The sequence below is a fragment of the Durio zibethinus genome, chromosome 17 (genome assembly GCF_047325235.1).
Source record: "Durio zibethinus cultivar Kanyao isolate XHJ-2024 chromosome 17, ASM4732523v1, whole genome shotgun sequence".
Taxonomy (NCBI): Eukaryota; Viridiplantae; Streptophyta; class Magnoliopsida; order Malvales; family Malvaceae; genus Durio; species Durio zibethinus.
The window spans coordinates 14,570,184-14,642,272 of NC_143178.1; the positions used below are offsets into that span (position 1 = coordinate 14,570,184).

At 29.7% G+C, this 72,089-nt stretch overlaps 1 protein-coding gene across 8 annotated transcripts; it reads right to left on the reverse strand.

Annotated features, from left to right (window-relative positions):
- Positions 1-810: 810 nt before the first annotated feature.
- On the reverse strand, positions 811-36,815 carry LOC111282342 (protein ZINC INDUCED FACILITATOR-LIKE 1-like). 8 transcript variants are annotated; one of them, XM_022870396.2, is made up of 17 exons: positions 36,488-36,813; positions 36,369-36,409; positions 35,446-35,506; positions 35,250-35,352; positions 35,010-35,112; positions 32,842-32,895; positions 32,704-32,766; positions 31,826-31,875; positions 31,636-31,711; positions 29,853-30,065; positions 24,893-24,980; positions 23,975-24,060; positions 23,749-23,872; positions 21,017-21,061; positions 20,803-20,891; positions 14,696-14,739; positions 811-1,127 (listed from the first exon to the last, which is right to left on the reverse strand). In XM_022870396.2, exons 1-17 carry the CDS (start codon positions 36,633-36,635, stop codon positions 1,124-1,126), a joined length of 1,392 nt encoding a protein of 463 aa, XP_022726131.1. In that variant the 5' UTR covers positions 36,636-36,813; the 3' UTR covers positions 811-1,123. The 8 variants fall into 8 exon arrangements, with proteins under 8 accessions (XP_022726131.1, XP_022726147.1, XP_022726123.1 ...); XM_022870412.2 differs by having other exon boundaries at positions 23,765-23,872; positions 29,970-30,065; positions 36,488-36,812; XM_022870388.2 differs by having other exon boundaries at positions 23,765-23,872; positions 36,488-36,811.
- Between the last annotated feature and the right edge of the window lie 35,274 nt (positions 36,816-72,089).

Genomic DNA, 72,089 nt, shown 5'->3' on the forward strand with positions numbered 1-72,089 from the left:
TTAAATTAAAAAGTAAGATATGCATATGATTTTAAATTGAGATGACATTTTTTATTTCAAAAATTAAAAAAAAAAAATTGCTAAACGCTAAGATGAGTCAACCATAAATTTTATTTATTTAAATTTATGAGGTATTGATTTAGAAGTAAATGATTTTTATTGCTTCTAAGATTTAGAGATTTAGCTTTAAAAAACTTGTATTTGAATTTTGAATTTTGAATTTCATAGTAAGTTTTTAGATTTGTTTTATCTTAAATTTAAGATAAAATTTATATAAATTGAAAGATTTAAATAAACTTAACTTTTAAAAATTGAATAATTAATTATATAAAATTACTTATAACTGTCCCTATATTTCAATAATATAAACTATCTACATAGGATTATATGTAAGCAGATCTTATCAATTAACCATGCATGTTGTAATATAATATATGATATGATATGATATATGATTAAAATTTAATTTAGTAGTAATTAAAAATAATAAATTCCCACTATCTTAGCCAAAAACAATCTTGAGTTAAAAAAGAAAGAAAAAAAATACAAAAAAATGATTAGTAGTTAACAAAAAAAATATTTATCTTTTTTATTAAAAATAATTTGGTAAATAACACCTCAAGAGAAGATTAGTGTAATTTTCTATAAAAGTAAATATGTTTTTCCCTAACTAATAAAAGTATTTAATTTTAACACAATGTCACTGACTGTATAATTGCTTAACTTCACAAATAGAATTAAAATAATATCATGTCTCATTTTTTAAATTACTTGTTTTAATATATCTTATGATCACCCTGGTAATCCTGCTTGTAAAAACTTCACTAGCAGTAGATGAGATAATTCCTTGTAATAAGAATAAATCATCCACTAGTTATCCCAGGATGGGATTGGAGCATGAGAAGCAAAGGCGCTTAGAAGTTTAAACCAATAGGGTCAAAATCCACAATGCTATTTTAAGATTCTTCATTCAAGAATGAGTTAGCTACTCAAAGTAATTATCTGGGTCAACATATAACTAGACAACTACAAAACAGTGTCATCAGGTGCTGCTAGAAAAGGTTGAAAGGTCATCAGCAATCCAATCACTTCGATTATGTTTAGAATGAAGAAAACCAGTTGGTTACCTGCATATCAACCAAGCCATTTATTCAGGCACTGTTTAAACTAGAAATTTTGTCAATCAATATAGAGAAAGAAAGAGACGTCTTAGGAAAGCTCGAATATAAAAACACTATGGTAAATACCACATTAACTTTGCTCAGTCAACAAATTTTTCCTTTCCTCTCCTTCAAGAAAAATTTTCCTTTCACTCACTGAGTTAAACCTCCAATATGTATCTACTTTTGTATCACATGCAATATGCACAGCTTTCCCAACAAAAGGTAGAGAATGAGTAAATATGCCATTATGTCTAAGAATTCACTTCCGCATGCTAGGTTCCAAACTAATCATTTTCTAGGCAGAATCATCAATAACATCAATTTGTTGCAGTAAAAAAAATTTAAGAAAAATAAAAATTCTTCCTATTTCTCATCTCTTAGAAGCCAGCCATTATCAAAATCACTCATGAAGTTAGTGCAATTTTCTTTTCAAAAATGAAAATTTTCAATTTTATGCCTTCAGAAAATGAAATCTTGCATTTTCTTTTCATAATTATCAGTGCCAGAATAAAGGAAAGGAAAGAGAAAAAAAAATACTGATATTTCGAATTCCGTACTTCAAATGCCAATTATTTCACTAAAATTGCGACAATTTTCAGATATTTATATAATAAAAAAATTATCCATATCAGTCTCAGACAATATTAAGTGATGTCTCCTCAAAAAAATTTAAAGAAAAAAAAAACACTTGATAACCTTGGGTTCCTCAAGAAACTCCACTCATTGTGGCAATATTATGAATATCTATATGTGGTTCAGTTACATGTTATCACTCGAAATACTTGACCACAGAGCTCACATGATTCTTAAAGGCTAATGCAATGGTAGAGGTTATCAACAAGAGAAAACGGACAAGAAGACAAGAGAATACAAAGGTACCTGTATAACATAAAGGTTACCATATACACCTAGGTTCAAAATGAGAAAAAGGTGGAGAGCCAGCAAGCTAGGACGACATTTGGATGCAACGAAGAATCAATGTATGAAATAGATTATTGTGCTTGCATTCATTGAAAAACTAGAGCTTTTTTAAGTTGTTATTTTTCCTCCTTTTGCTTTGAAAGAAAAATGCAGAAAAAAAAAGAAGAAAAAGACTTGATGCAAAAGCAGAGAATATTTGAGTTTCGAAACAAAAAATAAAATAAAATAAAGAATTAGACACTATGCTACAAATTTAACATTCATGGATAACAAAATGCATGATTTTACTTTGATCTAGAGCAATTTTCAGTTTGTTAAATTTAAAAATAAATTTGTGGTTTCTAGTATTTTTAATATATGGTCTTTACTAGTTTTTAGAAATATTGAAAAATAATTACTCTTTGGTACTACCAATTTATGAGTCATATTATGAAACTTTAAAAGAAAGTAATTGAATGTAGGCTGCAACATGATATCATTGTTTTAGAAAACCAAATTCGGTTTATGTCAAGACGATCTACAACAGAAGCAATTCACCTATTGAGGCTTTTGTTGGAGGGTTTTCAAGTGAAACTACATATGGTATTTATTGACTTGGAGAAAGCATACTATAGAGTTCTCCAAGAGGTGTTTTGGTAGGCATTAATGAAGAAAAAAATTCCTTTAAAATATATTAACATAGTTAAAGATATGTATGAAGGAGTTAAAACAAATCTAAAGACGTCTAGGAACTTGATTGATAGCTGTCCCATTACCTTAGGATTGCATCAAGACTCCTCACTAAGTCTTTTTTTTCTTTTCATTAATTATAAATGAGCTCACTAGACATATCCAAGATAAGGTGGCATGGTGTATGTTATTTACCGATGCTATAATCCCAATTACTAAAACTAATAATGATCTTAATACAAGATTAGAATTATAAAATCATATGCTGGAGTCTCAAGCCTTTAAATTGAGTAAATCTAAAACTGAATATATGGAATGTAAGTTCAGCAATCATATGGAAGCAAGTGCAAGTGTAATTAAGTTGGATGGTAAGGTAATGCCAAAAAGTAGTTATTTTTTATATTTAAGATCAATTATTCAGAGTGATGCTAAGATAGAAAGGGATGTAAATCATAGGATTTAAGCATGATAGGTCAGGAGGCGAAGTGTGTTGAGGGTGTTGTGTGATCGTAACATGCCTTTCAAGTTAAAGGCGAATTGTATAAAACAACTATAACACTTGCATTGTTATATGGGATTGAGTGTTGGCCTATTAAGAAGCAACATGAGAAGAAAATGAGCATAGAGGAGAAAAAGATACTTAGATGAATGTGTGATAAGACTAGAAGAAACAAAATAGAAAAAGAAAAAATCTAGAGAAAATTAAGGATAGTCTAAATTGAGGAAAAGATGAGAAAGGCTTGTTTGAGATGGTTTGAACATGTGAAACGTAAGCTTATCTATGCACTAGTTAAGAGAAATGAGTTTTTGAATTTGAAAGAGATCGAAACCTCTAGAGGTAGACCACGAAAGACATGGATGCAAGTAATAAGAAATTATATGAGGGTTAAAGAAATGGATGAAAAGGTTGAGTGGTGCAAGATTCAAAATTACGACCTAACATGATTTCTTTTTTGGCCTTTCATACAACCGATCCAAAGTTATGAAATATAATGCTTAGTTTGTTGTTATTGTTGCGTGGTCTTTACTATATTAATCCTATCAGAAATTTTCATAAACAATGTCAAAAATGATACTGGTTCTAATGTGCTGTCCCTAAATATGTATAAAAGAAAGTACATTAACTTATATGTAGCATTAAAGACTTAGTCATATTAACATTTATCGCACAACAGTAGACTAGTTAAGAATGAACCCTTGTTCTTTCTAAATATTGAACCTTATTCTATTTGTGAGCCATACCATAAAGGAAAACTAATTAAGCTTTCTTCTTGTGGAAAAGGAATTAGAGAGACTATGGTTTTGGAGTTGGTTCACACTAAAATATGTAGTCCTTTGGACCACATGGCTTACGTTTCTGATATTTTTCTAGGTATGATTATCTTTACCTCATGAAACATAATTTAGAAAGCTGTGAAAAATAATCTTAAAAGTCCATTGAAATTATACAAGTATCTCTTGGACGATTTTAATATCTTAAAAGTAATTGTATGATGTCTCAATTGTCACTTTCTAGAACACCACAATTATATGAAGTGGTTTAAAGAATGAATATAACCTTATTAGATATGGCTAGTTTTATGATGAGCATGGCAAGTTGTCAGTATCCTTTTAGGGTTAAGCACTGAAGACAAATATCTATTTATTATATTGATTTCCAACAAAATTAGTCCCTAAAACTCCAAATGAATTATGGGAAGCGAAAGTTCCTAGTCTACAACACTTATAATTATGGCATTGTCCTACACATGTAAGAAATATTAGTAGTAGATAAGCTAGACTCAATGACTAATATATGTTTGTTTATGGGATACATAAAAATAAGTTTTGGTTGCTAATTTTAGAATCTTAGTGAACAAAAGGCTATTGTTAGCAAAAATGCACGTAAATTACATCCATGGTCCCTAATATTTTATTTTGGTTCCACTTTGGTGCCTTAGTTTTAAATTATACCATTTGGATCCTTAACCTTTTAAAGCGATTTCATTTTGGTCTTGTTACACATTTTTCTACTACCAATTTTTAAAAAAATCTAAATGTTGCTTGCCAAAGGAAAGTTAATGTGGCGCACCACATAAGGTAAAACATGGACATTGTCAATTTTAAGAAAATTATATGGTGAAAGGACTAAAATGGTTAATGGAACCATTTTAAAAGGTTAGGGACCCACATGGAACAATTCAAAAGTTACAAATTAAAGTGGAATCAAAATAAACTATTAAACCATGGATGAAATTTATCCATGAAATACTACATTATTAGAAGACGATTATATTGTAAAAGAAAATAAAATCAAAACAGTTCTTGAAGAACAAGTTCCTCAACTTATAACTATGGTGTGAGAGAATAATGAAGAACCCATTATGACTCCCGTTGAACTTGCATAGTCGGAAGAAGCTCGATGTAGTAAAAGGAAAACTAAACCTCTGGTTAAAATACTATGCGAAATAAGATTTATCAAATGGAACCGACAAAACTAGATTATGATCCTTCTACATATGAAGAGGCAATAAATGATCTAAAGCAAAGCATCTTGAAGTTTGAACTTTTTATTTTGATAAGACAATCAAATCAGTTTTGACAAAATTTGGATATCTTGCGTTTACAAGAAAATTAGTGGACGCACAATCACATTTTTTGTTCTTTTTGTTGATGTATCACATCATTAAAAATGATATATGTGGGAAAACACTTATTTACAACTGGTATCAAAGTTAAAAGTCACGGACTTGAGTCCTAATAGTGTTGCTGAATGAGAAATTGTTGATAGATAAGAGGTTCATCGCATCCATCAATTCCATGTGCTCGAACACTGGTATCAAAGTAGAAGGTTCAACTTGGATGCAGTGAGTGTATGATAATATATAGAAGCAAAACATCTAAGTGGTTAATGTATTAAGTCAACCTAAAGTGTAAGCTTGAAAGGGCACTAAGACAACTTAGGCGATAAGGTTGAGTGCTATGACCGAACCTAAAGCGCACTAGAGATATGAGATTGCCTAGCCCAAAAAAGGTGTTAACAAGACTTACTCGCATGGGAGAGCTAAGGTGGGACTTGATTAGAACTCACAAATGAAAAGGGGAGATTGTTGGGATAAGGTTCACATGAGAATAAAAAATTTCATATCACCAAGAAATCTGAATGAGATGTCCAATATATACATGAAGGACCCAAGAAACTAATAACTTAAGTTTTTAGGCTCACATGCTGTCCAATATATATCTCCCCAACATATAGTATCAAAGTTTTAGGTTCTTCTTGGGAAGAAAATTTTTTCAACTTTCATTGTTGAATTCTATTATAGGGCTTCATAGCCAAACTTTTTAAATCTTCAGTCTAAATTTTTCCTTCTTTGGCCTTCATTACATAGAATCATCTCTAGTTAAACCTTTACTATCAAAACTCATTTCACTCTTGAGAAAAATAATCATGCCAGACATAGCAAAATCTGTCACTACTACCCGATTTGAAGAATTAATAACTAGTAAAACCACTAGAGTATTACAAAAGTCTCGGGAAAAAAAAGAGTTAGATAGAGAAAAGATTGAGAAACTAAGAAACCTATTGAAAACTCTTAAAAAGCCTACTGTGGTATGTTTTTTGCGTAAGGTCTCTAGTTCGGATAAAGCTTCTGGTTCTCATGGATTAAATGTCTAGGTTAAGCCTATTAGGAGTTTTTGAGTCATTGACTTAGGAGCTTTATATGGCCTTAAACAGTCTTTTAAGGCTTGGTTCGGGAGATTTGCCAAAGTGATGCTAGCAATGGGATATAAACGAAGTCAAGAAGATTACACATTGGTTATCAAGCACTCTAATTCAAGGAGAGACAGTTATGTTAGTGTATGTTGATGATATAATTGTAATCGAAGAGGAGGAAGAATAGAGAGAAATTTAAATAGTGTTTGACTAGAGAATTTGAGATAAAAAAGCAAAGGAGATTGAAGTATTTCCTAGGAATTGAAGTAGCTCATCCACAACATGGTATTTTCATCTTACAATAGAAATATGTAATGGATTTTTTGAAAGAAACTGAAAAGTTCACATGTAAACTTGCAAATACCCTTATAGATCCTAATCATAAGCTTGGAAAAGCTAATAAAGTTGCTATTGTAGATAGAGAGATGTACTAGAGACTAGTGGGAAGACTCATTTATCTCTCACATACTAGACCTGATATAGCATATGCTACGAGTGTGATAAGTGAATTTATGCATAATCCTAAATAAGTGCACCTACAGGTTGTCTACCGTGTATTGCACTATTTGAAGGCCAATTTTGGGAAAGGTATCTTACTCAAAAGAAATTCAGGACTAGTTCTAGAGACATACAAATATGAATTATGCAGGTTCAATAATTGATAGAAGATCCACTTCATGCTGTTGCCTTTTTCTAGGCAGTAACCTTGTGACTTGGAAAAGTAAAAAACAGAATGTGGTGGCAAAGTCAAGTGCTGAAGCAGAGTTTAGAGCAATGGCTCAAGAAATTTGTGAACTACTATGATTAAAGATTATGGTAAGTGGTGTCCAATATGTATGTATAAACTTTTTGTTGTGCTCCCGTGAGCTCTAAATGTGGCATATCTCCCCAAGAACAAGGTGCAATGTCATGTACAAAAATTTGGCTATCTAATCACTTCTCAATAATGAACATTGGCGAATCATCCTATAAACTCAGGATCAAATTGTTTAGAGATTGAAAAAAAAAAAAAAGATCATTTGGGATTGTCTTAAGTAAATTACACTGACAAGATATTCAAGAAGTTTAACATGCATAATTGCAAGAAAGGGCTTATAAAGTTTAGACACGAAATTCATCTCTCTAAGAGAATGTCTTCTAATATCAAGAGGAGAGAGAAGAGATGAGAAATTGTCCTTATGCATCAATAGAAGGAAATTGCCCTGTTGCTATGACAATTGTTATGCAGTCAACATTGTGAGTAGATACTAGTCTAATATCAACCTTTAACATTAGACAAAGTGAAACACATTTAAATATCTAAACTGAACTAAACACTATTGTTTAGTGATTAATGGAAAAGATTTTAGTTGTAATAGGCTATTCAAATTTAGATTTTCAATCAAACATGGATGATAGAAAACCAAAATTTAGGTTTGTGTTCACTTACTTAGGAAGCAATAAAAAGGAGAAGTTTCAAGCAAGATACTAATGCAGATTCCACTAGTCAAATAGAGTATGTTGTCATAAGTTAAGCTGTATGGATTTGAAAATTAGTATAGGTGTGTGGAGTTGTTCTTTCTACAGAGTCTCCTACTACTCTTTATTGCAATAATAATGGAATAGTACAACATGCTGTGGAGCCAAGACTATGTGCTGTAAAACTATACCACGGACTCCTTATGAATTTAAAAATGAGAAAAGCCTAGTATCTTCACGATTCTTCTCATAGACATCAAACATTGGGTTTCAAAGCAAGATTATCTTATATGCCTTAATTGTTCTAAGGGCTATGTGAGTATGATAAGGAATGATTTGAGTAGAATCCTTAAATCCAAATTTCCTAAGTGGGGATTTTCCATATATTAGTGAACTTAAAATTCCTCTTTAATAAATGAATTGTGAGAAGTTGATGTCCGAATTCCCAAAGAGCCATTCCATTCTATCAAGATAAGGATGAGGATTCAATCATTGAATATTGTCAATAATGAGAGAGACGTATTGTCAAGTGGTGTCCATGAAGGAACAAGAATGGAACTGTGAGAAAACACTTATTTAAAGCTAATTACAATATTTATATTTGTATCTCTAGAATTAAGTATTTGTATCCCTAAAATTAAAGACAGAAAATTAGGATAGACAACCCTTCAATTATAAGTCAGTTTTAGAAAAATTTAGTTTCGTAGTTTACCCACTAGTTAGTTATATATAAACCTAAGGGGATTGTATAATTCTTTATGAGCAGTTCTTCAATACACATTTAGTTTTACTCTTAATTTTCTACACAGTTTTATTTCTTAGTTTTTTCACGTGGTATCAGAGATTTAGACTCTTCATGGGAAGAAAATTTTTTCAGCCTTCATTGTTGAATTCTATTTCCAGGCTTCATAGCCAAATTTTGTTAAATCTTTTAATCTTATTTTTTCCTTATTTGGCCTTCATTGTCTAGATTCATCTCTGATTAAACCTTTACTATCAAGACTCATTCAGTCTTAAGGAAGATAATCATGCCAGAGAGTGCAAAATCTATCACTACTACCCAATTTGAGAAAGTGACAACTGGTAAAACCATCGAAGTACTGCAGAAGTTTCAACAAAAAAAGTTGGATAGAGAAGAGATTGCTAAACTAAGAAATCTATTGAAAACTTTTGAAAAACCTACTAAGGTATATTTTTTGGGTAAGGTCTCTAGTTCAAGTAAAGCTTTTGGTTCTCATGAATTAAATGTCTTGATTAAACCTATTATGAGTTCTTGGCTCATTGACTCAGGAGCCATAGACCATATGACGCATTCCTCATAGAAGTTTAGCACATATACCCTATGTCCTAGTAATAAGAAAATTGTTGTTGCAAATGGTGCACTTACTATAGTAGCAGAATTAGAAGATGTTCAAATTAATCTCTCGTTTGTTCTTCAAAATGTTCTTCATGTTCCTATATTATCTACTAATCTGATATCTATACAAAAACTTACCAGAGACATGAATTGCAAAGTGACTTTTTATCCCTCTTATTGTGAATTTCAATACCAAAGGTTGGGAAAAAAAATTGAACTTGCTGAGGAAAAAGATGAACTATACTATCTTAAGACATCAAACAATAGAAGTCACATCAAGAATAGTTTACCTTTGTCATTTCTTTCTAAAAAATCTCCCAACAAAGCGAAAATCTGATTTTATCATTTTCGTCGTGGACATCCTTCTTTTGTAACTTTGAAAAACATGTTTCCTTTTTTGTTCAAAGAATTAAATGTTGAAAATTTTCATCGTGATGTTTGTGAACTTGCAAAACATAGACGTATGTCTTTTACAATTAGCAATAAAATAAGTTTTATTTCTTTTTACTTGATTCATAGTGACATATTGGATCCCTCTACAATTTTTAATATTTCTGATGCAAAGTGGTTTGTTTTTTTCATAGATATTGTACCAAGGTCTCTTTGATATTTTTACTTAAATCCAAATCAGATGTGAATAGTGTGTTTTTAAGTTTTCAAAACATGATCCAAAATCAATTTAGAGTGAAAATCAAGAGATTTAAGTCTGATAATACAAGAGACTATTTCAACCAGAGCTTATCTACCTATTTACAAAAAAGATGAGATTATCCATGAGTCATATATTTAGTTTAGAATTCTAAATAGAGTCAAATCAATATCCATACTTTTTTGTATTGTATCTAATGTATATTGCATATAATGTATACAAAAAATAAAAATAAAAATAAAATATATATAATATATAAATATATTATATATTAAATATAAAAATTAAACTTTAATACCATAAACAACCTCACCTAAGATATTTGGTTGTACATCATTTGTTCATGTTCACACTCATAATAAGAGAAGTTGGATCCTAAAGCAATTAACTGCATTTTTGTGGGGTATTCATCAACATAGAAAGGGTATAAGTGCTATCATCCTCCCACCAAAAAATTTTGTATCTGTAGATGTCACTTTTGAAGGAAGTAAACTATTTTTTACTCAATCTTATCTTCAAAGGGAAACTTCATTCATGAAAGATAAAGACAACTTTTTTTGCTTGATTTGTCCTCTTCAACATTTTCACCATTAATTCTTGTGAGCCTAAACCCATTTCTTCTGAGTCCAAGTCAAACACTCAATTTGAGTCTAAACCCATTCCAAACACAAAAGATGTGACAAAGGATAATATTATTCTTGATTCTATGAAAAAATTACAGGTATACTCAAGAAGGAAAGTTCCAAATCCTGAACTAGTGCAAGTCCAAAAACCTCATCCTAACTCTAGAAATAAGGTAACTATAGTCTTTGACTCTGTTTCTCAAAATGAGCATTAATCTCCTAAAACTATAACTAGTGATTACTATCTGTCTATAGCCATTAGAAAAGGAACCAAAGAATGTACAAAGCATCCACTATACCCAATCTCTAATTTTGTGTCATTTGAAAAATTCTCACCATCCCACAAAAATTTCCTTGTGAGCCTAAAAACTATTTTTATTCCAACAATATTATCCAAGGCATTATCCAGTAAGAAATGGAAGCAAGCCATGAAAATAGATATAGAGGCCTTAAAGAAAAATAAGACATGAGAACCGGTAGAGTTGCCTAAAAGAAAAAATCCAATTAAGTGTAAATAGGTTTTCATTATAAAATACAAGGCAGATGGTACTGTTGAAAGGTATAAAACCATGTTGGTGGCTAAGGCTACACTTAACTTATGGTGTGGATTATCAGAAAACTTTCACTCCAATTGCCAAGATAAATACAATTAGGATTTTGTTATCATTGGCTACAAATTACAATTGGCATTTATAGCTTCAACAATTTGATGTAAAGAGCGCTTTTCTTCATGGTGATTTGGAAGAAGAAATATATATAAAGGTTTCACTGGGATTTGGAGGTCATCTAGAAGCAAACAAAGTATGCAAGGTGAAAAAAAGCTTTATATGGCCTTAAACAGTCTCTTATGGCTTGGTTCGAGAAATTTACCAAAGTGATGCTAGTAATAGGATATAAGCAGAGTCAAGATCACATTGTTTATCAAACACTCTAATTAAAAGAGAGTCACAATTCTATTAGTATATATTGATGGTATAATTGTAACCGGGGAAGATGAAAAAGAGAGAGAATCTCTAAAATAGTGTTTGGCTAAAAAATTTGAGATAAAAGAGCTAAGGAGATTGAAATAGCTTACTCACAGCATGGTATTTTCATCTCACAATAGAAATGTGATAGATCTTTTGAAGGAAATTGGGAAGCTCACATGAAAACCTGTAAATACCCCTACAAATCCTAATCATAAACTTAGAAAAGCTAATGAAGATGTTGCTGTAAATAGAAAAATGTACCATAGATTTAATTGGAAGACTCATTTATCTCTCACATACTATACCTGATATAGCATATATTGCGAGTGTGACACGTCAATTTATGCATAATCCTAAAAAAGTGCATTTATAGGGCTATCTATCGTGTATTGCACTATTTGAAGGCCAATCTTGAGAAAGGTATCTTATTCAAAAAAAATTCAAGGCTGGTTCAAGAGGCATATACAAATGCGGATGATATAGGTTTAGTAACTAATAAAAGATCCACCTCAGGCTATTGCACCTTCTTAAGTGATAATCTTATGACTTGGAGGCGTAAAAGCCAGAATGTGATAGCAAGATTAAGTGTTGAAGCAACGTTCAAAGTAATGACTCAAGGAATTTGTGAACTACTATGGTTAAAGATCATCCTAAAAAAGTTGAAGATCAAGTGGGATGGACCAAAGAGACTCTATTGTGATAACAAGTCTACAATAAGCATTGCATATAATCCTGTGCAACATGACAAAACGAAACAGATTGGAGTAGACCTGCATTTCATAAAAAAGAAACTAAACAATGGGTTGATTTGTACACCGTATGTATCAACCAAGGATCAACTTGCAGATATGTTGACTAAAGCTCTTAGCAATGCAACATTTCAAGAAATTATTTTCAAGCTAGGGATGGAAAACATCTATTCACCAACTTGAGGGAGAGTGTGAGAAAACACTTATTTATAGCTGGTTATAATATTGTAATATGTATATTTATTGTATCTCTAGAATTAAGTATTTGTATCCTTAAAATTAAAGACAAAAAATTAGGATACACAATCCCTCAATTATAGAATTAGTTTTAGGAAGATATAATTTCTTAGTTAACCCACTAGTTAGTTGTATATAAGCCTAAGGTGCTAGTGTAATTCTTTATAAGCAGTTTTTCAATATATATTCAATTTTACTCTTAGTTTTCTACGCAGTTTTATTTCTTAGTTTTTTGACATAAACTATTCCTCAACCTCATTCCATTGATAGTAATGAACCAATTTTCTCTAAGAAAGCCAAAACAACTTCTAAAAATGGATGGTTGCCATAAAAATGAGCCAAGAGTGAAGTACATCAATTACTAAATCTTTCACATGAAAATGGAGCTATTTCAAACAAATAGGTTTTGAAAATCAAATATAAGGCAGATGAATTAATTAACAAACATAAGACCAAATTGGTATGGAAAGGTTATTCCTAACATGAAAGGGTAGATTATGAAGAGACTTTTTTTCTAGTTGTGAAGTTTTTCTCTATTGTATCATCTTGTCAGTTGTTGCACATCTAGATTTGGACTTGTTCTTAATGGATGTAAGGATTCACTTTTCAATGGGGAATTAGATGAAAAAATCTCTATAGATAGTCAAAAGGCTTTGGGCTCAAAGATCAAGAATGCAATGTGTGTTTACTTAAACTGCTCTCTCTAAAGTGTAAAACGCTCGTTTTGGCAGTGATACTTTCTTTTCCATCAAGCCATTACTTTTATTCATTTTGAGTTTATGGAAGAAAACTATTATATATGTCAAAAATTTGAGAAGTTCATTCCTTCACTTTATTTGGATGACATTCTTTAACCTAAGAATCATGAGATGCCAATTGATGACACTCGAAATTGGTCCTATAAACTTGAGATGAAAGACAATGGTCAAGCTGATTAAATTTTGAGAGTAAAGATCCAAAGGGATTTGCTCCAATAGATACATACATATGTCCTAAGAAATATACAATAAAGAACTTCAAAATATTTCTAATTGAAAGATAACAAGTCCATTAATGCTCCATTGATAATGAGTCAAATTCTTACTGTTCTAGCCCAAAAAAATTTGTACTGTTGACAAATGCCCTAAAAAAAAAGCAATGAATGGCTAACGTTTCTTATACCAATGCCATTGGTTTATTAATGTACACTATCATGTATACTCAATCAAACATTTACTTTATTTAATTTAGTGGTAATTTGATATAACACTCCCTACTCAGTTCTTTCTTGTCAAATCACATACTCTATTTTTATATAAACGATAGCAACGAACAAATATTTCAAAGATAAAAATGTTCTTTGATGCCTAAAGGGTTTGAGTTAGAGATGATTGAATATGAGTCCAATCAAGTGGACCTAAACCCATAAGGACATCTACATGGACCTATTAAATTAAAGAGGTTAATTGAGTTTTAAGTCAAGTAAAGCATACTAACACTCCTATTTGGGTTAAGTTAGAATCCTACTCCTCATAGGACTATAAACATGCTGTACAAAAGCCAAAACTTGTGGAAATTAACTTAAATGAGGATTCCAATTATCATACTAAAATTTGTCTCATAAAGTCTCTCTAGTCTAATCCTTGGGTAACCACCGAGAACCCTAAGACTTGGAGTACGAAGGATTATGGACAACTCTACTAGCTACTCCATAGGCAAGAAGGATCAAGAAACAATTCAAAATAGATGAAAAAGCAAAACCTAAAAGTTCATGAAGCAAGCATTAATCAAACAATCTTTGGAAATTTGGATTGGAATTTGAGTAGGTGAACCTTAAACCTATTTGTTTGCCTTCATTCTTCTGTATACCAAATTTCAAGGAAACAAAAACAATATAACAAGTAGCAAAAGTAAAAATACGAAATGAAGCCTAAGGAACTAGAAGATAAGGCCACTCATGCTTTAAAACATAAAAAAGTAACCCATTATATATTCAAATTAGACAAAGCATTTTAAAATCGGCCTCCCTAAAAATTATTCAAAATGAATATAGTCAACTTCTAGAGAACGTTTCAAAGTGGTATCAACAATCATTATCATCCTAATAATGGACCGATATGAAAATATTTGATATGGAGAACTCGCCACTCAAACATAGATAGTGTGTGATCCTAAAATGAGCTATTATGATACTATATTTAACCAGCAATGTGGAAGACTTTTACCTGGAAGAAAGAAAGCATTCCCTCGATTTTGTGCCCAAGAAAAGCTGCACAATAAATATTAATGACTAAACATTCTATACAAGTTCTGTTACGGCAACACATTAATATAATTTAATGTTGAATAATGTACATATGTTTGAAACTAATTACAGTACATAAAACACTGCCAAGATATATAAATATTAACACTTGGTTAGGCTACTAAAAAACAATGGGGTATGAAAAAGCAACAAAAACTTCACTGTGATGTCAATTAATATCATGATAGAATAAAGATGACCAGATTATTATTACAACAAGAAAGGCAACATAAAGGATTAGATTGCACCTGTTCAGTTATTGATCTACAAATAATTGAAAGTGGGCATTGGTGCACAACAAAAAGATTATGGTTATGGACCGGCCGTCCAACAAGGATAAGATGAATAATAGTTCACTACAAATAAGTATTTCTCATTGTGGGAAAACACTTATTTACAACTGGTTGTAATCTTGTAATCTGTATATTTATATTTGTATTTTTAGAATTAAATATTTGTATCATAGAATTAAGGAAAAAAAATTAGGATAGACAATCCCTCAATTGTAGGATCAGTTTTAGGAAGATTTAGTTTCCTAGTTTACCCATTTGTTAGTTGTATATAAACCTAAGGTGCTTGTATAATTCTTTATGAGCAGTTTTTCAATATACTTCAATTTTACTCTTAGTTTTCCACATAGTTTTATTTTTTAATTTTTTCACATGGTATCAAAGATTCAGTTTTACTCTTAGTTTTCCACAGTTTTATTTCTTAGTTTTTTCACATGGTATCAGAGCTTTAGGCTTTTTTTGAGAAGAAAATTTTTTCAGCCTTCATTGCTGAATTCTATTTCAGGCCTTCATAGCCAAATCTTGTAAAATCTTTCAGTTTTATTTTTTCCTTCTTTGGCCTTCATTGCCTAGAATCCTCTCTGGTTAAACATTTATCATCAAGGCTCGTTTTAGTCCTAAGAAAGATAACTATGCCCGAGATAGTAGAATTTGCCACTACTACCCTATTTGAAGAAGTGACAACTGAAAAAATCACCGAAGTACTACAAAAGTCTTAGGAACAAAAAAAGTTGGACAAAGAAAAGATTGAGAAACTAAGAAACCTATTGAAAACTCTCAAAAAGCCTAATGGTGTATGCTCTTTGGGTAAGGTCTCGAGTTCAGATAAAACTTCTAGATCTCATAGATTAAATGTCTCGATTAAGCCTATTACGAGTTTTTGGATCATTGACTCAGGACCCATAGATCATATGACACATTCTTCACAAAAGTTTAGTACATATACCCTGTATCCTAGTAATAAAAAAATTGTTGCAAATGGGTCACTTATTATAGTGGTAGGATTAGGAGATGTTTAAATTAATCTCTTGTTTGTTCTTAAAAATGTTCTTCATGTTCTCAGATTGTCTACTAATCTAACATCTACACAAAAACTTACTAGAAATATGAATTGCAAAGTAATTTTTTATCCCTCTTATTATGAATTTCAGGACTAGAGTTCGAAAAAAAAATTAGACTTGCTAATGGAAGGATGGACTATACTATCTTGAGACATCAAACAATACAAATAATATCAAGAATAGTTTACCATTGTCATTTCTTTCTGAAAAATCTCCCAATAAAGATAAAATCTGACTTTATCATTTTCGTCTTGGACTTCCTTTTTTGAAACTTTGAAAAACATGTTTTCTTTTTTGTTCATAGGATTAAATGTCAAAAATTTTCATTGTGATGCTTGTGAACTTGCAAAGCATAGACACATGTCTTTTCCAGCCAGCAATAAAAGTTCTACTCCATTTTACTTGATTCATAGTGACATATGGGGTTCTTCTACAATTCTTAATATTTCTGGTGCAAAGTGATTTGTTTTTCTCATGGATGATTGTACCAAGGTCTCTTGGATATTTAACTTAAATACAAATCAGATGTGAATAGGGTGTTTTTAAGCTTCCAAAACATGATCCAAAATCAATTTAAAGTGAAAACTAGGAGATTTAGGTATGATAATGCAAGAGACTATTTCAACCAGAGTTTATCTACCTATTTTCAAAAAGAATGGATTATTCATGAGTCATCTTGTATTAATACTCCACAGTAGAATGGAGTGGTAAAGAGGAAAAACAGTCATTTACTAGCCACAACCCGAGCTTTACTTTTTCAACCAAATGTACCTAAATCCTACTAGAGGGAAGCTATTCTCACTGCCACACATATTATAAATAGGTTACCTTCAAGGGTTTTGGGATTTAAAACTACTATGGAACTACTCTCACAATTATATCCCAACTTTAATACCACAAACAACCTCACCTAGGATATTTGATTGTACATCATGTGTTCATATTCACAGTCATAATAAGGGGAAGCTGGATCCTAGAGCAATTAAGTGCATTTTTGCGGGGTATTTATCAACTCAAAAAGAGTATAAATGCTATCATCCTCCTATCAAAATATTGTGTCTGTAGATGTCACTTTTAAAGAAAGTAAACCATTTTTCACTCAACCTTATCTTCAAAGAGAGATTTCCTTCATGGAAGATAAGGATAAAGATTTTTTTTTGCCTGATTTGTCCTCCTCTTCAATATTTTCACTCATTAATTCTTCCGAGTCAAAACCTGTTTCTTTTAAGTCTAAGTCAAACATTGAATTTGAGTTTGAACCCATTCCAAACACAGAAGATGTGACAAAGGATAATATTGTTCTTGATTCTATGAAGGAATTACAAGTGTACTTAAGAAGAAAAGTTTCAGATCCTAAACCAATGCAAGTCCAAGAACCTAATCCTAGCTCTGGAAGTGAGGTAACTACAGTCTTAACTTTTTTTCTCAAAATGAGCATGAATCTCTTGAAACTATAACTAGTGATTATGATCTGCCTATTGCCATTAAGAAATGAACCAAAAAATGTACTAAGCATCCACTATACCTAATCTCTAATTTTATGTCATTTGAAAAATGTTCACCACTCCACAAAAATTTCCTTGTGACCTAAACACTATTTCTATTCCAACTATATTATCCAAGGCATTATCCAGTGAGAAATGAAGGCAAGCTATGAAAATAGAAATGGAGACCTTAGAGAAAAATAAGACATAAGAACTAGTAGAGTTGCCTAAAGGAAAAAATCCAATTGGGTGTAAATGGGTTTTCATTGTAAAATACAAGGCGAATGGCACTGTTGAAATGTACATAGCCAGGTTGGTAGCTAAAGGCTACACTCAAACTTATGAAGTGGATTATCAAAAAACTTTTGCTCCAGTTGTCAAGATGAGTGCAGTTAGGATTTTGTTATCATTGGCTACAAATTACAATTGACAGCTTCAACAATTTGATGTAAAGAATGCTTTTTTACATGGTAATTTGGAAGAAGAAATATATATGAAGGTTCCACCAGGATTTGGAGGTCATCTAGAAGCAAACAAAGTATGCAAGCTGAAAAAGCCTTTATGTGGCCTTAAACAGTCTCTTAGGACTTGGTTCGAGAGATTTGCCAAAGTGATGCTAGTAATGGGATATAAACAGAGTCAAAGAGATCACACATTGTTTATCAAGCACTTTGATTCAAGGAGAGTCATAGTTCTATTAGTGTATGTTGATATAATTATAACCGGAGATGATGAAAAAGAAAATCTCTAAAACAGCATTTGGCTAAAGAATTTGAGATAAAAGAGCTAAGGAGATTGAAGTACTTCCTAGAAATTGAAGTAGCTCATTCACGATATAGTATTTTCATCTCACAACAGAAATATGTGATAGATCTTTTGAAGGAAATTGGGAAGCTTGCATATAAACCTGCAAATACCCCTATAGATCCTAATCATAAACTTGAAAAAGCTAATGAAGATACTATTCTAGATAGAGAAATGTACTAGAGATTAGTTGAAAGACTCATTTATTTCTCACATACTAGACTTGATATAGCATATGCTGTAAGTGTGATAAATCAATCTATGAATAATCCTAAAAAAGTGCATTTACAAGCTATCTACCTTGTATTGCATTATTAGAAGGCCAATCTTGGGACAGGTATCTCATTCAAAAAAAATTTGAGACTGGTTCTAAAGGCATATATAGATGCTGATTATGCGAGTTCAATAACTAATAGAAGATCCACCTCAGGCTACTACACTTTCCTAAGTAGTAATCTTGTGACTTCGATGAGTAAAAAACAGAATGTAGTGGCAAAATCAAATGCTAAAGCAAAGTTTACAGCAATGGCTCAAGGAATTTATGAACTATATAGTTAAAAATTATCCTAAAAGACACGAAAATCAAGTGGGATAGACCAATACGACTATTGTGATAACAAGTCTGCAAAAAGCATTGCATACAATCCTGTGCAACATGATAGAACAAAACACATTGAAGTGGAATGACATTTCATAATGGAAAAACTAGATAGTGGGTTGATTCGTACACCGTATGTATCAACCAAAGGTCAACTTGCAATTGTGTTGACTAAAGGTCTCAGTAATACAATATTTCAAGAAATTATTTCCAAGCTGAGAATGGAAAACACCCATTCACTAGCGTGAGGGGGAGTGTGAGAAAACACTTATTTACAACTAGTTATAATCTTAGAATCTGTATATTTATATTTGTATCTCTAAAATTAAGTATTTTTATCCCTAGAATTAAAGACAAAAAATTAGGATAAATAATCCTTCAATTATAAGATCAATTTTAGGAAGATTTAGTTTCCTAGCTTACCCACTAGTTGGTTGTATATAAATCTAAAGTGCTTGTATAATTCTTCATAAGTAGTTTTTTAATATACATTCAGTTTTACTCTCAGTTTTTCACACAATTTTATTTATTAGTTTTTTCATAGATTCCTCCAAAATTCCTTGCTAGCTAGTCTAAAAACATTCTTAGTTGAAATCGCTAATTCTAAATAGTTTAAGAAAAAAATCTCAAAATCACCAATGTCTTCTTAGGTATTATCTAAAATTAGCTAATACATAAAAAAAACCCTAAACAAGAACTGAAAAGATCCTTAACCATAATTTAAGCAAGATTAAAAGCCATTTTTTCTTGGCCAAACATTAAAATCCAATTTCATTGCACTACAATTATGCTCAAAACAGCTGTGGACCTTTTATGTGTAGGATGATGGACATCATCAGATAAAAATTATGCTATCCAATTCCGATGGGATGATTTTTGGGCTAGGAGTAGAGATGGCAACAGGGAGGCCAGGTTTGGGTTTGAATTCAGTCATTACAGAGTTAAGTCAGTCTTGGGTCATGAAATTTTCAGTCATCTTGGGTTTGGGTCACTTCAAGATTGGGTCATTTCTAGTTTGGGTCACTTCAAGCATGAGTTATTTTTGACTCATGTTTTGCTTTCAAGTTAATTTGGCTTGAGTGTTTTAAAATGAACTTGAATTGAGTCTAAGTTTATGTCATTTCTTTAACAATTAAATTAAAGTGATATATATTCTAGACGTATCATTTATTTAATTAAATTGAAGTTCATTATAAGAAAATAATATATATTTTGCTTAGTTTAATTTTTGGGTCATTTTCCAATCAGGGTCAGGTTCAAGTTCATTGATCAAACAATTCAGATTCAGGTCAATTTTGAGTTTGGTTGATTCGGCTTTGAGTTGGTTCAGGTTTGGTTTCTTGAATTTTGGAGTCAATTCTGGTCGGTATAAATTCAAGTTTGGGTTTGGATTTGAGTTAGCTTTGTCAGCTCTAGATAAGAGGTTGTTAATCCTCAATTTCATGTTGCTATTTTATCCCTATGGTATATTTCTTTAAAAATTGTATTTAACATACAATAATGTGAGGAATAATTTTGGCCAATAACCAAAAAATAATCCTATCCAACTCTTGGTAATCTTGCATATAGAAATCATGGTATAGGATAGAAAAAATGATCCTATCCCATTCTTTTCTTTGCAACAAAATATATATGATAGAATGATATCCTCTAATGCCATCTATGTCAATATCGCATCTTATTTTATACTTGCATCATTTTATCCACCAAATGCATACATAATGTACATATTGCAGCATCCAGAATAAGCTCAGTATATAATGCAGCACCAAATTAAATATGAAACTTACAGTGAACCACCGGCAGCTGGACCAACTGCTTTGAATAGGGACATAGCAGACATTGAAATTCCATTTGCAGTCCCTCTTTGCTCTTGCTTCTGATATCAGGGTTAAGCAAAGCTTTTAACTCAATACTTTTACTTACATTATATAAATAACTTAAAACTACAGAAATCTTATATACATCAGCATACACATGTATGAAAGAAGAAAGCAGTATTACCACAGCTCTGTTTTGTAGAAGGAACAAGCCTGTAGTGATTGATACCTGATTACATTTTAGAAATTGATACGTCAAATGTATAAGGGAAACCACAGGCAAGTATGCACATTCCTTTTTTTCTCTTTTATCCATCTTTGAAAACTAACCAGCAACTATTAATATTTTACACAATTTAAAGAAAAGGTCTATACGAAAGTAGTGAAGATAGACACAAGTATTTCCTTTGTTCCATCTTAGGAGTTTATGAACTTACAAGTCTGTGTCTATATCTAAAATTGTCAGCTCCTATTTGCACAAAGATGTTTGTAGTATTAGAAAAAAGTATACAAAGAGAAGCTCAGATCAAATATACATAATAGTCACAATCAAGGTTTTTCTTTATCTCAAATCTAATTTTATACTGCATCTGTGATGCTAAGAATGAGGATGTTTTTGCTGACACAATCTAAAATCATCTAATTAAGATTTTTGACATTAGAACCAAACAAAAAGGCAAGCAAACCAACTAACACGCTAACTGGGAGACTGTGCCTCTCTGTCTGTGTGCATTATAAAAATATACTCATCAGACCTAAATATTATTTGCTCAACATTCATTATTGTAAAGACCCAAAACTTCAATAATCTAAATCCAATTGATTGCTTCAAATATAATAGAGAATAGAGATCATAGGGATAATACATAAAAGTCTAGGGCTAAAGCTGTATTATGACAAAAATAGCAGGAGGCATCAGAAGAGTTGCTTAAGGATTGGTCAAGAAATAGTCTCCAAGTATTGTCAAGCATGTCTTTAGCTAGTCCAGATCCCATTCTGTCAACTAGAAATAGTAAATATTAACTAATTTCAGTTCTGATAAATAAAAATGCATTTAAAATTGGCATAATATAATACCTAACAAGATGTAAACAGAGTGATAGCTTAGTTCACAACGATTTAATACAAAAAGATGAAAAAAAAAACTTGGGAGCGTATCAGGAACAAGAAGGCCAGAATGAAAAGGCATAAACTGTTTTGTTTCCCTCTTTACATTCCTACGCACTCAATGATTGCTTTGTCATGAATTCTCAATAGACTGCCTACAAAATACCACTTGTTTTCTCTGCAACCTTCAGAATGAAAGCAAAGAGGCAAAGACCATTTGTTAGTTCTTGTTCTTTCTACAAAGAATTCTGGTATGAAGTTCTTCCAACAAATGAACGATGAGTGACCGGGATTTTGGGTTTTTTTTTTTTTTTGGCCAATGGGATTTTGAATTCAATTATTGGGATTTCTCCATTGAGTAGGGTCATTTCGGGGGAAGTTGATCATTTATGATGAAAAAGATGAGCTTCAAGAGAATGATTCAAAGTTCTTGTAGAGTGGAACCAGGCAGTTCCAAGCATGAGATAGATCTTCCAAAGAACAAGGCTTTTTTCGAATAAGCCAATTCATTTGGAACCCTGCGGATCCACTCTTTTTCCTATTCAAAGATCAACCCTTTGTCTCTGTACTTTCACACTGAGAATTTTTTGTAGATGAAGAGACATCAAATGGGCTTCTTACTTCCCAAACAGATCCTCCTACATCTATAAATAAATGTTGGTTTATCAAGAATACGCAATAAAAGCACTTCAAATTGTTGATTCATTGCCAAAGATGGCTTACAACCAATAGTTCCTTATCTAATGGATTTTTCCGTTCTAATAGTCCATTCAAGAGTTATCAGTATTTATCAAATCTATTTCTATCTAATGGAAGGCTGTTGGATCATATGACAAAGACATAGTCGGGAAGAGGATGGCTTTTCCCAAATGAAATGAAAATTGGATTCATGTAAAAGGAGAAAGGTTTCCCATTACTTAACCGGAAAGATATGTGGCCATGAAATAGGGATTAAGTGGAACGAATTGATGGAATGGTAGAGTTGTGGAAACACCTGTTTCTTCCATATTTTGGACCTTAGCTCCATGGAACAATATGCTACTACTAAAACATGGAAGAAATGAAATCTTAGATCAAAACACTATGTATGGGTGATATGAATTGCCTAAACGAGAATTCTTGAACAGCAAACAACCAGAGCTATTACTCACCGCATCAAAAAATTTCCATTAATGAAAGATGTAAATCCATTGGAAAATAACAAAATACGCAAGTCAGACGAAATGGTTGTTGCTATTTGCTCCCATAACGAATCATTGGTTTAACTGAATAACTAAATAAAATAGATAGACCTTTCTCTTCATCTCAAGTCAATGGATCTTCTCAACTAGAGGATCCCCTACATGGATAATACACATTCCAGTTGACCGAGCCTAATTCTAACTGTTTTGTTCCAAAGCAAAGATATCAGCCCAATCACATTTATAGAGGAAGACCTTCACAGTTCAGGTGCTTAAATTTGCTTAGTCTGTCTATTATATAAATGATCTGGAGAGAAACAATGGTAAGAAGCATGGTAAAACTCCTAATTCTGTCAATAATCTAGACTATTGACTTGCTTCTATGATCATATCAAGATGCAGCAGCTACTTCCAGCTAGCAGCCACTTCAGCTAATATTGAATTATATAAGCAAAGGATTCAAGTTTGATTTTCTTTCCTGTGGTCTAGTATTAGAAAGCTGTATATTATCGGTGGTTTTTTACCTCTGCAACTGAATATTTGCTTTGTATGAACAGTAGAAGTATTTCCCTGCTCGGTTAAATAAAATTTTATATCATCACAAAAAAGTGCATTTAAAACACTTAACTGGAGCATGCACTTACAGAGAGCACATTCTTCAGCACAGATGCAGAGTCAATCAAGAGCATGAGGCTCAAGCCTTTTAGCATAGCTATAAAAGGGTAAGTGAACAGCAATGGTATGCTCAATACCTACAAAGGAACAGGTCAAATATCACATAAAATAATTTACGAAAGAAGGAAATGACATATAAATATCACAAAAAAAAAAAATTTTGAGCATGAAGGAAATACCGCTCCAATGCGAGATACCATTACTGGGCCCAAATTCCTCTCGATGAGTGGGTATAAAAATAGTTGGAAGAGCAGCAGACCACAGCCTGGCAGTTATAAGACTAAAATGAAAATAGAAATGAAAAAAGAAAAAAGTTATTGATGCAATGCTAAGAAACATATTGGATACCTTTTTGTGTATTAACGTATATGAGAGATATGCATTTTACTAATAGGAAATTTCATGCTGTAAAACAGATGCTTTTTTACCATCTTTGCAGTAAAGTTATCATCATTTAATGTTTATCCAGAAGTTCCTCAGAGCTTGTTTTAAGATTTTTATATGCCAATGCCAAGGCTATTTCCTGAATATAAATTTTCGGTATGGGAACCACCACCAGTACCCTTAATTCTGGACATAATGATTTCAAAAAGCAAGAAAAGCTCAAAAAAGTATCCCACCAAGGATAGTACAGTGAGGTAGTTCCTGCTATAAGAATATAGGAAGAAGTAAAATTCGTTTAAGAAAAATTCAGCAGAAATAGCGATCATGATTATTTACATAAGTTCCCTGAGCAATTTCATTTTTAGAGTGTCAAGGTGAAAGCCCATGAACCTTATGGTGCAAATTCAATGTACTTCTCTGGCCATTAATGCAATGGTGGCTTATGCAAATCCTAGTGTGTTTTCAGAAAACTTTTATCTGCCGAAACTAAAACTAACCCCCAATATCTAAACATCTTATCCTCATGCCAAGGGAGACCAAAACATTAAGCAAAGAAGATGGTTAAGACCTGAAAGTTAATATTCAAAGAGAAAGTGGATCTGATAGACAATATTGACCTTCTTAATTGCTACATAAAGATAAGAGATTGAAGATTTCATTTGAATAATATTTATATGAATTGCTGTTAACATGCAAATGGTAGTCCTACAAACCTGAAATTGCAAGTACTTCACCAACATCTGTAGTTGAATAGCTCAATCCTCCATTCTTCCTAGGACTGACTGCCCACAGTGAGAAAATCTGCAAAAGGATAGCCAAGAGTAAAAAGTTGAAACCAAGACATGTAAATTAGCTACTATGGTGCATGATTCAGGTGTAAAAGAAAATAATTCCACACTGAAAGTGGTGAATTGCATTTACAAAGCTCTCAGAATTCAGTTTTGCTACAGCAACAAACGTCTCCTCATAATCAATCCCGTAAAACTGCGTGAACCCTTTAGCCACAAAACGAGCTCTGAATCTGTTCTCACTTTTATCTATATTGTGTTTGATAGTAAAAATACACTTACATCCCACAAGGCTTTTTCCTCTAAGAAGATCAGTAATTTTCCATGTGTCATTCTTTTCAAGTGCTTACATTGCTTCCATTACCACAGCCTTCCACTTTGGTTGTGATGGTATTTGGTACATGAACATCAGTTAATGATGTAACCAGTGCCCGATAAGTAAGAAACAACCCTTCATAGGAAACAAAGTTACTAATAGGGTGCTGAGTACATGATTACACACCTTTTCTTATAGTAATGGGCTGATCAAGATCACTAGAAAAATCATCAGAGATAGGTTCAGTAATATTGTTACCTTTATGAATTTCCAAAGTCCTTGGATTTGGTTGAGAATCTTGGTTCTATGTTGGATATGTATAGGTCCCTATCTCCTTTTAAGATTTCGATCTCCTTGAGTATATAATCATTACCTTAGCTTTTGTCTCTTGCACGGTTTCAAGAGATTTTAGAGACTCAAGATGACTAGTAGACTCAGAATAAAAAGAATAATTATTCGAAATGGGAATTTGAATTGGCAAACAAGTAGAAGAAGGATCAGATGATGGCTCAATCTCCCAAAGTTGTTATTCCCTAGAACTTTCCCCCTGAATATCGACTTTGGGATAGAATGGATGATTCTCAAAGAAGGAGACATCTATAGAAGTGTAAAACTTTCTGGTAGTTGGTGAATAACATTTATAGCCGTTTTAGTTAGGTGAATAGCCAAGAAATATACACTTGAATGATTTGGGGTCTAGTTTACTATGTCATAGTTGGTGTATATGAACAAAGGTATTACATCCGAACACTTTGATTGGTCTAGAGGAAATGATTTGGAAATGAGGGTAGGTTTTGAGAAGTGTTTGACAAGGGGTTTGGAATTTTAGTACTCAAGATGGCATCCTATTGATAAATAAGGCTGCTGTCAAAATTGCCTCTCCACATAAATGTTTCAAGAATGGGAGGCTAGCATAATAGATCTTGCAACTTCTATCAAGTGTCTATTCTTTCGCTTGGCAAATCCATTTTGTTAAGGAATTTTAGTACATGAGCTCTAATGAATAATTCCTTGATCTAACAAGATCAAAGAACTGAGTGATAGTATTCTCGCCTATTATCTGTTCTAAACACCTAAATTTTTGCTTAAATTTGAGTTTGCACCATCTTGTTAAAATTTTGAAATATTGAACTAACCTTTGACTAGTCTTTCACGAGGAATAGCCATGTAACCCTCAATGGTCCCAAAACATCGCTATGGATCATAGAAAAATGATGAGTTGATTTGTATGGTTGACTTGGATATGAATTGCGAGTGTGTTTGGAAAATTGACAAATTTCACATTGATAAGATTCGAAACCTTTATTGAATAAATCAGGGAATAGTTTTTTGAGGTACAAGAAATTTGGATGTGCTAAACGATAGTGCCATAACATGATTGTATTTTCTTTAATCTTACTAGAAAATGAAACCAAACAAGCACTCTTCCATGATCCTCTCTCATCTCTAAGGAGATAGAGTCCAACACACATTCTAGCATTGCCAATCTTTTTCCTCGAATCCAAGCCCTGAAATTCACACATGTTAGAAATTTAGTAACATAATTAAGATCTCTTGTAATTTTACTAATAGACGGAAGATTGCAATCTAAATTAGAGACATGAAGAACAGAGTCAAGTGTTATGTCCTTTGAAATAATGACTGAACATGTCCCAGCTACTTGGAAGAGTGACCCATCTACTATTCGAACTGTGAGGTTTTCAAAACATTGGTTGTATTCATGGCACACTGATGCATCACCAGCTATGTGGTCTGATGTGCTTGAATCAACAATCCAAGATCTTGATTTTCCACTTTGCACAAGTAGAGTATTGAAAGAATTACTTTTTTGTGCAACAGACGCTGTGCTTACAACTAACCTAGTGTTCTGAAGAGATTACTGAACAATTTTCTCAAGAAGTTTCAACTACTTTTTACTGAACGAGCTTGATCCCAAGGGTGTTAGAGTTGCCTTAATGGTGGCAGAATTTCCATGACTCTCTCGATTTCGAGTAGAATGTGGTTTTTAGTCAGCAGGTTTCCCATGGATTTGCCACCAATTTTCTCATGTGTGTCCTGCTTTTTGACGGTGGTCACACCAAGGCCTGTTACCTTTCTTCTGTCGATTATCACCACCTTGGTAAGATTTTGGTCCTCATACAGCAAAGGCTGAACTTTTTGTGTCTTGCGGATTGCATGATGTTCTTAGCATCACTTTCCTTCTACTCTCTTCTCGACGGACTCAGAGAAAACTTCTCTGATGCTAGGTAATGGCTTGATGCTAAGAATTCTCCCACAAGCATTATCAAGGCTTTTGTTTAGACCAAGTAGAAACTTATAAACTCGGTCCTTCTTTATTATTTTCCTATATTGTTGGCTATCGTTAGGGCACTTCCGTGCTATTTCTTTAAAGATATCTAATTGCTGCCGATAACAAATTAAGGAATTAAAATATTTCGAGATAAAGGAGTCTCCTTGCTGCAAGTCATGTAGAGTGCTTTTCATCTCAAACATTGCAGATGTATTGTCTAAGTTGGAGCAGGGTTCTTTTGTAGCATCCCAAATCTCCTTGGCAGTTTTGTAGTATATGAAATTCTCACCAAACTCATTGGTTATAGAATTGATGAATCACGACATTACCATGTTATTCTCCAACTTCTAGGTTCGATACTTCAAGTCATTCTCGCGGGGTGAAACAGCTATTCCCATGAGCTAGGATTCAAATAGCATCATATAGCGGTATAGCGGCTACTATTTCGTGATAGTGCCACCATCCGCCATCGCTATTGAAGGAAAAACGGAGAAGAATTTAAATCTCATTAATAGCGGCATATCACGGCCACAAATTACGGTGTAACATTGACTAGCGGCAATATCAATCCGATATTGCCTGCTACTCCGTTTTTCATTCAAAAATTCAAGAAAAAAAACTTTTATTTGACTGTGGTTAAAAACTTAAAATAAAAGTAGCAAGCCAAAAAATAAACATCAATTCACAAATTTAGGAACAAAAAAACCCACAAAACTTAAACTTCAAAAGATATCAATTCTCTCAAATTCAACTTCAATCAAGATCAAGCACATGCAGTTTAAGGTAAGCAATTAATTCAGCACTCAAATTTTTTTTTTTTAAATTTCAAAATTTTGTCATGATTTTATATGTTTGGGATTAGACTGGGCTATGGGGCACTGCTAGGGAGTTGCTGAGACTTAAAATAATAGACAAAAGATGAGAGTGAGACTTGAGATTGAAGGAGATGAGCAAATAGCACACACCAAAAAAAAAGAGAACTAAGAAATGGGGATGAGGATGAAGGTCTGGAGAAAAAATTTATTGAATGCAAAGTGAGAGGATGAAAAATTGTGTGGATCTGTGCAATTTAGCCAAGAGACAAAGGAAGTAGACTTAAGGCTATTGTTGTTGAAGATTGCCCTTAACAAGGAGGCTGCCAAGTTTGATTTACTGTAGGCCCATAAAAAATAATTCTCTTGACCCATAAATAGTAATGCTCTTGCTTAATTTATGATGTCTAATCACTTGTTAGCTGATTTATTCGCAATATAGTTCGACAATAATTTGATGAGTACTATAATTAAATAATTAAATATATCATTCGTTATGATTATTTATTTTTTACATGTTTATTTATCTCTTGTTATTTTCTAATTATCATATGAGTTATTTTTTAAATATGAATATTTTACTATAAATATTTTTTCTTAAATAAATAAAACACATGACATGACATAAATTACTTTAAAAATCATAAGATAAGAGTTTTTATGATTAATAATTAAAATTATTATGTTTTATAGCCAGTTGAGCAAAATTAAAAAAATTCACGAGCACGATAGCTACAATGACCATGAAGGTCTCCATTATATCTGCAATCATGACAAACGCGACACAACCGAAAATGTGATCGATATCGCAATTTAAATCCATGCCCATGAGATAATCTTCCTTACCTTTTCCATAGACAACTGACTGAGACCACTGGATAAAGTTTTGTCCATGGAGTTTGGGGCCAATTATAGGCAAATTAGGGGGCTCAGACATACCTGTACTACTAGCCATGGCATAGATAGAAAGAAAAAAATATAAAAGTTTTGATGGTCCAAGATGAACACTCTGATACCATGAAGAAATTTATGAGAATGTTATTTATGAATTCTTAAGAAATTTTCTAAAGTATGAGAGTATATATATAGCTAAAGCATCAAATCTGGCAAATCCCATGATATCCTAAAGATAATAACAAATCACCTAAAAATCATCTAACAATAAATGGAAACTACCAAGTGGGAATTTGATCAATGAACCAAATCCCTTTTATTTAGAAAACAACCAGAATACTAAATGAATGATACCTAATCAAATTTGGTTAGGAATCAGTTTTCCATAGTTACATATTCAATCTTTACTCTCGTCACACAAAGGTCACAATAGTGAAGATTTACAGCTCAAATAGACCTTTAAGTAAATAAAGCTGAAATAAATAAAAAGAATTAGCAAGTATGAATGTGTAGGAAATTTAGGCACAAAATTTTAAATTGTTTCAATATTAAAAAATCCTTAAATGAAATTACCTCAGCATAGGCCATATCGTGGAGTTGGAAAACACAATATATGATAATTGATGACATTAAAGGCCAGTTTTTCAAAAGGTTCTGTTGAGAGGTTCGATGTCTTCCTTCAATCAGTACCTTTTCATTTGCATTGGGCTCACATGTGGAGGTCACTAATTCATCATTTACCTCATCACTTTCTTTATCATATCTCTTATGGATGTGCAATGTCTCCTGCGACAAAGTCAAACTCCATATTAATTTGTCTATGCCTTTTCTATGTAGAATATAGGCTAAAAAAGATAATAAAGGAAGCAGCATAAGACGAAATTTCAAAATCCATACTATACAAGAAAAAATAAAAGAATCATTAATTCTTTGCCACTCTTCTATTCTCTATGACAATTATCAACTCTAGTACTCAAATGTGTTCCATAAATTCCACCCTCAATTGACTGCAAAGTATTACACTATTGCTATGAATATAAAAGACATCATCAAAATGGTTTTATTTTACTAGGTTTAGGTTTGGAGTTTCTTGTGGCCTTATATTTACATTGGTTATTTTTATACATTGCCAATTGAGAAATAGATAATCAAAATGATATCAAAACCAATTTTGAAGGCCACATGATGGGCCCATTCATTTTGGTTGTTTAGTGCTCATGCAAGGGGAGTTTTTAATTGATGTAATCCCCACATTGATTAGGCATTTATGTTCAGAAACAAGTTTGTTTATTGTTCATTTGTAGGTTTGTTTATAGGTTAATTAGAAAAAAAAAATTATCTTTTACATAATTTCTTATAATTCTTTTATTTTATTAGTAATTTTTTAACTTCATGCCTTCAAATGAGAACGTTTCTTTACTGTTCTAAAGAGCAATTTAGCCCAACGGTTCTTTACAAGGCTTGACAAAAGACAGAAAAAGGAAAAACCTCTAAGTCAAATGAGCTCTCTAGTCTCTACCACCAAGTAACCACTCACATCTCCAAATGGCCACCCCTCTATTTGCCCCTTTCATCTCTTCTTGAATCTCGACTATTATCTTTTGGGATTATCCCTTCTCTTTAAGGTTTTGCTTGGTAGAAAGGATGGAATAAGCTACAAGGTAGGAAAATGGTTATGAATCTTAACCATTGGATTAACAAGTTTTCCATACTTACCCCTTTCCATCCTTCCTACCAAGCAAAGCCTAACACTTTTATCTTTCATCTCCTTAATTTACCCCCAACTTCTCAATACTAATCAATCATCTTGTGGGCACAAATAACTTAATCAGCTACCACCATAATTAGCAGTCTCTATATTTTAGTACTCTTCTTTCTATCTTCATTTTTGTCAATTTGGGTCTTAGTGGGATTTTGTTGATTAGTTGTTCACAAACTTGCTAGTTAATTATTGAGAATAAGTCCTTTAATGTTCACAAACAAGTTCATTTATGCTAGTTGTTTTGAGCTTGATCCAATCTCGAATTTAGCCAAATTTTAATTGAGCCAAGCTTGAACAACTCCATATTTAAATGAGGCGAGCCCAAAGGGAGACAAGCTTGGCGAGACTTGGATCATTTACAGCCGTATACATATAGCACTATAGGACATCAAATTCATTACGTTAGTCCAAATTCTCTATATGGGCTTTTATTATCTTTCTAATAGTTCAATTAGAAAGAATTGATGTACGATAATATTACAAGAACCAAAATATAATATAAGCAATCAGTACAGAAAATAGTATCAAAACTACTTGAAAGCAATATATATACATAATATGAAAGAAAGTTAAAAGTTTGCTAAGGTAACATACTGGAAGGGAACACGAGATCAAAAGGACACCAAGTGCGAAAAGTGATATCAAAAAGCATGGTAAGAAGTAAGGAAACCTGTGATATAATTGCAATTCAGAATTTTAGCATTTACTATGAATCAGAAAATATTGCGATACTGGAAAACAAAAACCATGTAAGAAGATTATAAACAAGAAAGGTATCACTTACCTCCCAAAAAGGGATTCCTTGGCAAATATATGTGGAAATTTCTCCGCAGGCTTCCATATATAAAGTATAAATTGATCAATAAGTTGGAATAAAGAAAACAAAGACAAATCTTCAAAGTTCATAATTGTTAAACACTAGGATCCCAGTCTCAATATCTTTTTGTTGAGTGCTGTAATTCCACATTAGTTTAGTTTTGGGTGTGGTTTTATATTCAAGTTAAGCCTCTTCACCTATTATCAATTGGTTTATGGTTGAATGCTTAACACTTTCTATATAATATATTTGCGCTCAAAGTGGCATGTTCTCCATAAAACCAAATCATTCTCATAAATTACTCCAAATTAATTTACCTCATCACCTAAAATAGTATCTTGTTAATGTCAAACAGGCATTCTCAATGGAAAGCATTAGAAATATCTTGTCTTCAATTGTGCAGCACCAGACAAACATCAAGGAAAAAAAAAAAATAAGGATAGAGCCAGAGATAGATGTTTTGATTCATTTTGTCTCAATCACAAAAAATTTTGCACCTTTTTTTTTTGGTCAAAAAAAATTTACAACAGTTATTAACATGAAGTTTCAGAGACTGGTAAAGAGAAATGCCCAGGACTTTCACTAACGCTACTTAGTCTTTGAATAAACTTCATTATTTGAATTGGGAAAAATCTCCAATGTATCTAGATAAAGCACCAAATGTGCAACTTACTTTCACAAAATTTAGTTCACTTTTTCTGAATAACTTACTCGATATCTATCATGTTTTTTATCTTATTGTTGCACATGTGCTTATTTATTACTCCCCTACTTCAAAACCAATAAAAAGGCACCATTCTTTGCTTATGATAGAACTCATCTATTGGATAATAAGAGAAAAATACCTGTGCAAGAAAACCTCCAAGAGCTGGACCGATGACTAAGCCAATACCCCATGATGTGCTAATCTAAACAGTATATTCTTAACATCATATGTATATTTTAAGAATTCAATGCAATCAAGACAAGGAGAAACCCCTTACAACAGACATTCCTAACGCTTGATATTCCTTATGGCAAACTTCAGAAGCATATGCCTGAACACAATAATCAACTTCATGTTAACACAAATAATCCCAAATTATAGAATTGTAGGAGAACAATACGTCATAGACAATAAAGATTTTTTCTTTTGATACATAAGGAGGCCTATTAGGTGGGCTACTAAAGGAAGCTAGCCCTCAGCTATCATAAATCCCATTGCCTCCCCTTTCCCTGCCACCCCTAATTCCCAAGATTTGAACCAAAGACCTCCAGGGTGAAGTCTCAAGCTCTAACTATTGGGGTATCTCCTTAGGACATGGAAAATAAAGATTAACCATATGCCACTTAAACTAACCACATAGCATACAAAATAAAAGGGATAATGAAAAGGCACACAAAAAGTTTCTCATTATTGAATCATCTTGAGACATTTCGACCAAGGAAACATAATCATCTTAGGTCATCCATAAACACTTTTATCTCTATTAGCTTTGTGAGCAGCAATTGGCAAGGGGTTTGTAAAGTCAACATGTCAAATTGCATTATGGGATCAAATTTATAATAAGTTGTCATGGGCCCATCATAGAAGAGGCATGACAACTTCTCACTCGATACAACTCTCATCATTTATGTTATTTTTAAGTCATATACTTCATTTTGAGAATATTGTTTTGCCTGCATTTGAATGACACGTTTTAGACACATTGGTATTCTAGAATACCAACAATTAAAACTTCACTTAGAAAAAAAGACATCAAGGATTTCAAGTGTAACCATGTCCTTCTTCACTTTCAACCATCCAAGATCAAGTTTTGTCATGACAAACATCTTGTAACAATAGTACAAGAAAAAGATCCCTCATATAAATTTAGCCCAATGACATTAAAAGCAATGTCAATAAGTACTTTGGAATGATGCAGCCATAGATTCTATTAAAGCCAACCCCCAAGCAAACTATCATGTGGTGAAATGTGATTATTCTCCTTTAATTCTTTTATAGGCCACTAAGAAATAGAATTGTCATTTTCTTTTGTTATTCATACTAGTAACATTACCCTAGAAAGTAAATCAGGCCACAAAAGGGAAAAGGAAGATGGAAGGAAATTGTCAATAGGAAAAAAATAAATAAATAAAATTTTCTTTTCAAAAAAGTATATATATATTTTTTTGCCAAGTGGAAATTTTTTCCACATCATCCCACTAGTTGTCAAAAAATTTCCAGATGGGTGACATGATTAACCACAGTTAAGGTCTCCATCCAAAATAGCACTTAATTAATGAAAAAAAAAAAAGAAAAAACTTTGTAAGGGCTCAATTAGAGGTGTCAAAAACCTTGCCCATGGCCCAGTCACCAGGTAAGCCTGATGCAATTCAAAAAATATTAAAAATTTGTTTGAGTATTCATATTTTGATATTTTAAATATATTTTAGAATTAAAATTAAATAAAAAGTTTTATTAATTAAATAATATCCCAAACAAGGCCAGGCCTAGGCTTGAAAATTCCTGTCCAAGGCTTGGCTTGAGCCACGCCAGGCTACAGTCCTGGCAAACTAACAGGTTCATGGACAAATTTAGGTTCAATTAAGAAAACATAATATTATAAGGGCTTAATTAGACCCAATAAATGTACAAGGGCTCATTTAGATTTTTCATAATAGTGTAAGGGCTTTTTCCATATTTTAGCCAAAACAAATCTATCAAATATCTACTTGTTAATTATCCCAAAACAAATGTCTACTTGTGCGTGTATAAGCTCCTTTTACACTTTAAACCATAAAAATACAAAACAAACTTAGGATTCCTTACCTTTTACTATGGTCTCACACACTCTCAATACTATGATCAAAGACAAACATATAGATTTCTTCTATTCTCTTTCCTATCCCTCTATATCTTTTATCTTTTGTCTTTTGTGCTACTCTTTCTCTCTTTAAACTGTACCCTTACTAGACAAACAACAAAACTTTTTAATCATGTTCAAGCTTTTTAAATTAACAATCTCACCAAAGCACAAAAGCATCATTCTCCTTGACAAACATCCCCAAGAACCAACTAATATTCCTGTCACTTCCATAATTACAAGACAACAAATTTCCATAATCGAAAAATTCAACAAGAAAATGAACTTGCCAATTAACTATTTTAAGATCTCAATGAAAGACGTACCCTCATTGGGCCAAGAATGCCACACAAACTTCCAAGAAGAAAGCGTGCAGAAATAGCAACCCAAAAATTCGTACTAAGGCCAAAAAGAGTGTTGAAAGTAACCCTGAGATAATCATCAAGACATGTGAGAGATAAAAAAAATAGATATGTAAAATTCTACTTTAAAGTAGCAAGAAACCAGGCAAGAAAAAGAACAGCTGAGCATAATGCAAATGAAAATATAAAAAGAATTGCACTAACACTGAAAATGTGCCAAACACAATTACAGGCTTTCGACCATATCGATCAGCTATCATTCCCCAAAGAATAGAAGTCAAAGCTCTTCCAAACATAAAGGCAGATCCTTCAAGGAATGAATGATGCATAAGGATTAATGACAGTTTTTTAAACTAGACATCTAATAAATATGGATGATAAACATAGAAGAAATACTTACCTACATAACCAGCATAATAACCAATATCTTCCTCCTTGTTAGCAATATGGAAGTCCCTTATCTGTAGAAATTAAAATTCCAAAGCCCAAATAAATAAAAGGAGAAAACAAAAGCAACTGTGTCTGCTCCCAAACCCATGTTGAATACTCATTTATATAAGCAAAGGACACGTGGAGGTAGGGATCACTGTCAATGACATTCGAATAGGAAAGTGAACCTTGGAGCAAAATTTTATCCCCAACTTTAGCATTGTTCTATGCATTAAGAGAGCAGGTCCATACTATTATACTGAGAAAGGATGCTATGGGATAGCACTGAATCAGTTGGAACCAACATTTTTCGTCTTGTACCATTCCAAGTTGAAAAGTTGCACTAACTACATTTCTAATGAGGTTGAACGACCACTTCCCTTTTCATTAAAATATCTTGAGAATTACAGGATTCCACACCCTACTCCATTTTGGAGTACCTCTGAATTCCGATTGTTGTTAAATGGAAATTTTATTCATTAGGGAGAAATCCGAGGAAAGCTTTTTAGGCATAGTTGCTGAAACTATCAACATCATTAACAATAGTAATGGTTTCAACGTTTCCGCTTTGCCATACTTTTGCCTCTTGATTTTGGCTATTTGCATTTTACTTTTTGAAGAAATCCTATAAAGTAAAAGAAAAAGGTAAAAAGCAATACGATAATTGATTTAAAATGAAAAAATAATTAAAATATAACACAATTAGTTTATATACAAGTAAAATCATATACTTTCGGACCCCAAGCTTAATTTGTTCATGCATTTCCCCCACATCCCATGTTCCGGCTTCATTTGTTAAAAAAAAAAATTACATATTTTGCGTATAATCTTTCAAAAATTTTACTTGCTTCTTTATTTACTTTTAAGTATAACGTTGCTGATTTGAGAACTTACCATGAAATAAAGGAAAGGGAAAAGAGAGGAAATTGGTAAAGCTGCAAAAAGTTAAATCCGTCGAAGAGTTACTTATATGAATAAAACAAGAATTGCGAGAGACAAAGGAAAAAGGTTACCGGCAGCAAGGACAACGACCCAGACATAGAATAAATGCTTGAAGGGAACACCGCTGTTGGTCTCCTTAAGCTGCTCAATCTTGCATCCTGGGCAATTCTCAAAATACTTGTTTTTCCCGTCTAGCAATGCCTCTCTGTTGTCGACCATCTTGTTTTTTTCTTTTTTTCTTTTTTCACTGTTGTGATTTCATCGTATTCTCTCAACTCAAACTAAATTTCAATATTTGATTCCGACCTTCTCGGAAGTGGGGTTTTTAACTAGTGATTCTCTCAGACTTCGCCTACTGCCCTTTTTGCTTTTTCTACTTTGGCATATTTTTTCAATTAAAGAGCCGGATGCTGGGCATCATATCCCATTTATGATACGCAACGTTTTCTTTAACTTTTTTAATTTCATTTGGTTCAAATAACAAAAATAATAATAATAATTTTATTACTTTATTTCAATAAAATTTTATATTGTTATTGTAATTAAATAAATTTCATCTTTAATTTATATTCAAATAAATTTTAATTTTAATTTTTATATAACTAAATACTAAAATTTTCATTTGTAATTAAATAAGTTTTGAACATAAATCAATTTTTTATTTGAAATAATAATTTATTCAATAAAATAAAAACTTATTTTGATATAATTAAAGTATAAGTACTTATTTATAGAGTTAATAGTACTCCTAATCCTTAAATTTTAATCCAAATTTTATTTAAGTTTTTAAACTTTAAAAGGTTTTAATAGAATTTTTAATTGCTCAAAATTATCATATTATGGTCTTTTCATTTATGAAATCATTTATATATAATGACATCAACTAGCATCTCACGTGATAAATAAAGAATCAAAATAAATTTTTTTAAAAATTTAGGAATCAAATATGAAATTATATGTAAAATTTTATAAATTTCATATATATTTTATAAAATATTAAATTTAAAATTATATTTTTATATTTTTTATTGTAAGATAATTTATTAGTTATACTTTTACCTTTAATAGAAAATAGTTTTTAAAAATTAAAATTAAGTTAAAATTTTAAATTCTTTTTTTTAAATTCAATATCATTTTAAAAACAAAAAAATTATTCTCTATTAAAAATATTATTTTAGTCATAAATCATAATAAAAATATTATTTTTATCCATAAAATATATTTTTTAAAATATTAAATATCTTCTATTTTCTTTCTTCAAATATATTTTATAAAAAAAAAACAAGGAAAAGATAAAAATAATTTAAGAAACAATTGATTCTTATACATTTCAAATATATTTTATAAAATATTATAATTTTAAAATATTTTTAATTTTTATTATGATATGATTTATCAATAAATTAATATTTTTAATAGAAAATAGATTTTTAAAAATTAAAATTTTCAAAATAATTTTGTTAAAATTACATATCATTTTAAAAATTTTAGTTAAAATTTTTATATCAATTTAAAAATTAAATAAAAACTCTATGTCAATTTAAAATATTATGTAAAAATTTTCATATAATTTTCAAAAATAGATTTATTAATCTATTCAAAATATAAAAACTTTATATTCATATAAAATAAAAAATATAATTTTAAACATTTTTTATAAAACATATTTTATAAAATATATTTAAAAAGAAAAAATAAAATATATTTAATATTTTAGATAAAAATAATTTTTTAAGTAGAAAATAATATGTTTTATTATGAATTATGAGTAAAATGATATTCTTAATAAAATTTTTTTAAAAATATATTAAATTTTTAAAAAAAGAATTAGAAAATTTTAACTTAATTTTAAACTTTGTATATTTATTTTCTATTTAAAACAAAATTCGATCTAATAAGTTATATTATATTAAAAAATATGTAAATATAATTTTAAATTTAATATTTTTATAAAAAATGTATGAAATATATAAAATTTTGAGATAGTTTCGTTTTAGTCCCTAAAATTTGAAAAAATTTTATTTTGGTCTCTTATCGGCCACATTAAACGCTAATTAACATCATCATGTAATGCTCGCTAGTATTTGTTATCAATTTAGATGGTTTTATAAACGAAAAAACCAAAAGACAATTTTGGGCAATTAAAGATCTAATTAAAACTTTTTAAAGTTTAAGGATTAAAGTAAAATTTATGTCAAATTTTAGGAATTAAGGATGCTATTAACTCTTATTTAAAAAATAAAATTTTTAAAATTTTTTAATATTTTAATCTTTATATTTCTAACTTTAAATTAAACTTAATTAGATTGTGTGTCCAATAGATAAATACAATTGGAATATTTTTTTAGTAGGATGGCTATTTTAATATTACATAGTTAAATGTATCTTAGGTTTCTAGTTTATTAAAAAAAAAATATTAATTTGTTGGATTAATAAAATTTGGATCTTTTGTATATATAAAATAGTTTTTGATTTTTATATGGATTTGATGTTTTATTATTTTTTAGATTTTTATTTTTACATACTTTTTAACAAATTTTTTTTGTGAAAAAATAAACTATTATCAAGCATTTATGTTAGTTGTATCAATTTATATCTTTAAAATGGGGTAAAAAGGTGTTAAATCTTATGATTAAATAAAAATAAAACCTAAAAAAGAAAAGAGAAAGGGAAAGAAGAATTTAGCATAAATATTATATTTAAAAAATTCTTTAATTTACAATAATTATTTTTAAAATTTATTAAATACAAAAGTCTATTGATTTATTATTTAAAAATAAAAAAATATTGTACTTTCTATGACAAAACAAAGAAGATTTTACTAGTATAACTTAAAATCATATAAAAATGAGTTAAAATGTATAGTAATAAATTGATTAATATGTTACTTTGTGATATGTTTGAAAAAGTATTAAAGTGGGGTTGATTAAAGTTTTTTAGGCTAGAAAGTGGAGCTAAAAGTTGAGAAGAATGGATTACATACATCTTGTAAACATTAACCCAAGATTAGTGTGATAATCAAGACACTATAAATAAATATAAAAGATTCAACATACTTATTTCAATGGTCATTATCAATACATGGAAGCAAAACTATCACTAGAATGGCTAGATCTTTCTTTTCACTATTCTCTTATTGGCAACACTCAATCAGTAGTAACTATAACTCTTAGAAATGAAAAGGAGATATTAGCCAATTTTATTAAAACTTTAAAAGCTTCCTCATAAATGGCTTACTAGGTTAAAGGTTTACACAATCGTCAAATCACATTGACCTAGTAAGATGTGCAAAGCATATACTTAAGTGATTACATTAAATTATTTAAGCTCTCATACTTGTATCATATTAGGACTAAATCATCAGCCAATTTTATTAAATTATTAAAGTCACCAATTAATAGTAACCTACTTACGAAAAAATTCTAATATTCTCCCACTTGAATAATATTAATTATGTTGTTTGATTTTAAGAAAACTTGATTTAGAAAATAAGACTCCAGATTGATTTGTTTTACTTTGATGTGGCCATAATTTTAAAAATAATTTAACCTTTTAAGACAACATCTTAGTGATTCTATCTAATAAAACCATTTAATATCAAATCATGACAACTTTTATGCCTTTTATTGACATAAGACCAATCAACAGTTATAAGTACTAGTGACTTTATCAACAATAGATCTTAGTGTGGTTGTGTAGTAACAAAATAACACCTAAATGTGATCTCAATATGTTATTTTCATTGTCAATTCTCTTGCCAATTTTTTTAAACTTGTTGAGAAATCTCCACGACATCTAGATGAGCCTATATATCTCTTTAATATCTTAGAGGTTCCTTAATGGTATCATATATAAAGCATACTTAGGTGACAAAATAGTAATACTTAAGACAGACACTAAGTTTTATGATTTCACAATGCATATAAAGTTTTATGATTTCACAATGCATATAACAAATATTAATTTTCCATGTGTACATATACTAACAAAATAAAATACTAACATAAAATATAAAAAATCAACAGATGATGATCGTCATTCAAACATGGAATCAAATATCACATAAATATACCAAGCATAAAAAGAAAGGGTCCAACATAAAGGCAAATCATGATGTGTGAGTATAAAATAGAAATGATATACACTAATGAATTACAACAAAAGAACCTAAAATACCCATGTTCTCAACATGTTTACCAAACATTATAGGCTTTAATTCCGTAGTCAAAAGATTAGCAATCATATTGTTAGTCTCAATATGTTCAACAACAATCTCACTATTTTTCACAAAATCCTTAACTTTAAGATATTTTATCTCCAAATGTTTAAAATCAATAGTGCTATTATTGTTCTTAAAAAATAACACAATAGACCTATTATCATAATAAATCTTCAATGGTCTAGAGATGAAATCAACAATACGAAAGCCTGAAATAAAATTCTTAAGCCAAATTGCTTGCGTAGCAACTTCATTGCATGCAACAAACTCAACCTATTTGATGGAAAAAGCAAATAGTGTTTATTTCGCACTTTTCCAAGACAAAGCTCCTTTAAACAGCATAAAAATATACCTTAAAGTAGACTTCATGTCATCTTGACAACCAATGAAGTCGAAATCTATATACTTTACTATCTCTATGGGTGAGAAAAAAAAAAAGAAAACTGAAAATCGATTCAAAATAGTAATGCTTGATTCGATTCATATCAATTTTTTTCTTATTCTGTTTGGATTAAGTTCAGATATCAAATGTATATATTAGATTTGTATTGAATTTTAGATAAAAAAATCTAAAATCAAAAAAATCAAAATTATATATTTTTATTAGCTTTTATTAATTTAAATTTTTATAAAATAAAAATAATTATTTTCTACCTAAATATATTTAAAATATATTAAAACTTATATTAAAATAATATAAAAAAATTTAAATTTAAAAAATTGACAAATTAAATCAAATCAAATGGGTAAATTTCAATTCAGGTTGGATTGGATTGCATGGAAGTTTAGTTTGGATTCGGATCGAATTTTAAAAATTCATAATTTTTTGCATTATTCAAAAAACCAAACCAAACTAAACCAAATCAAATCATATTTGATCCGATCCATAATCACCCCTAACTATCTTAAGATTGTCCACCTTTTTGCATACCAATATATGGTATTTGGTATTTTACAAGTACGTCATCACTTTCTTATCAGCAATCAAATGATCCATACTAGGATTAGAAAAATATCTCTCAAGAACTCCCACTGCCAAAGTAGTATATGGCATAGTGAAAATCTAAAGGTACATAAGATTCCCAATTGCAATAGAATATGGTATATTCTTAATGGATTTGTTCTCCAAATCATTCTTTGGGCACTAACTAAAATTAAGTCTATCACCTTTCATAATGAGTGCATCCCTAGCCTCATAGTTTTGCATGTTAAATCTTCTAAACACATGATTAATATAAGACCTTTGTGATAGTCTTAACAAATTTTGAGACTATTTTTATGAATTTGAATCTAAGAACAAAAGAAACACCCCAAAGTTCATTCATATAAAAAGTTTTAAATAACATTTGCTAAGTTAATGCAACAAATTAATATCATTACAAACCATTAAGATATCAACCACATCTAAAATAAGAAAGATATTCTTACTTCTATTGATTTTAAGGTATCTACATTGATCAACTTTATTTTTCTCAAAACCAAAGGATGTAACTTTCTCATCAAATTTCAAATAACACTACCTAAAAGCTTACTTAAAGCCATAGATTGACTTTTTAAGCCAACATACTAAATACTATTTTCTAGATTTTTGAAACCTTCAAGTTGCACCATATAAACCTCTTCTTTAAGTCCACCATTGAGAAAAGGCCATCTTCATATCTATTTGATGAAACTCTAAATTAAAGTGGGCTACCAAGGCCATAATGATCCTAAAAGAATTTTTAGAAGACACTGATGAAAAGGTTTCATTATAATCTACTTTTTTCCTATGAGTAAATCTTTTTACCGTCAGTCTAGCTTTAAATCTCTTAATTTTTCCTTTAAAATCTTTCTTAGTTTTATGCACCCATTTACAACCAATGAGTTTACACCCTTTTAGCAATTCAATAAGCTCCCAAACACCATTTTGAACCATAGAATTCATCTTATCTTTCATTGCATCCATCCATACATCAAACTATGGACTACTGATATCTTTAACAAAATTCACAGGGTTAACATGACTGATGTCATAGTCTCTCTTTCTAAAATAAATTATATAGTCATTAGAGATGGCAAATCTTTTTTATTTGGAAGATTTTCTTAAAAGCATTTCAATCTTATTTTCTTGAACTTAAGGTACATCAACATGAGTAAAATCAATAGGATAAGGATTTGTATCCTATTGTCCTTAATCTTCTCTTTCAATGACCACCAGCATAATGTGACATTGTGTTACAAGTAAAAGAATAGAGATATGTCTAATAGGTTCATTGTTATCCACAACCTTTATTACACCCTTATTTTCACACCCTTATTAAACATCTAGCTCAAGAAACTTTGCCATTTATGACTCTACAACTTTAGTTCCATATGTAGAACAATAAAACCTATATAACTTCTAATGGTCTTAATACCCTATGAAAAAGCAACAAGTACTCTAGATTCAGTCTTTCTTTTAGAAGGATTATATATCTTAACTTTTGCAGGACATCCAAAAACTCGAAAGTGCTTCAACTTAGGTTTCCTATAAATTCGCAATTCCAAAGGAGTTTTACGAACAAATTTACTAGGTACTCTATTAAGTATACATAAGGCATTTTTAATAGCTTCAGCCTAAAAAAATTCAGGAAAAATTTCTCTTTCTCATCATGCTGTTCATCATATTTTAAGGGTACAATTCTACTTTTTGACCACACCATTTTATTCAAGACTACTATGTATAGTATATCAGGCAACAATCTTACATTCTTGTAAGTATTTGACAAATAATTTCTTATGTTGTCCAATTTCACCATGTTTACCATAATACTAACCACGTTAGTTAAACGTAATGACTTTGATGACCTTCCCTAATTGTTTCTCTACCTCAGTTTTAAAATTTTTAAAATTTTCAAAAGCATTAGATTTTCATCAATCAGGTAAAAACTCAGAACAAGAATAGTTGTCAATAAAAGTAACAAAATATTTGTTATCACACAAGGTAGACGTAAAAGGTCCTCTAATATCTATGTGCATAATTTCCAAAAGGTCAAAATTACAAGTTGCCCAATTTTTTTTAGTCTAAGTTAGTTTACCCCTTATGCAATCAACATAAGTGTTTAATTTTTCAAAATCAAAAGAAATAGGTAAAGTACCATTATTTATCAATCTTTGCACTCTTTCATTAGAAATGTGACCTAACCTTTTATGTCACAACAAATAAAAGTTTTCTTTAGTCAAATAACTTTTAGACACTGTCTTTTCAACATTATTGCAACTATATTCATTATTATAGGCCAAACACAATTTATATAAATTGTCAACTAGTTTAAGTTCATCAACAACATTTGAATTTAAAAACAAGTCAAATTTTCCATTTTCAATGCCAAAATAATAATCACGTTTGTCCAAAACAAAAACTAAAATCAAATTCCTCCTAAATGAAAGTACATGAAAAACATATTCCAAAATAAGTTCAAAACTAGATTCTAAATTTAAACCTATGGTTCCCAAATAACTAAGATCTACTTCACTATTGTTTCCAACTCTAAGTCTAGCCTCTTTCTCACTTAGCTTCCATTTACTTTTGAACCCATACAAGGTAATAACAACATGAACAGTTGCACCACTATCAAGACACCATAAATTTGGTAGGGCACTAACAAAATATATTTAAAACAAACAAGAGCTAGTAACTTACCTTATTGTTTATTCTTTTTCCTTAACCAAGCTTTATATTTAAGGTACTCATGTCTCATTTAAACTTTATGCTTGCAAGACAAACAATTGATATTTTTTGTAATGACAACTTTAAGACCTTATACCCTTTTAGTATGACCACTACCCTATCCCTTGTTATCTTGAACTTTCTTACGAGTATTAGGAGCAAATCTCTTCGGTTTTCTATAATTCTTTTAGTAACTAGGTTTGAAGTAGGTAAAAAAAGGTACTCTCACTCTTTTTTTTACTTGAGTTTTTCTTTCTTAAAGATACATTTTGAAATAAGATCATTAACACTCCAAACCACATTCTTAACATTATAGGCAAATTTGATCTGAGTGAACTAAATAAGGCATTAAGGGTATGATGAACAATGAATTTGTCAGAGATGACAATTTTATGGGAAGTTAATTTGATTAGAATGTGGATTATTCTCATGGTGGAATCTCTAACACCCTTTACACTATCATACCTCATACTCATAAACTCACTCATAAGGTCCATAGCCTCAAACTTAATGAATTTTTTTTATATCTATTGCCTACAGCATGGTAGAGATCCTTACACTATAGCGAAACATGTCTTTAGTGGTGTTTTTTCTTTGTTATGTTTAAATGCCACTAAACAATTCAAGATGTTTGCTAAAAATGTCACTAAGAGCATTAGCTATATCTGCCTTAGGAAAAATAGTTGCATTGTAAGAAAAAAATGCTACTAACTTTACAACATTTTTACATACAAACGCTACTAAATTTAGCAACATTTTTTTAACACAAATGCTGTTAAATTAGGAAATTTGTATTTTATTTTTTTCAATATTTACTATAATAATTAAAAAAATATATTGAAAGAAATAAAAAAGAATTTAAAATCATAAACTAAATAATATAAATATTTAAATATCTATATACATAGTTTGTTCCAATATGCATGTAACACAAAGTTTAATATAATAACATTCAAGTTATTTCAGCACATTGACTACAAATTTAAAGTGCATGAAATTGATGACCTCTTCGATTTAGAGCACTGTCATTTAATGAAAGATTTTTTTACCATGATCACTAGTGTACTCTAGAACATACTGAATAAAGTAAAACAAGTTTTTACACTTAATAACAAGCTATTTTTTATATGAAAAAATATAAATAGTTGCTAAATATAATACTTGACTTGGTGAACCACTTAGATTGTTTCTTAAAAATTGTTATTGCACAAAAGTCATAAAAATGTCAAATTGATCATGCAACTACTGAAATCTTACACGTTCTCGATCCATTAAGCATGCTTTTCTTCAATTTTAACACGCTTATCTCCTTAATAAGAAGATGTCATGCGAAGATTGACTTTTTAAGAATGTAAATTGCTGAAAGCTATGTTCACAATAGCTAGATGGTATTGGGTCCAATTGAAGGCCTCTAACCTGTCCATGTCTTTCTTTCTAATAACTTTTGCAAAAATTTGATTTTTCAATTCTTGTATATTGATAAAACAATCAGATTCTACTTCGATTTCAGCAACCATTTTTCTTTTGTTTTTTTTGTAAATTAATCAAATAAAGCTATCAAGTTTAACAATTAATTCATAATATATTTAAAATAGTAAATATTTACTTTATGTATAAAACGAATCCAAGAAATTACCATAATTTCTTATGTTTTGACATTTAGGTAAGATCCATATATTTTCATGTAAGTTAAATGAAAAAGTTCCACACGTCTTAACTTTTTCACCAACTCAATCTCCTATATAAAAACACATATTATTGTTAAACACACATCAACCATAACTTTTTCATGTATATCGAGCATGACAATCAAATTCAAACATTTAGACAAGTTTCATATCATGTATATAAGCTATCTAAATTGAAAAAACATAAATATAATTACAAATTACATTTTTGCCCTTTAATGGCACAAAAAGTATTAAACAGATGTAAACAATAACTTGTTCATGCATATCAATTGTGAAAACCAAGTTCAATTATTCGAACAAGTTATAATTAAACTTTAATGCATATCTATTTTAATGATTGCAAAATAGAAATATAATTGCAAAATTACATTTTTACCTTTAATGCCACAAAAAGTCCTAAACAAACATAAACAACAACCTTTTCACATCAACTATGGAAACTAAGTTCAATTATTCGGATAAGTATAATATCATGTATTGAAGCTATCCAAACTATTAAAATAGAACAATAGCAACAAATTTGTATTTTTGCCTTTTAATGGCATAAAAAGTTGTAAATGGCCATAAATGATAACTTTTTCACATATATTAACTGTAGAAACCAAATTCAATCATTCGAAAAGTTTAATATTATGTATTGAAGTTATCTAAATTGTTAAAATAGAACAATAATTGCAAACTTACATTTTTACCTTTTAAGGGCATAAAAGCTCTTAAATAGATATAAACAGTAATTTTTTCACACATATCAATTGTGAAAATCAAGTTTAATAATTCAAACAAGTTTAATATCATGTTTTGAAGCTATATAAACTACTAAAATAGAACAATAACTACAAACTTGCACTTTTGCCTTTTAACAACATAAAAAGTCCTAACAGACATAAACAATAACTTTTCACATATATCAACCATGAAAACCAAATTCAATCATTCAAACAAGTTTAATATCATGTATTGAGGCAATTTAAACTATTAAAACAGAATAATAATTGCAAACTTTTATTTTTGCCTTTTAACAGCATAAAAAATCCTAAGCAAACATAAATAGTAACATTTTCACACATATCAACTATGGAAACCAAATTCAATTACTTGGATAAGTTTAATATCATGTATTAAAAGCTATCTAAACTGTTAAAATAAAACAATAACTACAAACTTGCATTTTTGCCTTTTGATAGCACAAAAAATTATAAACAGACATAAATAGTAACTTTTTCACATATACAAACTATGAAAACTAAGTTCAATCATTCGAACAAGTTTAATACCATGTGTTGAAGCTATCTAAACTGTTAAAATAGAATAATAACTACAAATATGCATTTTTTGCTTTTTAATGGCACAAAAAATCTTAAACAGACATAAACCACAAGTTTTTCACACATATCAACTATGAAAACTAAGTTCAATAATTCAGATAAGTTTAATATCATGTATTGAAGCTATCAAAATTGTTAAAATATAACAATAACTACAAATTTACATTTTTTCCCTTAAATGACACAAAAATTCTAAATAGACATAAACTATAAGTTTCTTACTTAATGCTTAACTTATGTTTTCTTTTTGCTTTCTTGCAAAGTTTTTTAATCCATTCATGTGGCTATATTTTTGTTGCCTTTCACTGGCAATCCTAATCGTTTCTCTTACCTATTATAAAAAATAAACATATATAATAGAAATACAAATATTACTAACTAAAAATAGAAATCATCTTTATTATTGAAAATAATATTAAATGTTATAAATTAGTACTTTTTTTTTTTAGAACCAAAGTCTAACCAATTGTTCATATTCCTACCTAATCATACCATGAGGTCGTTTTTCCATTGTGGCCTTTACAATATTATTTCGATCAAAATACTTTTTCTTTAGATTATGCTTATAGTCTTTTTATTTCTTTTCTAATGACTTAAGCACAAATAAAGTAGGTATTTCAAGTAGAAATCTTGATTGTAACAATACAAAAAGAAAAGTTACAATTGATAAACCAACTTTAAAATAATTAATATTTCTAATATGTAATTAATTATACTAATACTTCATTAAAGTTTAAAGTATTGGTCTTAACTTCTGCTGGAACTTTATGCCATGTTTCATAATGAATAGGCAATTTCATTCCATTAAGGCAATCATTCTTAGAAATCCAACCAACAATTGACACTTTTCACCAATTGGTTACCTATTAGAGTTTGCAAATACTACAATACATTCGTTTAAAGGTAGTGTCCATAATTTGTTCAAAGTTATCTGACCTTTAGTCTTCATTGACCATTTTTATTAATTACAAAAAATAAAAAGTACATTAGTAAATTACCAATACTTTAGCAATTATAATCGATATCTAAATATATACCTGCATTTAAATTAGAAGCAAAATCAATTGGTGAGACACTATCAAACTTAGACCTCTCGTATTGCTAGATTTAGCATCAGTCAAAGGTTAGAAGCAATTGAGTTAGAAACAACAATGGCATATTTCCTTCTAAAAGATTTATTCTATGGCCAAGATCAACATATGTCGTAGATGATTCTGAATTAATATCTTTGATATGTACTCTCCTCAATCTACTTTTTGGCATTGTAACTTAGCTGCATCATAAAAGTGAATGAGTTAAAAGTTGAGAAGTTAAGACATTGTAAATATAACCAACGATATATAAAAAACATATCTAAAGAACATATATAAAGACATTCAGAAGTTAAGAAATCATAATCAACTATATATAAAGAACATATCATTTAATTAAATTAAATGATAATGTATGATTTACAATACAATAAATATATAAAAGCGAATACCACATAAATTACATAAAAGCACATATTACATTATGTTTTGAACATTCTAATTATGATCCATCATGATCATAAATGTCTTCATCAACATCTTTGTAGATCCATTGAGTAGAGGTAGTAGAGATATTTTTATCCAAGTTTTTTTCAGCCAAAGAAAAAAAATTCAATTTCATGTTCAACATCATCTTTAGTATCTAACCCCATATCAAATAAGTTTATTATTGTGTTAGGAAGAACAATAAACCAACCTAATTGTTTAGGGCCTTTAAAATAAAAAAGTTGTTTAGCTTGAGAGGAAAAAACATAAAATTCATCGATAAGTTGATGACGGTGTGATTTAATCAAGAAAAATTCATGATTGTTAATACAAGTTGATCATTCTTAATACCCTTTGCACTATATACATATCTATCCAACCACATCGAAGTAAGACAACCTTTCACTTGCTATAATATTCAAACTCAATGATATCATTAACCATGCCATAATAGTCAATATTTTCCTCTAAAAGGTTTGTGTCCCTAGCACTAGTATAGCTAGTAGTTGATGAAGTAACAATAACTCCTGAATTTTGTGTTCTTCTAAATCTTTCATGGGATTTAATATGAAATTTAAATCCATTGATAATGAAATCTTTGTATCATTTCACAATTTTTTTTTGGGCTTTATGCAAGACACTTCACCTCTTCACTAACACCTTTTCACTCTAAACCTATAAAGGTGGAATAAAATATATGTTATTAATTTTATTTATACCCTAAGCATTTCATGTACAATTTTTAAAATAGGAAGTATGGTATTACTTGCAGTTTTTCCTAACCATTCATGAAATTTTTTGGTGAACAACTTATTAAGCTCTCGAGGTTGAATCATCGATAATGTGCATAAGCTCTCAAATTGTTTCTATACTCACTACATGCATTAAGATCAAGTATTAACAATAAGAAAATTGCAATAAATTATGCTTAATAGAATGAATGATTTTCTCATATGAAAACTTACGTGTGAAATTATTCAATTGAGTCATGATGAAAAGAATATATTGATGTACCTGTATCTAAGATTTATAATCTAACTTTATTACTTCAGCTTTGTTTATTAGTGTCTAAAACTTTAAAAAAGATAAGTGCAGGCAAAGCCAATATGCTGCATACCAAAATTTCTTGATAGTCTATTAAATCTTATTTCAACATCTTTCAAATATCAAGAACAAAATCTCATACACTCATTTGCTAAATATCTTTTAGTAATAGAACATTTCAGATATTGTTTAGTGCGACAATAAGACTTTCTAAAAAAAATAAGGCATAAAACATTTGTCATATACCTTTTTAACTAAAATGGTATGATAAACACTAACAACTTAAGCTATTAACAAATAATACCTATTAATATGATATATCCATCAATAATAAATCGATCCACTGACCTTTGTTTCATATGAAAAATAGATAACCAAATGTATCATAATAATGACGAAGTTCAAAAAAAAAATCTTCTTTAAATGGCATAAAATAATCGCAACTTGATTTTGAAGTTTATTAAGCTCTTCTACATTTAGAACTTTCCTATATAAAGCATTAAATATGTTACTTAATTCAATTACAATTGAAGTGACTTATTTTGATATTGATAAATGTAAAGCAAATGGAAGTAAGTCTTGTATTAAGATATGGTAGTCATATGACTTTAATGAAGAAAGTTATTGCTTTTTCAAATTCACACATCTCGATATATTTGACACATAGCCATTTAAGACTTTCACATTTTTCAACACCTTACAAAACACACCTTTATTAATTTTAGACATCCAAAAACAAGTAAAAGGCAATCAGGATTCGTCATTAGGAAACAACTTCAGATAAAGGTCAGGGCAAATCCCTATGTCTAGTAGGTCAAACTAACTCTTTAAGTCATCTTTTAATATTTTATTCACAATGAAAATTGTCTCGATAAAATTTTTGCAAATGTTATTTTTTATATGTATCACATCAAGGTTATGACGTAATAAAATATATTCTCAATAAGATAACTAAAAAAAGATACTTTTTTTCGTAACTTAGATTCATTAATGTCATCTTCTTCATCTTTTTAATCTTCTTTCTCATCACTTTAAACATCAACATTACCAATTTGAGATTAGCATCACCAATTTAAGGAATATGTGGCAAGACACCTTCAAAGATCTCCCTCACTTTTTTCCTTGATTGAGTTATTTTTTCATAAGTGAAATTGATATCCTTTAATTTTAACAAGATATCAAACCTAATAATTGATAAAGGCACTCTTTTTAATTCTTTAATTTCATCAAAGAGATGTTTTTGGAATCTAAATCAATGATTATCATCTAATCATTGATGATGTACCATATAACTGAATTTTTTACCATTATATAACCATTTTGAACATTTCTACATAGCACAACATGGACAAGCATAATAACCTTTAGTACTCTAATTAGATAAATTAACATAAGCAAAAACATTGTTGATAGTCCATAATAAGGCAGCATGGATATTGAAGTTCTCTTTTTTTGAAGCATTATAAGTCTCAACTTCTTTCTATAACTGCTTTAACTCTTCAATTAAAGATTGCAAGTAGATGTCTATATCATTTTCTGGACCTTTCTCTTTAGAAATTAGCATATAGACAAGATAAATAACCGTTACTCATGGTAATCCACAATGGTAAATTATACGAAACCAATACAACTAGCCAAGTACTGTAAAAAGTACTCATTACTTTGAATGGGTTGAATATGTCAAATGCTAGTCAAAATATAACATTTCAAGGATTAGAAGCAAAGTTTGGAAACCTAGAATAAAATGATTTTCATGCTTAAGAATTAGCATGATGCCTTAATGGTTTATCATCCGTTTGCTTATCATGATAACATGTCATAAAATCTGTAATTTTAGAAGCCATGAGAGTCGTTAAAGTCTTAATATTAATGAAAAATATCATAAAACCTTTATAAGCTTTTTTTTAACATAGATTTCATCATTATCCTCATTCAAGTGTTTTTTAGGATTTGTGTCTAACTGATGAAAATTACCACATATATGACAAGATTGTTGATTTTTTGCTATCACCCTAATACAACATGCAATCATTAGCATAACTATGAATTTTCTTATATCTAAGACCTAGCTTTTTAATCATCTTTTTTTAATCCTTATAAGATTCAAGGATTTTACAAAAAGAAACATTTCTTTCATAAACTCTAATAATAAAATTAAAGAGTTTTATGTCCATCTACGTAAGCATTTCAAGTGAAATATACACAGAACGATAACCTTGAATGCTTAGGTCTATTGTAAAGTTCTTCATTCATGTTCTCAAGCAACTTATAAAACTTTGATGCTTATCCACTAGGTTGTTGGTCACCTACACCTATCCTATATGCACCAAAATCATTAATTCCAATATTTGACTTATTAAATCCATCATTTTAAGGAGACAAAATATGAAAATGTTAGTTGTGAATGTTGAAAGCATCTCGTAACAAGCTTTTCATGTCATCTTGTTTAATAAGATCATGTTGCCATTGGGGAGCCCTTCAGTTGAAAAAACTCTAGTTGATGACTTTGATGGTGCAAACTTTTCATGAAAATACCAATTAACATATCTCGAGAGAAATTCAATATAAACTAAATGTTCCAAAATAACTTCACGCATTTGCCAATCGAAATTAACACATTTCAAACATAGATATAATATCATATTATCTTCACTTGCATTCTCAAATGCAAAATTAAGAAAATTTTCTACTCCATCTTGGTACTTTTGACTTTATCTTAACTTTGGCATCCAATTCTTATCCATTTAGTACTTACTACATTATAAGGCCAAAGTGATGTCATTAATTATATGAAAATGAACTTTAACATACTTAATTAGACTACTGATGTTATAATTATATATAACTAACATATGTAAAATTACTTACATATTTAAGCTCGTAAATATAATTATTTATTGTTCTTTAACTTGTAAACTTAAAATCCAAATTTTCTAAATGTTATAATTATATATAATTAACATATGTAAAATTACTTGCATATTTAAACTTGTAAATATAATTACTAATTGTTTTTTTAACTTGTAAACTTAAAATAAAGGTTTTCTAAACTTCAAGGATAATTTTTGTAAATAATATGTAATGTGCATAATAAATAAAAAATTTAAAGGAACAGAGCAGATTCAATGCATTACAATTATGATTACACATCAATTGAACTCAAATCATTATTTTACCAATAGATTGTATGTTATTACTTCTATTTATAAAGCATGCTTAAACAATATATAGAAATATGGCTATACAAGTAATAAGGATTATTAGGTAATATTTTTATTCTAGTGAAGTTTTGCAACTAAAAGTCATGAGCTAACCCAAATCTCAGACTAAAAACTGACAAAAAAAGGAAAACATAGTTAGTATTGTTACAAATTAATATTAGAAAATTGAGAAAATTAAAAATAAACAAAACTTGTTCTCCCATAGAACCTAAACCTAATGCAATTATTTTAATGATGTACTATCTTTTAAAAGTAGTACAAGTAACTTTATTGTATATGATAGATGGACTTGAAATTCACCTATATATTTTGATTATCTAAGTTAATGGGCTGATGTTTAGCTCCAAGCCTACAACCTTTAGGCTTTTGTTGTTGAATTTTCATTCCTTTTTGTTCTTATTAATGATACCCAATGTAAATGAACCCAAAAAAAAAAAAAAAAAGCTCACCATTCAATCTTTTACACCAAAAGAAAATATATGAGATGAAATAAAAAAAAAAGAGTTAGGTAATGGTAGGGATCATCAAGTGTAACTAAAGAGTAAAGCAACAAGCTATTTATATGTATAGACATATAATTTTCTTTTATTTGAGGACCTATGAATTTGGGAAAGGAAGGGACAATTTTCAGCTTTGGTCTTATATTTTTAACATGTGTGTTTGCTCTAATTGAAATTATTAGAATAAGTTCTGAAAGTTTTAAAATCGAGTATCAATCTAGTAAATTATTATGATGAATTCATCATAAAGTTCAATTCTAAATAATGAAAATCAAGCAAATAGTAGTTATGGTCCTCATCGAAGATATTCAATAAAGTCAAAAGAAATACAACTCTAAGATCATATACATTAACTTTATAATGAAAAGAGTAATGAGCATTGATAGATCCAATAACACCTAATTTTTAAAGTGATTTGTAAAGAAATTGGGATAGCCATTACCTTTAATAAATGTTAAGCCATGTGGGGGAAATATTTATGTTACATCATAACCTTTATAATCAATTAATTTAGTAAATTAAGTATATATTGAGATTGGAATCATACCATTTATTATTGTTGAATGAGCTTATAACTATTATTATGCATTCACACGTGTAATGCAAAAAGTGTACATTTACAATGGTGGCTTTTACTCCAACATAACATTACCTTATAAGTTTATTATCTTTTACATAGTCAACTCCCACACCGTTAAAAAATTAGGACAAAAGGAAAACTTTGCAAATAAAAAATATCTTTGTGTGTAATTCCTCTTTGCAACCAAATTTAATTTGGCTTTTTGCTCATTTTTTAAACTTCAAAATTTTTAAAAAAAATAGAAGACAAATAACAAAAGGTAGAAGCTAAACAAAGCCTTAAAGGGATCTTTTATGATTTTTTAAGGGCTCCTTAAAATATGTAACCATTGCAACCAAATGAAAAGATAAATATGAAGTTTCAAATTAAGTAGATGCTATTGTATTACAAGCCCCTGATTATTCTATTTACTTCTACACCAACAAGATTTAGTTATTGAACAATATAACAACTGGAAAGAGAAACACCAACAATGGTTGAATTCATCATTAGAAGTCAAGGTAAAGTTCTCGACCACTTTTATTATATTTATAAGAATTGCTATGCTAAAATTTTTCTTTGCATACATGGTGTGGAGGGAAAAAAAAAAGAAAAAAATAATGAATTTGGTGTTTTATGTGTTATCATAAGATGAAACAAAAGCAATAATTTTTTAAAAGAACATATATGTTAGATAGTCTTTGTTTGCTAGTAGTTTAACCTTAACAAAAGCAAATATTGCAACAACTGAAAGAATCCCAAGTTTGAAAAGTCACTTGTCCAATGTAAAATTACATTTTTCAACTGGTTATAAAGTATTGAACAGCTGATCTAATTGTTAATGAATTTTCTTGTCCTACAAAAAACTAGAAAAGTCAGTCAATAAGGATACAACTATGAAATTAACAATCTATCACTAAGGCACTTTTTAAAGTAGAGAAAAAAGAGATTGGCTTAAATAAGTTCAAATTTTATGGAAAATGACCACTTAAAATTTCAGGTATTCTACAAATTGTTTACATGAGCTCTAAGAAAGTCAAAATGAAAATTCATGGCAATTGTAGACTATTGTATCAAAAATACCTAATAGAAGGCAAACCGTAACAATCCATTAGTAGTCTTTTTTACAAGTATTGTTTGAATAATAGAGAGCAACATTAAAATCATGCCAAAATAGAGGAGCAAACATTAAAATCAATTAATGAGTGATTAAAAATAAAAATAGAACATATATTAGACAAAAATTACACAAAAGGTATATGCTTTTATAAGCCCAAATAAATATATTTTATTATATTGTTTTAATAAACAAAGGATCAAATCTCAAAGAAAAAAGACAGTTTTTGCTAAAAGAAGAGAAACAATTCAATGAATCAAGATAAATAAACAATATAATCAAAATTCAATGAAAAAAAGCTTTATGAACAATCCCTCAAAATATTGTTAAAAAAGCTTCCCTAAAAAGCCCATGATGTTATAATCAACATATTAAGGCAAGAAATTTCTTCCAAAATAATTTATTTTTGTCTTGACAACAGGATAAGCCTAAAAAAAATGTAGTTCTAAAGTTTATTATATTTAATTGATGTATTTAAAAATGGTCGGGAATCAAATAAAAAACTTTACAAACCAAACATAAATAGTAGAAAAAATAACAAATTTTCAAAGAAAAACCCAAATTATGAAACAAAAATCATTAAAAAGCGAATTTATTTGGTTTTGGCAAAAAAAAAAAACTATAAATCTTTGAATAAGAAAATAAAATTGAAATCAAAGGCTCTCGCATGATTCAAAGCTTACCTGTACCGACAGAATTCAAACCACTAGAAGCTTGAATGCCTTTGTTCTATAACCAAAGTCTTGTTTTCTTGAAATTTTGAATGTCTAAAGCCTATATAGAAGCATAATTTTATTTCATTGGTGTTAGGCTAACAAAAAAGGATGGTTAAAAAAGTGGGGTTAAAGAAAACAAGGGAATGTATGAAAATTACTAATGTTGAAATGGAGTTTACCAATGGAGCTTGAACGGTTGCAAAAATGAATGAAATAAGACAAAAACTTTAGGGATTAGACCCACGTAAAACTTCTAAGAACTTTAAGGATTCAACTCAAAATACAAGAAAACTTACTTGAACTTTGCAGAAACAGAAGAAAATGAAAGGAAAATTGACCAAATATGATTGAAAAATGGCAAAAAAAGGCAAAGAAATTGACCCAAAAATGAGCAAAAATTGCAGAAAGGTACAAGATAAAGGAAAAGCAAAAATGGCAGAAAAAGGGGTTGGTAAAATTTAGGGGAAATTTAGTGGCTGTTGTAATATGCATGCCTTGGAACCAAACTAACAAACTTGGGGAATGAGAAAAAATAGGTAAAAAACATTTTCAATAAAAACCAAAATAAGGAGTTACACCAATTTTTTAAAGGTGTGATAGGTTACTCAAAAATTTTATCTTTTTAATAAAACATTTAAAATGAGTTTAAAGTTTACTAAAAGAACAATTTTGCAGTCTACAAAAATCAGAGTTGGATTCTAACATCGGTTACGTATGGGAAAGAACTAGCACCCTTACGGCGTTCGTAAAAAATGGTACTAATTAGTTGCATGTTATCCTGTAATTTTGGTAAAGATTGTCCCACTTTAATGTTTATAAACTAATTCCTTTTTTATTCCAAAAATCAAATTTTTTTTTCTTTTAAAAGCAAATCATTTTAATTTTTTTGGAAAGCAAAATAATTTTTTTGGATCAAAATAAAATCGTCATATGTATCAAGACACTTTTTTCACTCTCTTATATTTAAATAAAGCTTGAAAAATATGTTTAACTTAAAAGTTTTCAAATTACCGCACAAAGACTAAAATGACCCTCACATAAATGATAGCCATTGAGAGTCCTCTTATATTTTGATCAAATCTCAAAAGCTATCTTTATTTGAGATATCATCTTATTTACAAATATTTTTTCTTAAAAAAATCTTATTTATAAAACATATGTATAGAATGAATGAACACAATAATATGTAATGAATACATGACAATCAAACATGAATGATAAATATGAATGCATGATAATTAAAGAATGCATGTGAGAACAAAATAAAATGAAATGTAAATGCATGAATAGGATCAAGTTGATTTTCAGGTTTGGGGTTAGGATTTTGGTTTTAGGGTTTAGGGTTATGGTTTTGGTTTAGAGTTTAGGTTTTAAGGGTTTGGAGTTTATATTTAGGATTTAGTTTTAGCGTCTTACTTTGGGGTTTGGATGTAGGGGTTTGGAAACCATGAACAAAATTACCTAAATGCCATAAAAATGTAAACATTGGTGCACATAGCAAAATTACTAAAATGCCATTAATAAAAATGCAAATGTTGATGCATGGAAGTAATTTGACAAAAATTACCAAAATGCATTAATGAAAATGCAAACTTTAATGCATGGGACATGAATGAAAATAAACTTATTACAAACTTAGGCATATTTAAAAATATATTGCAAACTAAATAATGCTTGCAACATTATAGTAAAAATGGATGAAAAAGTTAAGGATTTTAAAAATTTAAAGACATGTTCCATCATTTTTTTTTTTGTTTTGGAACTCATGCAAATAACAAAAAATCACTAAAAAGTCTACTAATTGAACATTTTTATTTATTGAAAATTTGATCAAACATATAGAAAACTTGATGAACAAACCAAAAGCTCATGCAAACAAGTAGGAAACAAACAACATTTGGCCATCATGCAAGGGAGAAAGGTTCAGCCAAAGCATGAGGAAGTTTGGATGAACACTTCTATGGTAAACCATAAACATCCATATTTTTGTTTAGTTAAATCGTGTATTAAAACTTCAAAATACTATAATATATAGGAATGTTTATCATGAAAGGAATTTTATAAAATATGTAATAAACTAAATAGTAAGGAAACCATGAAAACAAACATATATACCCAAACACTAAACATAAAACACTAAACCAACCAACATATATGCATTAACCAAATGAAATAGCATTCAACTCATTCATAAAAAACATTAGAAGCAAAGAAAACATAAAAAAGGGACTAAGGGTAGGTTTGGCCATGGTGGAATGGAGGTTGGTTGAACTTTCCATGGCTAACAATGGTGGATTGTTTTGTTATTGTTACTTGATTCTTTTAGTTTTAATCCAAATTATTGTTTAGTTGGATGAAATGTTGATGCAAGCTTAGATTAAAAAAGATGAAAACTATGGATTTTTTTAAAAAAAATAACAAAAAAAATAAAAAGGTTAAATGATGTGAAAAGTATGGAATGTTTATGAAAATGCAACCAACTATTTCCTCTTTCTTCTTTAGCCATAAATGATAAATGAAAATCTCATGCAAAATACAAGCAGCCCTTGGATCACTTTTCCATTTAATGGCTATCTTTTCTCCCTTATTTGTTATGCAAGGAACTATCTTTCACCTTTGGATTCAACCTTTAAGATCATTTCATGGCCCAAAATGTTTATGGCCATAGATTGTATTTTTCATGCTATGTGAAAAGTTAATTTTACCTCTATTAAAAATTTTTTGCCTTTTATGTAATTTTTTCAGAGAACCATGATTCTTTTTTCATTTTTGTAATTTTAAAGCACTAAAAATCTTAAAATACTATGAAATCATGATTTGAAAATTTTAGTGAAAAATTGACATTAGGAAGATCAAATTATGAAATTACCTCTTAAGGATATTTCAGTAATCTCACATATTTTGAGGCGTGATCAATATTTTTAGTGCACTAAAAATTATCAAATAATATAAAAACATGATCAAGAGTGTTTTATGAAAAATTGATCTCAAAAGGATAGATTGCAAAAGTACCCCATTAAGATTATTTTGATAATTTCATACCTTTCGAGGTTCAATAAAGGTTCTTAATGCACTAAAAATCATGAAATGATACAAAACCATGATCTAGAGCATTTTGCAAAAAATTGACTTTGAAAGTTCGATTATGAAAATACCTCTTAAAGGGATTTTGGTAATTTCACATCTTCTAAGGTGCGATTAAGGTTTTTGATACATCATAAATTGTAAAATAATATTTAAATGTGATTTAGAAGTTTTCATGAAAATCCAATTTCGAGAAGGTCAAATTATAAAAATACCATTGAAGGACATTTAAGTAATTTTATCATTCCCAAAATGCAATCAAAGTTTTCATAGCTTTAAAATCACACATATCATTCCCAAGGCTGATTAATCCTATTTGGTTGTGAATTTTGAAAAATTGACTCGAGTTCAATTTAGTTTGACTAATTTTTGATTGATTTTTACCAAGTTTGACTTTATTTGACAAGATTTCATTAAGTTTGATTTTGGGGCATTTGAGTTACATCAGTCATAAATTTGATTTTGAAAACTTGTCAAAATTAAAAAAAATGTTGGATTTAAATTGGGTCAGATTTTAAAAACCTCACAACTAGCTGAATTTTGTCCAAACAAAATTAGGTGTCTACAATTGCCTTTCTTTGCATATTTCTAAAGATAAAAAATAATGTAAAGACCAAATACATCAATTTTGTTTGAGGCAAAGGTTTAAAAGGTTTTTTCTTCTTATTGTTTTTTTTTGTTATTGTTTTTTTTTTTTACTTTCAAAGATTTTTGAAAATAAATCTAAATAAAAACTTGGATAACACCATTGAAGAATGAGATGACTTTGGATATCACCACAAAAGAGACCTTGAATATCACCATCGAGAAGAAATGACTTTGGGTAACACCATCGAAGAGGAATGCAAATTCAAACCAAGAGTAAATGCAAATAACTTCAAATTTCATCATCGAAAAGTACTCGGATATCAACACCAAGTAAACGCAAATGACTTTGAATATCACCATCGAAAGATACTTGGATATCACTATCAAGTAAATGCAAATGACTTTGGATATCACTACCAAAGAATACTTAGTTATCACCATCGAGGAAGTACAAATGACTTCGGATATCACCATCAAGTGAATTCTGCTAAAGATCGTATAAAAAATTTTAATGAAATTTAGACAATGATACTCGGATATCACCATCAAGTGATTTTGAACAAGCTAAATATCACCGCCAAGAAATTTTAATGATATTTAGACCTGAGTACTCGGATATCTTCATCGAGTGATTTTAAAACATTTCGGATATCACCACGAAATGATTTGGATAAAAGTTTTATTATAAGACTTCAATAATGCTTGGATGTTGCCACCGAGAAATATGACAAAGACTTGAATATCACTTTCAAGATTTAAAATTTTGGATTTTGAACAATCAAATTTCACCATCAAGATTGAAAACTTAGACTTTTAAACACTCGAATATCACCACTGAGATTTAAATGAAATATAGAGTTTTTGAATACTCAGATATCGCTATAGAAAAGCTTTAGTAAAATCCATATATTATCATTAAAACAAATAAAATAACTCGGATATCACGACCTAGAAGTTTTTATCCACTTATCATCATAAAGCATGCAGAAAACTTGAATGTCACCACTAAGAGAAATGAATCATATAAAAATACGCAAAAAACTCATATATCACCATCAAGGAAATTAAATAAAAGAAAGGTATTATCACCAAAAAATCTTGACACATATTTTTAAGAATTGTTGTTTATTGTTTTTGCATCCATTTTTATTCTTTTCAGTTTCTCTTTCTTCTATTTCATTGCCTTTTTTTTTACTCCATCTATTCAAAATTTCCTTTTCTCTTTTCTCAATGTTTAGAAAATTATCAAGTGTAATTATGATATAAACATTTATAATAATGCAAATGTAAATGCCTTTATGCAAGTGTAAAAATTCCTACTAACCCATGCAAATGCAAGTGCCTTTTCCATGTTGCAAATGTTGCATAGAGGTTAAAGACTTGTCAGCAAATTTTAGTCCACCAATAAAACAGCCAATCGCTACCACTGGTCCTCGTGCATTGTAGTTCACCATCAATTGTTAGCACAAAAAATTTTGAAAAATTGCCAAAAAAAATTTTTGATCACTTTTTCCTTATTTTAGCCTTAGTTTTGGGAAAAACTCCACCAAAATTCCCAAATTTGAGCTGAAGTCATGGCTTTTAATACTTTGAAAAACCAATTTTTGTCACTCGATTTTCCATTAGTTTCTCTTATGTTTCTCCTCTTTCCTTGCTTGTCATTTTTGCCAAATTTTGGCCCTTAAAACCTTTCAAAATTCCTTAAACCTAAGCCCCCTCCCTTTGTTTTGGTGATTTGATCTCTTTTTTTTCTTTTTTTTTCTCTTCACCCCCAAGTGATGTGTTTCATTTTTTTTTTGTGCTAAGGCTCCCTAAATGGGATATGGTTATTTGTTTGGTTTTGTTGTTGTTTTTTGTTGTATTAGTGTGCTTTTTGGTTTTAGAAAATGGAAAGTGGGTATCTTAGCTTTTCAGTTTGAGTGAGATGTGTGGCTATGGATCACGGTTTGAGAAATGAGGCTTCAGTGGTGGAAAATTTAGCTATAGGTGGTTTTTTTTTTTGTTTTTGTGTTTGATGATAGTGGTGATGGGATTTGGGTGGTGATGTTGATGGTGGGCTGTGGATTTTGAAGAGGCTAGGACTTTGGTTTGTGTTGCTAGTGGGATTGGGAAGGTGTGATCGATTGGTTGTGAACTTAAGGCACTATTTGGGTCATGGTAGAGGATCGTGGCTTGTTTAAATTATGATTGTTTAGGAGAAAAAATGGTCATTTTTGGTAAGGTAGTCTTAGTTGGTCGATAGCGTGTTCATGATAAAGGAGAATAGTGGTTGCTGTGGTATATGAAAGATAGTCAGGATTTTTTTACTCTTTAGGTTTTTGGATCTTCGAGTTTGAATGTTGCCTTCTGAATTCCCCCTCTTTATCTGAATTCTCCCTTGGGTTCTTGTATAACCATTGTTAAAAAAATGACATAAGAATTCAAATTTTGAGTGTTACAACTGAGGATACTGAGTAGCTCTTTTTGGGGCATTGTGCTTTTGACAATTTCATGCTGGAAGTCAACAGGGTAAAATGAAGATGGAAAATATAGCTTAAAATGGTGAGGTAAACTGAGAAGAAAGTAAAAGTATCTATAGAGAAGAGAAAGCCAGCCATTTTTATTTTTTATTTTTTAATTAATTAGAGTAATTAATTTTTAATAAAATGAAATTGCGCCTTCAGAATTGATTTTGGGCTCATAAAAATTGAACTTGGATTTTTATTGGGCTTTGAAATTCTTATGACATTGGCCTTGGTTCTAATCAGATTAGGTTTTATAAAAGGAATTTGGAATCATTGTATTTTAAGCTTCTAAATCCAAATAATTAAACTTTGACCTGATCTAAATAAAATTTGGTTGGATCTTAACCCATACAAAATGGTTTAAAAATAATTAATTCAAAACAAAACCCAAATAATCCTAATTAAATGAATTCAATTAAAATGCTTAAATAAGCTCAAATTGAGATGTCTATAATCAAGCATAGAAATTGATGAACTCGAATCATTCTGGACAATATTGGGTGTTTACAGTTACCCTTCTTTGCACATTATTGAAAATTAAGAATAAAGCAAAGACATAAATAACAATTTTGTCCGGAGTCAACAATTCGAGAATTTTTTTTAAAGATCTTTTTTGTGATTTTTTGGATTTTTTTGTTTTTTTTGGAATTTTCTTGATTTTGGAATTTTTTTGTTTTTTTTTAATTTCTTTTAATTCTTGAAAAACTTTTCTCATCAGAAGCTTTACGACTTTTGAAAATAAAATACAATAACTCAAAAATTATGCCCAAAGGTCTTATAAATTTGGACATTAAAATAGATTCAGCTTGGAAGACTTATGAATCATGTCCAAAAATTTTATAAATCTCGATATTAAAATAGATTATTCTTGAAAGAGTTACGAATATTGCTTGAAGGACTTAGAGATTATGCTCGAAGGTTTTATAAATCTTGACATTTATGAAAGTTCCTCTAATCAAAGGCATTGAAGCTTTAAAATCTTTTTTGAAAATAACCCCTTAAAAATAAAGACTTTGAAACTTTAAAGATTTCATCTGAAAAAAGATCCTCTAATTAGAGGTATTGAAACTTTAAAAATCTCATATGAAAAAGGCTCCCTTTAATTAGAAGCATTGAAACTTTAAAAATCTCATCTATAAAAAGCTCATCTAATCAAAGGTATTGAAACTTTAAAGACTTTATATGAAAGGGCTCTTCTAATCAAAGGTTTTTATTCTATCTAGAGGGCTTGCAAATCTTTCCCAAAAGACTTAGAGATTATGCTTGGAGGTCTTACAAATCTCGACATCTACAAATGCTCTTCTAAAAAGAGGCCATGGAACTTTTAAAAATTTAAAATATTTTGCCCGAGAGGTAATGGAAAATCATTTAAAAATTTAAAGTTTTGCTCGGAAGTCTTAGAAATTGTTCAAAAATCTAAAATTTTGCTTGGAGGTTTTAAGGATTTTGCTCGAAGAACTTAAAAATTATTGTTAGAGAATTTACTTGTAAAAAAGGAAACATTCAATTCTTAAGATTTCTTAAACTTTGGATATCACCATCGAGAAAAATATGCAAATGTCTTCAAATATCATTTTTGAAAAAAACTCAAATATCACCATTGAGTAATTTGAAAAAAAAAAACTTGATCACAATATTTTTCTTAGCTAGTGCCAATTTTGTTGGCCTTAAAATCTAGATGCCAGTTAAATTAGATTTAAATTTTATTAGTATAAACTAATTTGAGCTTAAAGTATCAACTAAATTGGTCTTTAAATTTGGGTACCAACTAATTTGGGCTTGGGTACTAGCTAATCTAGGCTTAAATTTAAATGCCAGCTAACCTAAGCTTGTAGTGCCAACTAAACTTAGCTTAAAATTTGGGTGTCAATTAATCTGAGCTTGAAAAAATTTTATGCTAGCTAATCTGGGCTTGGGTCTCATTAATGTTCGCTAAACAGAGCTTAAAGTGCTAATTAAACTAAGCTTAAAACATGTCTTGTATCGTATCTCAGCTTTTTCATTTATTTTTTCAATAACCCTTTCACTTTTTATAGATAATTTTTCTTTCGACTTTTTAAATGCTTTTGACATTTTGGTCTCTTGTCAAATTATTTTCTCTTTTTCTTATTTCTCTATTTTCTTTTTCATGATAGACTTCCTTCTCTCTTTTTGCATTTTTTTCTTGCTATTTTTCTTTTCTTTTCTTTTTGTTTTTCTCTTTACAGACTTTTTTACTTTTTTTTTCTTGATAAACTTTTTCCTAGATAAATTCCTTTTCTCTCTCTCTCTCTCTTTCTTTTTCTTTTATTTTCTTCCAAAACTTATAAAAAGTCCACATTTTTTATTTATTCACGGTTTGCAAATTTGACAAATGCAATATAATGTAAGTATATAATCTCAAAATAAATGGTAAAAATTTGAATGTCTCTACACCAGTGCAAATGATCACAAATGAGAAATTGTTTTTCTAAATATAAATGACTTTTTACAATGCAAATGTACCTAATAAAGATATAGATGCAAAACTTATCCTCATGATGTAAATGTCAATATTATTTTCATGTAGATGCCCTTACAATGTTGCAAATGCAAATTTCATTTTTCATAATGCAAATGTATCCAACAAAGATGTAATTACAAAATTTTTATCAACAAATTTTCCTTGATGAAAATGCCCTTTACAAATGCAAACATCAATTTTCATACATGGTATAGATGCCCTGAAGGTATAAATGCAAATAAGCAAATTCAATTATTTTTCAATGATACCAATGATTCCTACAATTACAAAAATTCAATTTAAAAAATGCCAATGCCCATGCAAAAAATTTCATGATCAATATGCCTCAGTATGGATGCAGAAACCAATATTTAAAATGGTGATACATTTGTGAGTCATAAGATACATATGCTAAAACTACCTTTTTCTCAAAATTTTTCGTTTCCCAATTCTACCTATTCTCTATTGCCTATCAGATTAAGTATTTAACTTTTTTTCTAAAAGGATCTTAACTTACCCTTCTCCTATTCTTTCACTTGCTTTTATCTTGTTTCCTCACCAATTTCTGCTTTATATATTTCAAATAGACTCTTTTGCTTTTCTTTTCATTTTCAACATGCTTTCTTTTTATTTTTAATTTCAACATACAAGATGTAATATACAACATGTGACATGCATTTTGGACTCAATTACAAAAATAAAAAGGTAAACCTCATATTTTTCCTTATTGAATCCAAATTGGTCTAAAGACCCTCACAATTCTTTTTTTTTTTTTTTTTGCCAAATATGATTTCTTTCTTTTACACAAAAATGCATGACTGGTTAAAAAATTTTAAAATGTCAACAAAGTTTGCCTCACATAATTAAATTTCTTGGCCAGAGAAAAATAAAATATCTAACAAATGTGACTTTAGAAGTCTCTTGGGAATTGACGTTCCCTATTAGAAATGAAAGAGGTGACAATTTTCTTTTCAATGGATTGGATGGTTTAGCAATGTGAAGGTTTTAGGTCATTCAAAAGGGTTTAACCACCTAAATGGGATAAAAAATGTGTCTACTTTTCAATGCAGACTCACAAATGAAATGTAAGTTTTTTCTTAAAAAGCATAAATCCTTTGAAAACCAAATATGTTTGACATTTTCTTTAGTCTCATAATGTGACATTTTGATTAATGTCAAGATCAATTGTAAGGGCTTAAGATTTGGAAAAGTTATTTATGAACGGGAGAAAAAGGCTCAAATTTACAAAATTAATCCTTTTAATGGATTTCAAACCTTTAGGGTATCATATTCTTGGATATTTCAAAAGTCTGGATTACTTCATATTGGCTTTTGTTTTTTAATTTCATTAGGCATCAAGATTGGCTGAAAAGCTTTCAAATTTGCTTTAGACTACCCTTTTTGGAGTTTTCCCCATAGAGCCACATTCTCCTTTCTTTTTTTTTTTTTATTGTTTCATCATGCACTTAATTAATCAAAATAGGTCAATGGTTCAAACAGGTAGTTGGGTAGTAAAAAAGGATAAAAAACTCAATATGTTATATAGTGATTCTATGAAAGAAAGCCCTTTAGTTTAAGCATTCATATTTGATCAAAATAGGCCTTTCAGAGTGCATAACATAGGCTAGGGTTCAAGTTCAGAAAGAAAGGATAAATAGGCCCAAAGTGTATTTAAGGATAATCAAACCAAAGATCATTTCATATTATACAAAAGATTCTTTTTAAGACATTTATCTTTTTATTTTCCACACTTTTCATTCAAGCATGCCTTTTTTTTTCTATTTTTCATTGCACATATCCATTTTTGATTAAGTTTGTTCAAAACTTTTAGGAACTCATTTTGTTGGACATTTACCCCTCGACACATGTGATTCCCTTCTTTTATACTTGGAGCAAGACTTCACTGTGTATAATTCTTGAATATGATTTTCTTTTGCCCACCCAATATGGAAGGTGATCTTTTGTCAAAATTCATTTAAAAAGAATTCATCAAGCCTAAATGGGTAGTAAGGGAATAATTTTAGTGTTTGTGAAGGGATAATGAAAGATGACCATTTTTCATTTTAAGCTTAATTACTTAAATTAAAGAGCAATTCCTTTTAGGAAAATAGGTTTAAAACAAAGGACTTTCAAAAGTTTTTGGTTTTTAGGATTTTTCTAGCTTTTTTCAAAAAATTTACTTTTTTTGATTTTTCAATATTTTAATTTGTTTAAATTTCTCAAATGCATGATATCACAATCCTTTTTTTTTTCAACTAGTACATTGATCCACTTGATTTACTTTACCAAGATGCGTTTCATGGAAAATGCCCATATTTCAACATACCATCCCTAATGGACTCGTTTAGGTATCAAGTTGGCCAATCATTCCACAAAAGAGAAGTTTGTGGCATAAATCAAGTTGTTTTAAGGGCCATAAGTGAATTAACTTGCTTTTTGGGTCAACATGCCCCAGACATGGAACAAGATAAGGTGAGAATCAGGCTTTTATGTGTTTGAGATCATTTGATAAAATTTGGGTGATTGATTTTGACACATTTGAGACTATAGCATAGTCTTGACATATCAAATTACCAACATCCGGATTCTTTAAAAAAATGTTATGTTTGTCTAATATAAAAAAAAAAGTTTCTTTTTCTTTCTAAAATTTATTGTCTCATTTTTGATTGCTTAGGGATATTATCAAGTGAAGATAAGGTTCACGAATTCAAGTTCATGCCTCTTAAAGGGTTACTATGGCTAGTGAGTAAAATTATTTGAAAGGATTTTTATTTTTTAATAGTAGTCACCAATTTCTTTAAGATTATTGTCACTAAAAAAAAAATTATTTCCCTTTGTTAAAGGCTATTTTTTTCCAAAATTTTTTTATGATCTTGAAAATTTCTTATATAAGACTTTATTATCAAACAACTGTAAATTAGTTCTTTGAATTTTTCTTAAACAAGAGTTAGAAAATATATACAAACAAAAAATAAAAAAATTTAATCAATCAATATGTTATCATTTTTAAAGTCAAAATTAAAAATCATTCCTTTTGAAGAAATAACAATTTAACTCTTAAGAATTTACCAAAACAAAATTATATACAAAGCTGGAAAGATCGAACATTGTCTGTGATTATCAATTATGCTTTTCATGTCCACAATGTTATCTTTCATCATGGGCTTATTCACTTTGGGTGCTCAATCCTCTCCCATATCTAACTTCTCGAAGTTTTTTCCAAACTCAAATGAAAAAACAAAGTAAATTGAAAGAAACTTGGGCTTCATCAAATTTTTTTTTCAACAATTTTTGGATTTTTGTTTTTTGTTTCGACCTATGAGAAGCCATTTTATTCACCAAACAATGAGATGTTGTGAGAGAACAATTAACTAAATGAATGAATATCATGATATTTTCATGATGCATTTATGGTTGTGTGTGCAATAAATATGATGCATGCTTCCCTGTAATGTATGTACCATCCAAGTTTGATGAGAATCACATCATTTATCCATGTATGTACTTCAAATAACTGATATATTTACATAAAATGAAGTGTATCTATCATGCAATGTGATGGTAATTATACCATTTATGAATATATGCACATGAAATGAATGATGAGACACATTTATATGAAATGCAATATATGTACAACACAAACAATGTGAATGTGTATACAAGAAATGTAAGTGAATTATAGCATTTAAAAATATAATGTTTTACAAGTTTAATTTAGTTGAAAAAATTTAAAATTTGAGTGAATTTGGTGCATTTAATGTTTATTTTCTTGATTTTTAGGTTTTTCTATTTGAAGTAGGATTTCTATCATTTTCATGTAAGAAACCATATAAGATTACTTCATGCATCTTCATATGCCTTATGTTATACCTAAAAATACTTGATTGGAGCATTCTTGATTAGCACCATAAATGATATAAAGTCATTGTATAACATTCATCATATAAAATCATAAATAATCTCATGTCAAATGATCACTTATACAACCATCCAATGAGAATGTAGCTATAGACACCATATGAACTACCATATAGCATTCTCATAGCAGGTCATGTTCAGTGAACTTGTTCTTATAATAAGCACCCAGATGTTAGCTCAAGTTTATTCAAACCTTAACCTATTTGATTAGTTGCTTGCTTTTTAAGCTAGAGTATAATCATGTGCTAGTCTTAACAGCTTTTGTCAATGTCCTCTTATTGATAAAGCATCAACTGAAAATAATTTTTGAACATATAGCTTCTATGCAATGATGATCTCATAATTATAATCTCATTGTAATTCCCTTGCAAAGCTTTATTTATATTTTGATTACTTTATTATATAAAGTTCAACATTAAAATATATGTATACAAGCTCAATGATAAAGAAATAAGACCTTTATAAGATATCAAATATCGAAGTACTACAAATATGATAATATCTTAGCCAAAATATGATTTAGCTTCAAGGGTAAATACCAACAGATTTTTACTTTCGGTTTTCATTTCTTTTTTGCAATTTTGCTTCTTCAATTGCATTTTGATTCTATTTTGATCTTAGTTCACTTACTATTTTTGCAATTTACAAGTTGTTTGGATCAATTTTTAGAAAGTTTCTAGATGTTTCTTTTGTTAGAAGTTAAAAGGTAGTCAAGGTAGTTATTTTTTGATCACTAGTTAGTTATTTTGGTTTAACCCTTTTGGCTACTATTTTGTTTGATAATTGAACTTGCTATTTTTGATTTTTTAGATTAGTTTTACATTTAAAGCATGTTGAGTTCAATTCATGATACTTTAGCTATTTGTTTTAGTTAATTTTTCTATTTTGCTTACTTTACATGTTGAAAATTTACATCTTGCTAAAGTCATGTATTGTTTATGGTTTTACTCAATTGTTCTTGTTAGCCTAGCTTTCTGTACACCTTTTGATTGAATCAACTTAAGAGGGAGTGGATAATAGGTAGTTAGACTAAGAATTCTTTAGCTAATCCTTATAGGATGATATCCTGACCTTAGGTCATTATTATTACTTGAATGATATGTGCACTTGCAGGAAAAATCATAATCAAGTTTTTGGCAACATTGTCAAGAGATTAAAAGTCAAGAGTCTTAGACTAATATCATACTTTTAGGCTAACATGCTTCACCACGCTTGTTTATAGATTGATTCACCTTTAACGTACATACTTTAGGCTAGTTACTAACTTGCTTTGATTTTGTTTCTTTAGGGTGTACACAAGCTAACTTTCATTGTTGTCCCATTTCAGTAGTTGTCCACACTTAGAATGGTTCCTTAGTTTACATAGTCTTAGCATAGCTTATACTAGAATACATGTACCATCATTTAGTTTCTATAGTTTTGGTATCAATGGATTAATGTAGATAGTTTTGATATACATAGATATTATGTTTTTGTTTAGGTTTTATTTTACTTTTCATGTGGGAATCCAAGCTTTATGAGGTAACCAAGCACCATGTGGACCATGCTATACCTTATTCTTCTAATGATTTTTTAGTCTAATGGCCAAGTGATGAAGATAAAGCTAAAAAAGAGTCGATCATTAAAGTTTAACTCAAAAAATTAGACTCTATAGCAAATAACCTAGTGGTTGTTGTCCATAAATTCCCAAGCCAATATAAAAATGTTAAAGCACACAATAGAGATAATCAAAGTGATAGGTGTACCCGTAACCACCAATCTCAATCTTAGTCAAACACCTACACTACTTAAGGTTGTGGGGGTTATCTTTAGAACATGTGGGATTCTAGTTCAGGGCATTCTATTAGTTCACCGCCTAAGTACATCTTGACTTATCTTACCAAATCTTCATTTCCATAATGCCTTTTACCATCACCACAAGTACCTCAAGTTTTATATTACGTTCCACCACACTGACATTTTTTTTAATCATAACACCAGTCATTTTTCACATCACCTCCCACCCACACAATTTTCACCACCACCTCTTATATAAAGAAAGAAACCATCCCTTGAGGAAATGTTAACTGAAGGGCATCAAAACATAACAAAACTCCTCTAAGACCAATAAGAGGCATTCATTTTGCATTTTAGGCAATATGATCAAAATGCACATATTTTAAATACTTGCTTTCAAGATCCTATGCCTATTACCATACAAAGAAAATTGAAGGGAATTATGTATCATTATCAAAGTTAAAGCAGTGAAATTTTTAAAAATTTTGATTCCCTAAAGCCAAGATTAATCAATAAGATTATACAAATAACATATATATACAAGTATGCACAGTTTTGGCTAAAAGTGTTATCTTGAATGCTGAAAATTCCTTGGTTCAATTTGGTGATCTTTGAAATAGATTTCAAGCCAAGAAACTACCCAAGTGTTCAGCCTTTAATGGTGATTCACACAAACTCTTGTGGAAAAAATCTTCTCTAAGGTTTGGTAAAACTCAAAGGCACACTATAGCTAGTAAGTGTTTGTAAAGTGCTTTTGTATTTTCTTGAGTTATCTTTAAATAATTATACAAAAATTAAGGCATGAAATACCATTTAAACATAATTAACTTGGAAATTAAACATGAAAGCATAACAATTTAAATGTTGGAAATTAAACTAAAAACAAAAATTTAAACTTGCAATTAATTAAATCTAGGAATTAAAGGTTCCTACATGACCTATTTTCCTATTCACTACTCTAACATGCATGAAATGTAAATGAACAAAAAAACAACTTGCACTAACTTAAAATAGACTTGAAATAGAACAATTAACCTATAAGAATTGAACTACAATAATTGAATAGAAATAAAGACAATCTATATATAGAACCAAAGTCTTAAAACGCAAGGTAGCTAAGGCATGTAAGCTAAAATGCTAAGGAAATGCTTAAAGCCAAAAAGGAGCTGCAAAGACTAAATGCAAAGCTTTAAAATAGACCTAGAAATGAACTAAAAAGCTATAGGTGAAGGATTCTTAAAACTGAATAGAAACTAGTGAAAATAAATTGTAATAATTGGTAATGGAATAAGCTCGAAACAAGGATTTAATGAAATGATTGCTAATAAAATTAAAAAAAACTACAGGAAGCATGAAACCCAAAAGCACAATTTTGAAATAGATTTAAGAATGAAAAAAAAGTGTGTACGAAACCAATCTCAAAAGCCAAACTTAAGATGGTGAAAAGCAATTTGAAATAAACATGAAAAATGGAATGAAAATTACATGAAATGAAGCTCCTATTTCTAAGGCATTTAACCAAACATGTAACTAACACACAAGCATGAATTTATAGCATAATAGAAACATGAGAACAATATATAAGCAATAAAAAAAGTTTGAGAACAGAAAAAAAAAATTGCATAGAAGATTAAAGGTAATAAATGTAATTGGCAAGAAAAAAAAAGCACGCACATGAGTCAAGCCATTGAAGGCCTATGATGATACATCAAAATAGCATT

What these genes read in the sequence shown, in the direction of transcription:
- LOC111282342 (XM_022870388.2), bottom strand. Translation starts at nt 36,635, where the DNA reads ATGGTCGACAACAGAGAGGCATTGCTAGACGGGAAAAACAAGTATTTT. An exon ending in TCCCTTTCCTTTATTTCATG is followed by an intron (nt 35,507 to 36,368) that starts GTAAGTTCTCAA and finishes TAATTTCTACAG; the next exon opens with ATAAGGGACTTCCATATTGC. An exon ending in GTGTTTGGCACATTTTCAGT is followed by an intron (nt 35,113 to 35,249) that starts GTTAGTGCAATT and finishes TGATTATCTCAG; the next exon opens with GGTTACTTTCAACACTCTTT.